The 72,089-nt window shown below is 35.6% G+C and overlaps 3 protein-coding genes, 1 long non-coding RNA gene and 3 other non-coding genes across 7 annotated transcripts; 4 read left to right on the top strand and 3 right to left on the bottom strand.

The window, feature by feature from the left end:
• The first annotated feature begins 16,314 nt into the window (after positions 1–16,314).
• Positions 16,315–18,098, top strand: LOC127101363 (uncharacterized). The gene is made up of 2 exons (XR_007794623.1): positions 16,315–16,670; positions 17,525–18,098. It is a non-coding gene; the product is annotated as an uncharacterized LOC127101363 (long non-coding RNA).
• Positions 16,625–16,703, top strand: LOC127109622 (small nucleolar RNA U31b). Its single transcript, XR_007796893.1, has one exon. It is a non-coding gene; the product is annotated as a small nucleolar RNA U31b (small nucleolar RNA).
• Positions 16,960–17,034, top strand: LOC127109537 (small nucleolar RNA Z195/SNORD33/SNORD32 family). The gene has a single exon (XR_007796813.1). It is a non-coding gene; the product is annotated as a small nucleolar RNA Z195/SNORD33/SNORD32 family (small nucleolar RNA).
• LOC127109542 (small nucleolar RNA Z196/R39/R59 family) lies at positions 17,310–17,395 on the top strand. Its single transcript, XR_007796817.1, has one exon. It is a non-coding gene; the product is annotated as a small nucleolar RNA Z196/R39/R59 family (small nucleolar RNA).
• Positions 18,099–30,449: 12,351 nt separating the features above from the next.
• Positions 30,450–30,884, bottom strand: LOC127102391 (uncharacterized). The gene has a single exon (XM_051039762.1). It carries the CDS (start codon positions 30,882–30,884, stop codon positions 30,450–30,452), a length of 435 nt encoding a protein of 144 aa, XP_050895719.1.
• Positions 30,885–42,533: 11,649 nt separating this feature from the next.
• On the bottom strand, positions 42,534–44,725 carry LOC127100650 (uncharacterized). Its single transcript, XM_051037895.1, has one exon. The coding sequence runs from the start codon at positions 44,588–44,590 to the stop codon at positions 42,752–42,754; it is 1,839 nt and encodes a 612-aa protein (XP_050893852.1). The 5' UTR covers positions 44,591–44,725; the 3' UTR covers positions 42,534–42,751.
• Positions 44,726–52,038: 7,313 nt separating this feature from the next.
• LOC127101137 (protochlorophyllide-dependent translocon component 52, chloroplastic) lies at positions 52,039–54,655 on the bottom strand. The gene is made up of 6 exons (XM_051038474.1): positions 53,959–54,655; positions 53,606–53,793; positions 53,424–53,509; positions 53,171–53,337; positions 52,899–53,087; positions 52,039–52,790 (listed from the first exon to the last, which is right to left on the bottom strand). The coding sequence occupies exons 1-6, from the start codon at positions 54,487–54,489 to the stop codon at positions 52,347–52,349; spliced, it is 1,605 nt and encodes a 534-aa protein (XP_050894431.1). The 5' UTR covers positions 54,490–54,655; the 3' UTR covers positions 52,039–52,346.
• Between the last annotated feature and the right edge of the window lie 17,434 nt (positions 54,656–72,089).

Here is a 72,089-nt window from a genome sequence, read left to right as displayed (position 1 = left end):
CAAAAAGTGTTCCCCTCGCCGTCCTCTACACAGTGACGGTTGCAGTTTTCACTAACCTTTTCGTTGGATTTTGAGAAATTTTTGTCAGGTACATTATGCCTCCAAAGCGTGCAAGCAAGGAGAAGGAGGTAGCCACGTCTTCTCGACCAAAGCAACGGGTTAGACGCTCTACAAACAATCATGGCATTTTGTTTGACCAACCGGAGCATCAAGAGAGGTATGTCATTCTAGCCAAACGTAAGCTTATTCCGACCAGATATATGTGTGATGCCACCCTGGATGAGTTAGGTTTGAAAGAAGAGGTGCACCGCATGTTCCACAACATTGGTATGTTGGAATACATGCAATTTGAGGCACCGACCTTCGCTCGGATAACCCTTGAATTTTTTAGTACTGTTGAGTTCAAGATGCGGAGAAGGTGGACAGGATCGGAGTTGGAGTTTTATGGGCAAATTACTTTCCGCTTGTTTGATGAAGATCATGAGTTATCGGTTGCGGAACTGGGGAGTATTCTGAAACTCCCGGTATCTGGACCCAGATCCCCTCCGGACACTTTTTCTGCTGTTGATTTCTGGCAAGCTATTACAGGTAAAACTGGGTATAACCCCATCTCGGGAAAGGCTTCTGGAATTCACAACCCGTGCTTTAGGTATGCACAAAAAGGGTTAGCATACACCCTGTTCGGACGAGGTGATAGCACTGGGGTTGCGGCAAAGAGGGAATTATATTTTCTGTATTGCATGGCTCACAATGAGCGAATCAATGCAGCGGCTTTCACCGCCAATCATCTGAAACAGGTTGGCCATGCAACTACTGGGGATATTTCTGTAGGTGGTATGATCACGCAGGTTGCGGGCCACTTCGGGTATGATCAACTGCTGATGGAAGAGACTGCAGTAATGGGCAAGAATAGGATTGACATGCACACGCTAGTCAATCAACAAATGATTGCCATCAGGCCGACTCATTACGCGCTGATGATTCACAATGTGGAAGTGCTCGCACTTCCGGCACCTGGGTCCATTTGCATTGCCAATGCTGCTAATTGGTTGTACACAGGTTCAGCCCAAGCGGTAGGGGAAGATACACAGTTTGACCATGACCTTTCAGGTGAGGACATGGAAGAAGACGAGAGGCAAGCTACTCATGGTATGCCACCCCCACATGATTCGAGCCTACCGGGTGAAGGCTCCTCTTTTATGTCTCAGGATCATTGGGGTTGGATCCAGACGGAGATGGGAACTCTCCGCACCGAGTAGACCAGGCAAGGTGCGGAACTTGATAGACAGAGTGTGGAACTGTTCCGGCAAGGGACATTCATGGATGATATGCAGGCCATGATGCAACATCTGATGTTGCATTTCCCGCACGATCCTCCGCCTCCTCCTCAACAATGAGCACTGTAAGTCCCCTTCGTGTTTGAATTTAAACATTGAGGTCAATGTTTAGTTCAAGTGTGGGGGGGTTTTTCTCCTGTCATGTTTTATTTTCTTTCAATTTGTTTTGTTTTTGTTATGTTATCATTATATTAGTATGTTTGTTTGTTTTGTTTGTTTTCTGTTCTTTTGGACCTAATGTGTGTACAGGGTGATGAGAAACGGTTTGACGAGCCCAGAATCAATGGTAGTGGATGAATGACACTCCTCAAACTTAGGCTGATAAGGCACCCCGGAAGTTGATGCAACCTTGAGAAAAGAAGTCGGACACATTTTGGGGACACCGGACCAAGAAAGCGGTATGGAAAGACCAAGTCAGGAAAGAACCACATAACACGAAGAGATTTCAGAGCTTGCAAGCTAACCAACATGGTGAGATCACAAAAAGCCAAACACGAAATATCAACATGAGAGTTCAGCCAGGTATGACTTTATCACTCTGATTTTGCGTATGTCCTGTCGACACGTCACAACATGACAACACACGCTGAGGCAAGTTGTTTGTTTAGCCAGAGCCTTTCTAGCCATCCCTATATGTATGTTTCCCTTCGTAAACCCCGTTGAGCCTTAGCCATTTTATTCATTGTAAACCCCATGTTAACGTTTAAGCATTATTCATCATGAACCCCCTGTTAACTTTTAATCATCCATTTCCTTTTGTGTCATAACTCGGTATGATTGTGTGAATTGCAAGATGTGCAATAAAACTAAGTTTAGGGTGGAAATCTTGAAAGAGAAGGCAAGTGCATAAGATGAGAATACAAAAAGAAAAATAGTATTTTCTTTAAAAGAAAAAGAAAAAAAAGAAAAAAAGAAAAGAAAAACAAAAGAGAAAAATGCACTTGCCGAGACCTTAGATTCTAACAGATATAAAATGCTCGGAAAATTTGAGTAGAAAAAGAGTCAAAAGAGTCAAAAGAGTGAAATTAACCCCCAGAGTATATGTGATGCACAGAAAAAAGAAAGAAAAATCACACAACATGACTACCGAGTTCAAAACCCTTTGTTATCCAATTTTTTTTGTTTATCCCACCGTACCTAAGCCCCGTTACAACCTAAAAAGACCTCAAAAAGTGTGTGGAATCTGTTGTGGTAGTGACATTAGAATGTATTCAAAGTTAAGAGTTTGGTATTGCATACTGTGCTGTGAGTGTACACACCTAACCCTGAGAGAAATTGTGAGTGTGTGAAAAGCTTGCAGGTGAAGAGGTTTCGGATGTGGAAATATGGTAAACTGCCTGAATCGAAGAGACCTGAAACTCGATTGGAAAGGAAGAACACAAATGGTGAAAGACTAGGTTGCATTGTGAAAAACGAATTCGGGGATGACCTTTGTTTGTACTCAATACATCACTTGAGGACAAGCAATGAGACAAGTTTGGGGTTGTGATCGGTCACCATTTCCATTGAATTCCCGCCGCTAATCCGACATATTTTCATCACCTTGGTAAGATTTATGTTTGTTTTTAGTTGCATTTGAGTCAATTAGCATGTTTAGTTGGTATGGTATTGCATTGCATTCAATTATGAGTTTATGTCAAAAAGATCTCGTTTATGCTTCGTTTGGTAGTGTCATTGTTATAGGTTTAAAAGCAAGAATGGTGAAGTTCTGGACACTCTAAAGGACGAAAATATGAGAAAACAGCAGGTCAACACGGGCACCCGTGTGCCACAACACTGCCCGTGTTGTTGATCAAGCAGAGCAAAGAGGGAGCAGAAAACAGAGATCAACACGGCCACCCGTGTGCCACCACACGGCCGTGTTGATTAAAACAATGCATTAACACGGGCACCCGTGTGTAGGGACACGGCCCGTGTTGTTGCCACTGTAACTGATGCTGAAAACAATTAATGCTGAAGAACAACACGGCCACCCGTGTGCCACCACATGGCCGTGTTGATTGAACGCAGGTTGGAAAACCTAATTTTTGCTGTGTGAACCAATTCTGATCATTAAGGGTAGTTTGGACCTTTAGCTTGGAGGAGAGTCATCTGAAGCTATAAGAAGGCTTGGAAGAGAAAGAAGAAGGGACCTTTTCAGAGAGGAACGAAAGCATTGCATTGGAGAAGATAGCGAATACGACGGATTTGAAGACGGCGAGATTCAAGGGTATCAACCATTGAAGATCAAGCTCTCCTAATTCTTTGTAATGTCTAATCTTTACTTTATGAGTTCTTTAAGTACTATGAGAGGCTAAACCCCCTGATCCTAGGGGGATGGTCCTGATGTTATCGTATGCTATGAATTTGTACCAATGATTTCTTGATTACTCTGTTACGTATTTCAATTCAATTGTGTGATGTTATTATGCTTTTGTATCGGACAAATACAAATTAATCTATGACTTCCAATAATAGGATTGTAATTGGTAGGGTTTTCACACAATTGGGTTTATGAATGCATCATCTAGGACTAGTAACTTTCATAAGTCACCGTAAACCTTGATATTTTGTATGATTAAAACCAATGATTAATTGAATGGACATTTGAGTAAGAATTGGTAGTTTAATAGTTTCTTCCTTAAGGATTTAAGTAAGAACATCCTGAGGTTAGGTGATTGAATGTATCATATGTATTAAGGAAATCGGGACTGAATTCATAACCGGTTAACTCAACCACTCACCCTAGCATCTTTTATCTTAATCAATTATTTTTACTATTTTTGTGTCTACTATTATAAATTCCAAAACAACCAAACCATTATCTTTTTGTTCTGATAGAATCAAATTAAAATCAGTAATTCCTACGCAATCCTTGAGATCGATACTTGGAAATAAAACTCCTTATTACTACATCGGTAAAAATAGTACACTTGCTATTTTTCTGATCAAATCATACCGACAGACGCCAGTTCGAAAAGCTTATTGTTCCCTGTCATTGCACCCTTACAATGGTTTTCGGTGGGACAAAGAAGTAGTAGGCGAGGATGACTTTGAATGCTTAGAAGCATTTGGAATTGAACCCACAGGTTGAGGAAGTGAATTCGGTGCTGATAACTGAGTTCGCAGCACTAAAAGGATTTCGTCTTACATAATTGAAAACAAGTAACAGTTGGCCCTAGAGGCCGAAGTAGAAAACATGGCTGTCGAAGCCAGTGAAGTTTCTCATCCAGTAATTCCTGGGAAGGACTTTGACCCAATGCCACATGACATGGGTCAGAATGAAGAGCAAGGCCAGAGGCTCGATGCTATCTACGACGATGAGCCTTTGGGTTTCGAGAAGGATCCCCTAGCTACAAACATTAAAATGTTGGCTCAGGATCCACTCGAGAAAGTAGACTTGGGAGAAGGATTAATAAAAATACCAACTTACATTAGCGCCAATATCCATCCTCAACTGAAGGTCGAAGTAGTCCAACTGTTGAGAGAGTTCAAAGACTGTTTTGCATGGGACTATGATGAAATTCCTGGCTTGAGCAGAGTGATGGTCGAATTGAAGTTGCCAATCAAGCCTAGAAAGAAGTCTGTTAAGCAGAACCCAAGTTGATTTGCACCAACAATACTTTCGAAGATCAAAGAAGAAGTCGGAAGGCTCCTTCACTGCAATTTCATTCGCACAACCAGGTATGTCAAATGGTTAGATAATATTGTGCATGTTGTATAAAGAATGGTACTTTGAAGGTGTGCATAGATTTTAGAGACCTAAATACTGTAACCCCAAAGGACGAGTATTTGATGCCAGTGGCAGAAATGCTAATCGATTTCGCTGCAGGCTATGAATATTTAAGCATGCTCAATGGATATTCTGGGTATAATCAAATATTTATTGCAGAAGAGGATGTCCCAAAAACAACATTTCGATGCCCTGGAGCCTTAGGCACCTACGAATGGGTGGTGATGCCTTTTGGTTTAAAAAATGCTGGGGCAACTTACCAAAGAGCGATGAATTCGATCCTCCATGATTTTATAGAGACTTTTATGCAAATCTATATAGATGATATTGCTATTAAGTCTGTTTCATGGAAGAGTCACATAGACCATCTTCGAATATCTTTTGAAAGGATGAGAAAGCATGATATTCTATCCAATGATTGATAGATGTAATTCCTGCTTTTCCCTGGCAGTCTATCCTTGATATGTTTATCTTAACTGATGACGGGTATTCTTCCTTTTGAGTCTATCCTTGATATGTTCACTTTAACCAGTGACGAATATTCTCTTTCTTTGGTCTTCTGCCCAGTAACCGGTAGTTGTAAACCCTATTTTGGCTTTTCCCAATTGTTTATTCTGACCCAGTAACTGGTAATGAATACACCTCCTGTTGCCCTTAGTGATTCATCCTTGATATGTTTGCCCTAACCGGTAATGGATGTCCTCTCTCTCAAAACTTGTTATCCCCATACCCAGTAACCGGTAGTGGATAATACATTTCTGTTACTCCTGTGTTGAAGATTATCTCTTCCCCAGATGAGTTTGAGTGTGTATTTCCTCAGTGAAATCACCTTTTCCTGCTTGGTTCGAGTATTTCAGCTTTGTTCTGATCTACCCGTTTCCCCTGCAGATGTTCCTTTTATTCCCCGACCGAGTCATTCTACTGATTTATTTTCGTGGAATCCCTTATGTCCCCCTACAGTTTTAAGCCGTAGCCTGGCCTACGCGTATCTTCTATCCCCCAAAGTCTCTGTGTCCCTAGTGAGTTTTCCTTATGGAACGCATTATGCTTTCGCGGATTTTCAGTCTCTCCAGATTCTTTTCCTTTGTGGCAACCTTTTCCCCACAGAGATTACTTTTAACATTTCAGATCATATGCATCATGAGGTATCTTAGGGACCAAAATTCGTTTCTATTGTTGTTATTTAAGCCCATTCTATTGATTCGATGCTAAGATTTTAACCTTCATCTCCTCAGCTAGAACGTCCTTAAATAGGGGCAGCTGTAAGACCCCACTTTTGACCCTAAGATCCCTCATGCTATTCTCATCACATGCATTAGCATTGGGATCACACCTTGGCATTCTCCTTACCCCTCATTCATTGGGTTTGCAGTGGGAGAGATCACGAAGCAAATTTGATTGTATCATACTTCATTTTTCTTTACTTACTAACCAAAATACCAAAAATATGTCAATGTATAGTTTGTTGCTTTTGTAGGTAGTGTGTATGCTCACCTATGCTCTAGCAAGCTCATATCCAGGGTTTAAGACTCTCATTGCAAGGAGCTCAATCAAGAATTGGTTTAAATTGGCTCTAAGTATCATATATGGATCCCCATGATCTTCACATGTTATTTTGATCAAGGAATCATCAAAAGTTTGGAGTTGGTTTGCCTGGGAAACCCTAATTCATCTGGGTATCTTGTGTGACTTCTTCAACCAGTTTCTTCAACAATGGATCAAATATTTCAAGGGATAATTCACCTTACATCATATTATGCATATGTGATCCTCCATGAGTCCAAAAGTCAATAGAATGTTAAGCTAGCAAGTTGGTTCATGGTGGTTGACCAGAGAGAGTCAACAAGTCAAAACTGGGGTTCCCTAGACCCTATCTCTTACACTTTTTGTCATATGAAAATGATTCCAAGAGAAACGTTACTCTAAATGACATTAAAAACAACTTTCAAGTTGAGGTAAAGAGATGATTTTGCTTGGAAAGTCATTTTCTTTGTGGTAAAAGATTATAGGTCATTTTGTCTAAACCCTAGTTTGAAGGTCAACTTCCCAAGACCATAACTTGCTCAATGTTTATGAGATGAAAGCCATTCAAATTGCATGATCAAATTCAAGATGTCTAATTCAACTTTTATGTTTGGAGGAAGTGCAAATTCAACTTTAAAATGCATATGCTAAGAGGAAACATTATAGGTCATTTTGGACCAATACCATTGAACAAGTGATTTTCCTCAACTTCTAAAATGCATAACTCCTTCATGACAAATCAAAATGAGGTCACATTGCTGACCAAATTGAATAAGTTTGAAAGAGATACAACTTTGATGAAGGAACTTTTCTCATTTGAAGTCCATAGAAAAATTTATTCAAGGTGGAAGAAGTGAACATTTGACTTGGGACTTAGAAAATTTTCAAATATGTTTGATTTCCCAAAGTTCCACCTCAAAATTCATCATGATCCAAGCTTCAAATGAAAGAGTGTTCAACATGAAAGTTATTCCCCTTGGTCTCACCTTTCCAAAACATCCAAGATCATCTCATTTGGACTAAAATTGAAGGACTTGCGTATGACTTCATTATGGGAAATGTTTTGGAAAGATTGAAATTCACATGATCATTTCCATTTGCATGCTTGCACATGATGGTTTCAGCAGACTTTATACACGATTTGGAATTGGATTGCATCACTCTTGGGCCCAAATGATTGCCCATGCACCCATTCAAGGAAGTTGCTAATTTTGTCCAATTTTCAAGTGGTGCAAATATCAAACACATTGCCTATTTAAACAAGCTTAAGGCTTCAGATTCATCATCAACACCCTGCCCAAGCTTTGGTAGACCATTACAAACCCTCACTGCCATAGAATTTTTTGAGATTTCTCTTGAAATCGAGCTTGAACTTCACCATCTATTTGGAAGTTCAAACTCCAGAAATTCACTTCCATTTTCATTCCATTTGGTTTCTGCAAGCAAGAGGAGGAGAAAGCAATCAAATCCAGATCAAGCGAAATTGGATCAACTCGAAGGTGATTTTTCAGAAACTTTTCCTCTTCGATTCTCTCTCAATTATCCACTATTCTTGTCGATTTTTGGTTGTCTGAAGTCCTACCAATGTAGGCAACAAGATTGAGTTGCTTTGAGGTCAAATTCAAGAAACTCAATTCATGATCCTCAAAATTCAACACCCTGTATCTTCTCATATACTTGGAGTTAGACAAAATTGATGCCAGATTCGAGCTCCTGAGCATTTTTTCTTTAAATCCATGTCCTGCTTTTTCATTTTGGTGATGGTTGAAGGTGGACCAGTTCGGTGAGATCCACTGGAGAAGAAGACCGGAGCTCTGGCTTCGGCGATGTGTTGGAAGCATCTCAACCATATGATCCATTTAAATTGTTTTAATCCTATGCATTAGGTCTGATTACCACGCGTGATTTCTCAGTTGACTTAGGTGCATGTGGAATGCGCGCGCTGATCCATCTGATCTGCCACCTCAATTAATGAGGGAGATCAGATGGTCCACATTTTTTTTGAATTTTTGTTAATTTCTTTTATTTGCGTTATTTTCATTAATTCATATTAATTTCATTATTTGATCCAAAAAATATGGGCCTTTCACCAAAAAAATTCAAATATTTTTCTCTTTCATTTTCTGAATTAAAATTATTTTTTGGATCAATATTGATATTTTTCATGATTTAATTGTTTTTGTGTATATTTTTAATTGTTTAAAAATATTTTTGACTTTTCAAAAATAGTGAAAAAATTCCTCCAAGGTCCTTTGACCTAGTTTGACCTATGATAAATCTCTTGGCCATTTTTTTGATGTTTTGAAGAGGTTTTAGGTTTTTGATAAAACATAATTTAATTTAATGCATTTTTAATTTGTTTAATTGAAAATAAATTGTGTTGAACCATTTTTATTGACTTGTGAAGTTTGACTATGTGTTTGGGTCTTGGTCAAAGTTGATTTGACTTTTGTTGGATTAAAATCATTGGATTTAAGGGATTGATGAAATGTACATTTCATCTCCCAAAATGAATGAATGATTTTAATTTGATAAAACTCCTCCCATGAACAATTTGTGTTTGTCTCATCTCCCTTCCGTCTTCATCTTCAATCCCTTTCTATCCCATTCCTCTCATTGGCCAATGACATCTCAATATCCTAAGGCTAATTGGTTCATGAACCAATACAAGTATGGATGAGATTAGGTCCACCCTTTATTCATCTTCTTTTTGTGTGTGGTATGTTTTAGGAGTATGGTTCATTATACTATATCTCTAACATGCATTAACACCAAAATTCTATTGCCTAGGCTTAGATAGTTGTGACTTCTACATAAGTCCAATTACGATTGCTTAACATAGCATTAAATTTTAACACAAAAGGCATAGCATTCTAGTAAGTGAGATTGTAAGTCTCTCCCCTTTCATGGTATTATGTGGAAACTTGACCTTTTTTCCTTCCTTTGGAAGATGTCTTGGTTCAAGGATCCATGCTTGTGAATAGAGGGTTGAGTGTTCTCCAAAGAATGACTTAAACAATGGAAAATCAAAACTCCACTAACTTCTAATCAACTAACATTTGACTAACTTTTTAATTTCAAGTCATTTACTTTATGCACTTTAAATTCAAGCCATTTATCATTTGTCATTAGACATATCATTTAACTTGTTTATGTTCATGTCATTTTCACTTTGCTCATTTGAACCATATATTGTGATTGTGTATATTTGTTTGTGTATCTTGTTTGTGTTTGTGGTCTTAGGACCTTAAAATACTTAATAAACAACAAAAACCCCTAAAAAATGTTTGTGCGGACTGTTGGATTTGATTTGAGCTTTGGACTTAGAATTAGGCAACATTCCCTATGCAAAAGGACTTGGCCAATGCCAACATTTCTGAAACCAAATCATTGTGATGTGAGATTTCATCTGATGCAAGTATTGGGATCCACTTGAGTTCATCTGCAACATGGTCTTGATGCAAATGTTACTTTGAACCTGCGACTAATGCCTTATTCTGAGCCATTCAAGGAGTATGTCATCTGATACATGAGGAAGATTATGAAGAAGACTATGAAGTTGCTAGCTTGGATGTGGCTATCTTTATTTGATGCCTTTCTCTTCATCTTGCTTGCTTATTGATATTGCTTGATTTTAAAGTCCAAAGGAAAAGTGGGTTTCTATATGACATTTTTGTCTATTGGATTGCATCCCAGGGCTGGAGTTGTCACTCTCACTTTGGGCCGCTGCTATCTTTGCCATTTCTTCAGGAGTAGACTCTTGGATCGTAAGTGCAGAAGGCCTTTTCTTCAGGAGTTTTGCTGGAGCCTGGCTCAAAGTGTCGGTGACCTTCGGTTGCGGCTTCCTCTTCCTGGAAGTTAGGTCGAGAACCGACGACACATCCTCTTCGTTAGATTCTATTATGACGGGGATTTCTGCAGGTTTTTGGATTTTGATGGGACTTAGAGGAGGTTTTCGAGCAACCCGAGTTAAGAATTGGAATGTCAGCATCATTAAACATAACAAAAGAAAAAAGAAATGAGAAAGCAAAAGCATACCTTTGTAGGCTTGCTACCTCCCTCAGTCTTCTATTTGACTGGTCTCCTGATGGTCGGTTTCTTAGGTGGAACCCTGATGGCTAAATAAAAATAACATAAAGAAGTTAGTGTTAGCTAAGAGTAAATAGCCTAAAAAAGGGATGTGCTTCGAGGAAAACCTCCTATGTCACACCTTCATATATGTCCGATTCGATTCGGACATCTTCGATCCCTATATGAAGATGCCCTTTGAAACTGTCTAGAGTATGCTTAGTCGCAACCACCCGCTGAGCTTTTTTCTCGGGCTGTTGTCAAAGTATTTTAATGGAGTCTCCACAAATAAACCAATTTGGAAATGGAGGGGAAAAAGCCACTCCAAAGTCAACATTAGGCAGTGGAGGAAATTTTGGGGGAAACAGTTCAAGAGTCGTTTTATAACGTTTCTCATGAGGAACGTATAAAGGAATCTTTAGACTTTCTATTTTCTTTGAAAAAAATTATTTGAACGTGACAGCTGCTTCGCGGATGGTTGAACTAAGATCATCAGGCCTATAGGCAGTTTCAAAGTAGTTTTGAAAAGCTTGGATTTCTTTTATAAGCGTGTAAGTACCTTTTATGGTCTTTTCCTACACAAGAAGAAAAACTTTGTCAAAGAGTTGGATAAAGGAAAAGACATCACAAAAATCTTCAATGTAGTATATAACCCACCATCTCCCAAACTCTCGAGTGCAGAGGAAGTTAGGCTCAAAGTTAAAAGGAGTAAGTTGGGTTCTGCCAGTGTATCTGGCTATCTGCTTAAGGGCAGTAACTTCATTATGGACTGCATTGTAGAGAAGGAGGCTACCATTCTTGTCATATAGGCACTTTGGAAGAACCTGAATTAACCCAAATTATCGATCGACAAGGTTGGGTTGATAGGTGATCAAAGTAACCTGAACCTTTGAAGGATTAAGTCGAAGGGTTAGGATCCTAGGGGGTCAAGAAGGCTTCCTAAATCAGTAAAGATTATGTCTCTTAATTCTTGGATTGAGATGGGAAAGTCTTGGTAAACCATTTTGGACCGTGCTTTCTGAAGGAAAATGGGGCCATGCTCGAAGTGAAAACATGGCGTTTGGCGAACATCATTATGTAGCTTATGAAAGTCGGTTGCAGGGCTTGTCCTTCGTCACTAGGAGTCAACTGAGCCAGTCTAGTGCCTTCAACCCTTATATTTTTAATCTCCTCAACTTCTTCGTCAATGAGGCCTTTGTTCGGTAGACTAGCCTCGAAGGTGGCATTGAGCATGAGTTGCAATAGCCAAAAAGGGCCAGAAAGGAGAAGATTCCCTTTGTCGCCCAAATTCTTCAATTGAACGACTCCATCGCTCAATGACTCATAGAGACTTGCGAAGACTATCTCTCTTAGAGAAATACCATGCCCAACATGTAGTTGATTCGCCAAGGTGAGGTATTTCTTGGCAACTTGCAAGGACTTCGAGAAGAAGACAAAGTGAGACAACTACAAGGTCAAGAAAGCTATGTGCTCCACGTAGAAGACGATGTTAGTATCTTTATCATGATAATGGGAGATGTGAGTCGAATATACTGCTCGAGTGGTCGAAAAAGCTATGGTGTCCGCAACATCGATTTCAGGATCGTAGGTATGTCCAGTAGGTTTTAGCCCTGTGATAACGGCCAAGTCGAAGAGGGTTGGTATGGTCATACCACAAGGAAGGTGAAAAGTATAATGTGTACTATCCAAAAAGTACAATGAAGAAATTAACATAGAGGTGTTATACTCCAACTCTATCTTCGACAACATGATTAGGTCATAAATGTATGTGTCTTTCCAGTTCTGAGATTTAGATTTCTCTACTTTCTTTAACCAGTCTATAATCAGTGAGGTCTTTGAATGTGGGGGTGGCGTGGAAAACTCTGAATCCATTGTTCATAAACCTTAAATCTATGGTATCACTAGCCTTAGGGTTTTCAGTGGTGGTTATTCCAGTCCTAGGGTTTTTTGATTGCCCTATAGGCTTGCATTTGTGATAAGAAGGAAAAAACTCTCTAAGATTACTAGAATCAATATCTAAATCAGTTAGAGGTCTAGATAATGCATGATTCTTTCCAGAAACAGAAATGGGAATGAGTACCCGAGAAGCATAGATTCTACGTTGTTCTTCCGTTTTTGGCTCTGGGATGTACTGCTGGTTACCTACCGTTAGTGGAGCAGACAATGTAGTGAAAGGAGGAAGCTCTGAGATCTTATTGGGAGCTTTTGTCTTGGTAGATATGGTCTTGATGGTTACGCATACTTCTTTAGGAGCTTTTCTTGAAGTTGCCATTTTTGTTGGAGATTGAAAGAAAAAGTCCGGATTTCTGGATGAAGATTGTTTGAAGAGAAAAGGCTAGAGAGTTTGGGAATTCATAAAGCATAAAGTGTGAAATGGGTAAGTTTGTGGGTTTTATAGGCGTGCTTGGAAGCAAAAACGCTTCAAATCAGCATTAATGGTTGGCAAGTTAGTGGGACACGTGTCTTCCTTGGGCAGTGTGATGGAGATGTTAATTAATGTTTGAACCCATGATTTCCTAGAGTCTAAGAAACGTGATGAGTGAAAAGATTCGGTTGTAGGCTGAAAAGACGTGGTTAGGAAAAAGGTAATGATGACCCTGACGTCACCAGACAATTCGAGAAACTGAAAAGTTTTCCAACATTGGAACACTTGGCACAATGTCAGAGTTGTTAAGGCGTGGAAACAAGGTCTCAAAAAATTTATTTTTCTCTCGTATGTCGAAAATAACATTTTTTGGGGGAAATTTGTCAGCTCATAATTTCGATGCCCACTAAAGAATTACCAAAAAGGAAATCCTATGTAGAGATGTTTCAACCAGGAGGAGATGTTCGACTAGGTAGAGGTGTTTTGACTGGATAAGGGTAATAAGAGTCAGCATGCAGTTGAGACTTCAGAAATATTTCTTAAAATGGTTGAAGACGGTTTTCGATTGGGGATTCAAAAATCAAATAAAGTAGGGAACTTTGCTCTTATTTGAAACTGTTAAAGGTACATGTGGAGCATAATGGATAGTTACATCCATGCAAGGTGCCATGTGTCTCGACGTGATTGAAGGGCCGTCAGAAACGGTTATTTTGATTCAGTATAAATAAAGGGTCTTAGTGTTAAGATCAAGTGTGTATCAAAGTGTGTACAAATTTTGTAAATTTACCAAATACTTGTGTGAAGAGGAACCGTAAGTCAAAGAATGTACGTTTGTGTACACCATTGTTAGTTATTTTAAAGCAATACAAATTCATCTTTATTTTTCTTCCAAAAATACATTTCTTTACTTCTTCCAAACAGTCTCTTTTTACTTCGTTATTTTGCAGTCTTAATATTTCTTTGCTTTAAACACTTACTGTTTCCACTTGGTTATCATCATAGTCTCTTACAATTTCTCTCCTTCATTCATATTAGCCTTTTACAGTAAAGTTTTAATCACTAGTCCCATGAATACTGTCGAAGTGTTCATGATTGCTAAAATTCATTTTTAAAAACAGTTAGCACATGTCCTAGGATCAATCTGATCGATCCTGTGAGTAACCAAATTTAGAAATTTGAAAGATCAGTGGTTGTTTACTAATTTTCAAGGTAAATTACTAATTTTCAAGGTAAACAAGAGTACAACCACATATTTTCCTGTTAGTTCCAACATAATCAACTCTCAATAACTCTTCAGCAATACGTCTCAAAGCAGCCCGAGACACTGAGCCACTCAAATTACCATAAGATGGACTTATGTGTGCGTGCTCGACTTTGTAAAAACTTTTTTGAAAAGAAGCTCTAATGTTGCCCAGTTGTAACCTCAAGTTGTTATTCATAGCTTCCCAACATTTGACCACGTCACCTATACTGTTCCCCAACACCCGCTTTAACTTCCAATGAGTAGATTCAACCCTAAAAATACATATTAAAAATATCACATATAAAAAAATACATAGTATAAAATATAACACATACCGATTAGTCGTCGGGTTACCCAAATGTAGCACTCGATTAATCCATGCTCCAACAAATCTCTGTTTATGTGGAGTCAACAATGTGTCTTTCACATAATTAATAAATCCATTATAATCAACACACGCCTGTTTAAGTTGATGCAACCGTTGATCATACTCAACCTCATCACTAGCCCAAACAACTTCCATCTATACTATATCTATCGTCTTTTGCATATCATTCACCACATATTGCTTGCATTTTGCACCAATGTTTTTGTCAATGTGAAATCTACATAGCAAATTAATCGACCTGAGAAACAAAATTTTAATTGCTTTAATCAAAACAAGATCTCTATCTGTCGAAATCACTTGCGGACACAAATCTTTCTTCACAAACCATTCTTTAAGTTTCTCCAATATCCAACAAAAATTCTATGTCTGCTCAGACTCAATATATGCAAATGCGATAGCAAAAGTCAATTCGGTTGATGTCATGCCAATAATTTCAAACAAAGGTTGTCTATATTTGTTTGTCTTGTAGGTGCTATCCATAACTAATACAATAGGAAAAATATTCAACAAATTAAGTGAATCGGGATGAACCCAAAATATATTTCTCACAACTTCCGAGTCATCCTTTTTTTCTACTCCAATACACATAGCATGCATCCTCGATAAGCTTAAATAAATTTTGTATCTCACTTCTAGGACCTCTTATCTCTTTTTCTATCATACCCTTATGCTTGTATATTTGCGTAATCCGAGTGACATTCTCTGAATCTCGATCTTGCAAGGAAAACAATATGTGTCTAGGTGGTACATGTCTCTTTGTCAAATCAGCGACATGTTACTTCTCATCTGTGGTCAACCTACCAATAAAGGAATGATCTTCTAATCTATCAGGTAAACCATGCTTATGGACCCCCACATTTTACATCAGTCTTCCAACCAGACCCATCTTTCGCCGAAGTCGACCTGATTTTAAATGGGCATCCACATTTTTTGGACGCACTCTGGGTTCCACTATCAGTACCCTTGTATTTACCACTTTTATCACAACAAAATATTAATTTATTACTTCTCCCTTTCTTGCCTATTTCAGTATCTGAACGAGTGCTGATAAAGATTATTTTATTATGGATTCCAACCTCTTTAATCCATCTAATCATCTCTTCTCGTGTACCAAATATTTGAGTAGTTAAAAAAGTATAAGAAGTATCTACACATATTTGGGAAAGAATTTCATTACCTGCACAATAAAAAAAATATCAAAATTAAAAATTAAAAAAAGAATTTTAAAAAAAATCTGGAAGACTGCAAAGAAGAGTTTCAGATCATACCAATAACACACCGGAAGTCTTTGGGAAAGTCTTTTGATATATGTTACTCTGTTAACCGGAACACATATGAAAAGTGTTTCGGAACGTTCTTTTTTCAAAACTGAACCGGAACTCTTCAAGTAACTCTTATGGAATATATTATGTAGTGAATCAGATGTCTTTCACGAAGTCTTCCGGTTTGAAAAAAAACATACCGGAAGTATTTTCAAATGAGTTCTAGTACGAGGGTGAATAGTGCAATTTTCGAAAATCTCAATTGAATTATTAAAAGTGAAATGATAAATTAATTAAAATTAAACAATAATAAAATTGATATTTTAAAAAAAAAATATAGGAGGTATTGATAGAATTGCAGGTTATGAAGTAATTTTTTTTATTATTGATGTGTGATAACATAACATACCGGTTCTTTATACCATTTGGCCCTACCCGAGTACACTGCTCTCCAAAAAAAACCCTAGAATAAGTGCATTGCGTAATTCGCGTTCTTTCCATTATTACTACCCCTAGACACAATGTTTATATATACTCTCATACTTCCCTCAGTTCTCATCAGCCAGCAGTCTACCTCGGCAGCAGTGGCCGAGCTGCTCCTCTCCAAGAAGATCGTGAAACAGAGATCAAGAAATTCTAGTCACCATTCAATGATCAACAGATTATTGTAATTGTATGATTTTTCTTCAATGTTTTGCTTATGATTATCGAATTTGCTTTTACAAGGATGTGATGATAGTATTGTCGCCCCAGTCTTACTTTGCACCAAAGGTGTAACATGGTGACTGACTTCTAATCTGATCTTGCTCGTCAATTTTATTTTTCTTATCATAAAATTATTTATTTGTTACTTCTTTTATATTATTATTCAATTTTCACTATGCAACTTTGATTCATTGGTCTATGGGATATGAGGATACAATCTTTTAATGTGACATCCAGTCTTACTATGAATTTCGTACATGGTGATAGATCGACTATCTGATCCCAAAATCCAAATCTGAATCATTTGTATTTGTAACAAATTTTTTTTTTTTTAAAATTTTGTTTTTGAAATTCAAAGAGAAATGACGATATTTATCCAACGGTTCTGTTATAGATGATGAAACAAACATGCACTACCATCTGATCTCTTGCAGTTTAATTTTATATTTTTAATTTAATTATTAATGTATTTTGTGTTAATTGCCTATGGTATCTGATGTCCAGAATATAGACTTTTGTCTTGTATCTTGACATTTCGTTTTTACGGGCATATACTAAACTCTTACAGGACTTGCGACACAGGGGTTTTCGGGTTTTCTGAAATTCAAGCCTACTGTTACTAATTTCCTGTTTACATTTCCTCTATTCATCTGGATCTTATTTATATCAAGTTAGTTCAAATAGTTAATATGTCATTTGTAGTTGTGCAATCCATGATGCAAAAATTTCCAAATTATTATGATTTCTGTGATTAATTAAAGAAAAATCACCATCTTTCAGCTGAGATCGCAGTTCAAATTATTTATATTCTATCGTTTATATGTTATGTGTTTACCCAAACTGTCATTTATAATCACATATTGCTCCAAATTATGATGCTAGACTGAAACGAAGTTTGTATGTGTTTGTGTTTCTGACAGTCATGTATAATCACATATTGCTCCAAGTTATGATGCAGCTGTCCACTTATTCTTTACACCAAAATTGCTTTTTTTTCTTTTAACAAGTAGTAAATGATACCAAGGAGTGTATCATTTGTTAGTTACTCACTTTGACTCTTTCTAGATGATATTATAATGGTAATGAGAATATTATTGAGAGAAGTTAATCACTCGTATTAAAACAAGATTTCATCCTTGGATCGGACTTACCCACAACCTCATACGTTGGATGTTTGGGATGATCTAATCCTTGATAATTTCAATCCACTTCAGTTGGCTACCTTCAGTGGTCAGAGTGATCCTGAAGAGCATTTCATAATGGTTAACATGGAGGTGATTGTCTAAGAAAATGGTACATCATTCTTTCAACAACCACAGAAAAATGTTCCCACAAGTATTTTCAATGTTTGATAGGGACAGTCAAAAGCTTATTATTGTAGAAGCATTAGATTTTTTGTTTATTTTCAATGATACTGTCAAATAGAGTTACAAGTATTCTTCATTGACTGTCAGTTTCTTATTAATTTTTCAGAGTTACTCTCTTCTCTTTTAATGTTCTTGCATTGGTGATGTAAGCATTTAAGCCCACTCGAAAACACGATAAATGGAAACAAGCTGATAACACAATAAGGGTAAATTACAATTATCAAATTCTTAGCAGGTCAATGGAAACAAGCTGATAACACAATAAAGGTAAATTACAATTATCAAACTATAAGTGGTGTTGAAATTTGGCATGCTTGATATATTATGATTTAAAACACTACAAACCATGAATAACTGATAGGAAAAATATATGACGTACGTATACAAATTCATATTCCATTTGTTGGTAAATATCATGTCTACTTTAAGCATTTAGATAAGAACTTAACTATACAGTCTTGCTTTGTATGCAAATATTATAATGATACATATAAGCATAGCAGGGGAATATCTTATGTTCATCACATTTCTTTGTTCCACATTTAAATATGTTTGGTATTGTTTGATATTTATACAACTGTCACATCAAAGAAGAATAAATGCATGGTGCCTAATTTTTAACTTTATTCTTAAATTCCCTAAGAAACCAATATACCTATATTATGTTATAGAATTTATTGTTGACTTACTGTTCATTTTCTTAATAACACATTTAACATGTTAACTTTTAAAGTTATAGAATTGCTGAGATATGTAAAAATGAAATGAGTTGGCTATATAAAACTAATGCTACTTAAATCCAATTATTCTCTTTGGTATGAGAAAATATGCGGTGTACATATCTATGAAAATAAATATAGAGGCATTTTAATTATAATATTTTAACAAAATGTCAATATTATTTAAAAAGATGCTTGAAACATTTACTAATCGCTTATATATGGGCACCGGAACCAATAATTCTCTATTAGTATCTAATCTGATGTGAATTACAGACATTAAGATTTTGACATCTTAAATTACGGATCTTGTAGCTTAAATTACGGATCTTGTAGCAAGTCTCTGTAGTGTGGGTAATAGTCTCACATTAGTTGGAAATGTGGAGACTAAGTATTTATAAATGAGAGAGTCCATCCATTTATCACCTTAAGATTTTGGGTGAATATGTGGTGTATCTCTTACAAAGATGTTGCTTAAAATGAAATCCCACAATGTTCAATGCTCTATAGTAAAAAACTCCCCCAACACATGGTATCAGAGCTCCATCACAAAATATGATATAGTGAGTAAACAAGAGTGTTTGAGAGGAAAAACACTGGAGTGACTAGAAGAGGTGAAATGGCTGAATAAAGCAATTTTACTACACCAATTGTGCCTAACTTTGATGGAGACTATGATCATTGGAGTTTGATCATGGAGAATCTACTTCGATCAAAGGAGTACTAGAGTGTTATTAAATCTGGAATTAAGGAACCAAAGGAGAATGAACAGATAACTGCATAACAAAAGGCATTGGATGAAGAAAAACTCAAAGATCTGAAAGCAAAGAACTATCTAATTCAGGTCATTGACAAATCCATCTTAAAAACTATTACCCAGAAAGAAACAACAAAACAATTGTGGGAATCCATGAAAGCTAGGGACACGGGAAACACTAAGGTAGGGCGCAACTGCAAAGGCTTCGACGTACATTCAAAATCTTAGAGATGAAGACAAGTGAATCAGTGAATGATTATTTTGGAAGAGTTATGGAAACAACAAATGACATGAGTAATTACGGAGAGAATATGAACGATGTGAAAATAGTTGAGAAGATACTTAGATCTCTGATAGAAAACTTCAACTTTATTGTATGCTCAATTGAAGAGTCTAAGGACATTGATCTCATAATTGTGGATGAGCTGCAAAGTTCACTACTTGTTCATGAGCAAAAGTTAAGAGAGAAGTAGAGTGAAGAACAAGTTCTGCAAGTTGAGCATGGAACACGTTATGGACGTGGGAGAGGAAAAATCAAATTTCAAAGAGGAAGTAACAACTATGTTAGGGGATAGGGAATGTCAAAACCATTTGTAAATATGAATGCTATTATATGTTATCGGTGTGAAAAACAAGGTCATTACCAATTTGAATGTCCAAGTCTAGAAAAAGAAGCAAACTATGTCGAGTTTGACGAGGAAAATGAGTTACTCCTAATGGCTCATGCCAAAGTTCAAGATATTAAAGACAAATGGAAAAGGTGATTTTTAAATTTGAAAAATCATGTATTTATATGTGCATAACACCTATAATGAATCATGGTAAAGGTCTGAAAAATATCATGAACAACTCTCAAGTTGAAATGAAATGATTCCATGAAGTGGTGCATGAAGAGGTGTTAGTAAAGCTACTGATTTTTCAAAAACGTATAGAGGTAAATCGATTTCCTTGTGGCAACGTTTAAAAATATTTCAAAAACTTACAGTAGGAAATCGATTTCCATAAGAGGTAAATCGATTTACCCAGTTGAAAAATTTATTCTTTGCATTTGGAAATGTATAGGCTTCAGTGATAAATCGATTTCACCAAAGGTACATCGATTTACTTAGTTAAAAACATGAAAAATATAAGCTCGAGACATTTGCCATGCATAAGGAAAGGTTATGCAATGATTGTTTGAATACTTGAGCATCTAAGACTTTAGTGAAGGTAAATATTCTCATTATACCTTCTTGAAATGCAATAGCTTAAATTCTTGAATCATGATGCTTTATCTTTGAGTAACATCTTATCCTTCTTCTCACTTGGAGCTTTGTCTTCATCAAAATACATTCATCATAGAGAAGCTTGACTTCACATTCTCTCCCTTTTTTATGATGACAAACAATCCTCTTTGATGCGTTGCAATTTTCGGAAAAAAAATTCTCCCCCTAAGGTATATAACTCCCTCTTAACTTGTAAATCTCATAATCATGTTGACTTGATCATCTTGAAGGAGTATTTGTATCATTTGTATCTTAGGAAATTCACAAGCATAGAAGCATAATTCATAACACCTTTCTCCTCATTTGACATTATCAAAAAGAAGGGAAAGATGGGTGAAAGATACTATAATGACAAGAATAAAAGTGAACATGCATCATAACTTGTAACAAGAAAAAATGGTCCCATATTCATTCATAAAGTGAAAGCATAAGTAATGCAAACAAAGTTATGATACCAAGTATCTTACATCAAACATGAAATTTAAAGAGTTCAGCATGAAATTTAATTAAACATAATTAAAACAACATGCTACAAGCAACATAAAACATGATAAACACACACAAAAGGACACACTAAGGTTGGTCCATATCATTGTTGTTGTTGTTGTTGTTTTTGTAGAAGTTGTTGCCTTGGTACGAAAAATGGTGTTGAATGAGTGTATTGGAGAAGATGAATTTTTGGGTTTTAGAGCACACAAGCTGTAGATTTTCGGCTGCTAGGGTAAGGTAAGGGTTTGGAAAAAAATGCCTTTTAAATGGGAGAGAAAAGAGATGTGATTGGACCAACCACCATTAAAAAACTATGGAATAATCAATACAGAATCAAATGATTCTGTTTGTACAGCTCATTTAGGATTAGGATTAATGTAATTAATTAGCTATTATTTCCTGTTCTTTTCTTTTCTGTAATTAGAATTAGCATTCATGGGAAATTAATTCCCCTGATTCTTAGGTCAGATTTTTCTTTCAAATTCTGCCTTATGCAGTCTATAAATACAGCATATGTAATTCTCATAAAATATAAGGAAATATACAAGATATTTCTACATGGTATCAGAGCACGATCTGAACCATCCCTAACCTAGTGCCGCCAAACTATGGAGGATCCCAAATCTGATGAATCGCTCAAAGTGGAGACTGGATCATTTCCGACCAGTTCACACGAAAGGCTCACTCACCTCATCACAGGCCATAAATTAAATGGTCAAAACTATACCCAATGGGTAAGGTCAGTCAAGATCTTCCTCGAAGGAAAAGGAAGGGAAGGCTACACAACGGGGGATTCTAAATGTCCGGAAAAAGGAGACAAAAACTTTCAGAAATGGAAACTTGAGAACAACCAAGTAATGTCATGGCTGCTCAATACCATGACAAACGAAATTGGTGAAAATTTCATGTTCTATGACACTGCAAAAGAGATATGGGATGCAGTGAAGGAAACATACTCAAATGTTGACAATACATCTGTCATATTTGAGATTAAAAGCATTCTTCATGACCTTCGACAGGGAGAATCTTCTGTTACTGAGTATTTTAATATACTTAACAAACATTGGCAGCAACTCGACATATATGAAGAGGTTACATGGTGTTGTACAGAAGATCAAAAGAAATATAAGGAGCTGGTGGAAAGAGATAGGATTTACAAGTTCCTATTGGGGCTAAACAAGGACCTAGATGAAGTTCGTGGAAGGATCCTTGGAACCAAACCACTTCTCAAAATTCGAGAAGCCTTTTCAGAAGTGAGAAGGGAAGAAAGCAGGAAGAAAATCATGTTGGGAACACCTAGTTCAGTTCTGTACAGCGAGAGCTCTGCAATGGAAGCAAGAGGGAATCAGCCTCGGCCACCACAAAAGAAAACCCGCCCCTAGTGTGAACACTGCAAGAGACCAGGCCACACAAAGGAAACATGTTGGATCATACATGGAAAACCTTCCGAGACCAAATTTTTCAAAGGCAAGGAGGGAAGAGGTAACACGGCATTTAACAATCAAGAAGCTGAGGTATACTCTAACTCATCTCTTTTTAGCAAAGAACAAATGGAGGCTCTTCAAAAACTCCTTCACCAAACCATGTTAACTGCAGAAAAAGGTGGTACTGCTGTAGTGGCTCAAAGAGGTAATTACTTACATGCTCTAAACATTAGTAAGGAAAAAATAAAATCATGGATTGTTGACTCAGGGGCTTCAGATCACATGACTGGAGATTTTACTTTGTTTAGTAGTTATTCTCCATGTCCCTATAACTATAATGTTCAAATAGCTGATGGTACACATTCTAAGGTCATGGGTAAAGGATCAATTATCATTTCACCAAATATTACACTTGACTCTGTTTTGTATGTGCCTAAACTGGATTGTAACTTGCTGTCTATTAGCAAGATTACAAGAGATTTGAAATGTGTTACTAAATTCTTCTCTAACTTGTGTGAATTTCAGACTTTGGAGTCGGGGAAGACGATTGGCAATGCTGAAGAGTGTGTTGGACTCTACCTCCTTCAAGTGGAAAAACCAGAAGAAAAACTCAAGAATAATTGTCATGTTGCAGCTGCAGTTTCAAGTGATAATAATCCTGTAATGATGTGGCACTATAGATTAGGCCACCCAAATGTCATATACTTGGAAAAAATGTTTCCCTCTTTATTCAATAAAAACAAGGAACATTTTCAGTGTGAAATTTGCCAATTGTCTAAACATACTCGAAACCATTACTCACCCCAATCTTATAAACCCTCAAAACCTTTTTCATTAATTCATAGTGATGTATGGGGACCATCACGAGTCCACAACATTACAGGCTCGAGATGGTTTGTCACCTTTATTGATGATCACACACGTGTTACCTGGGTGTTTCTAATGAAGGAAAAATCAGAAGTAGGGAGAATATTTGAAATTTATCATAAGATGGTACAAACACAATTCCAAAGCAATATTCAGATACTTAGAATTGACAATGGCCGTGAGTATTACAATCTTGCTCTAAATTCCTATCTTCAAAAGGTTGGAATTGTTCACCAAAGCTCGTGTGTGGACACTCCCCAACAAAATGGAGTTGCGGAAAGGAAGAATAGACACCTTTTGGAAGTGACTAGATCAATCATGTTAGCCACAAATGTCCCACAACATTTTTGGGGAGAAGCTGTCCTTTCAGCAACTCACCTTATAAATCGAACACCCTCCCGTATCCTTAACTTTAAGACCCCACTCTCCACACTTCAAAACCTATTCCCAACCAGCAAAATCTTTTCCTCTATTCCATTAAAAATATTTGGATGCTCAACTTTTGTCCATAACCTCAACCCTCATCGAAGCAAATTAGACCCAAAATCCATCAAATGCATTTTTCTTGGCTACTCTCCTCACCAAAAGGGATATAGGTGTTACTCTCCCCATACCAAATTTTTTTACCACACTATGGATGTAACCTTCTTTGAAAATCAACCCTATTACACCAAAATTGGTATTCAGGGGGAGCATATAGAAAATTCAGAATACCAACTTTTGCCTCTTGAACTAACCGAACATGACAAAATCTTACCAAACCAAACCGGCAACACTCAATCAGCCGAACCTATGCCTAAACCAGCTGGAAAATTACCAGACCAGACCTCAAACATTCAGCCGAGTGAAAGGACAACAAAAGTTGTGACGGAAACAGAACCAATTATAGTTTCAACCACATCTCAACAGGATTATGATCCAAAAACAGGCAAGTGGAAGGGTTTTTGTTATAAAAGGAAGGAGGTAGAGTCAAGCAAATCTCCAATGCAAGGCCATGAGTCAAACCAGACTCTAGAAAATGAAGTTCCCACAGGTAATATTCTTCCTAACTCTGAACATGTTGATACAATAGATATTGATATTCCTATTGCTATGAGAAAAGGGGTTAGAACTTGCACTAAACACCCTATTGAAAAATATATCTCATATGGAAAACTATCACAAAGTTACAGGTCCTTTGTAGCGGCTGTTGACAACATAGAAATTCCAAATAATATTCAAGAAGCATTGCAGAAACCTGAATGGGCAGCAGCTGTAACAGAAGAAGTTCAAGCACTTGTAAGAAATGGCACATGGGAGATCACTGCTATACCAGAAGGGAAGAAAGCAGTAGGATGCAAGTGGATATTTTCAATTAAACACAATGCTGATGGGAGTATAAACAGGTACAAAGCTCGGTTGGTTGCAAAGGGGTTCACACAATCATATGGGGTGGATTATGAGGAGACTTTTGCACCTGTTGCGAAGCTCAATTCTGTCCGGGTTCTACTATCTTTGGAAGCAAATCTAGATTGGCCCCTACACCAACTAGACATAAAGAATGCATTTCTAAATGGAGAGTTAGAAGAAGAGGTATATATGCAAATTCCTCTGGGACTTGAATCACCTGGAACCGCCAACATGGTGTGTCGACTTCGCAAATCTCTATATGGCCTCAAACAATCACCAAGGGCATGGTTTGATAGACTAACAAAAGTTGTCAAGCAAGATGGTTTTGTTCAATGTCAAACAGACCATACCATGTTTGTCAAGCACTCTTTGGATGGGAAGATAACTTTGTTTATTGTCTATGTTGATGATATCGTAATCACGGGAGACGATGATGAACAAGTCAACCAGTTAAAGAAACTTCTAGAAAAAGAATTTGAAGTCAAAGACTTGGGACAACTCAAGTATTTTCTAGGGATGGAAATTGCACGAACAAAGAATGGTATTTCAGTTTCTCAAAGGAAGTACACTCTGGATCTACTTCAAGAAACATGTATGCTTGGATGCAAAGCTGCCAATACTCCCATAGAACAAGTACCAGCTAATAAAGATATATATCAAAGTCTAGTCGGAAAACTAATCTATCTAACTCACACCAGACCAGACATTGGTTTTGCTGTAAGCATGGCTAGTCGTTATATGTCAAATCCAACTGAAACTGACATGAGAAATGTGAACAGAATTCTCCAGTACCTGAAAGGTACGCCAGGCCGAGGACTTTATTTTCAAAAGAACTCAAACAGAGGCATTGAAGTCTACACCGATTCTGATTGGGCAGGATGTTTATCTGACAGGAAATCAACTACAGGCTACTGCACATTTGTATGGGGTAATATGGTAACTTGGAGAAGCAAGAAACAATCTGTTGTGGCTAGGAGTAGCGCAGAAGCAAAATTCAGAGCTATGTCACAAGGTATTTGTGAAGGAATTTGGCTTAAGCGAATGCTAGATGAGATCAAAATTCCTACCAATCACCCCATGAAGATATTATGTGATAACAAGGCTGCTATTAGCATTGCTAAGAACCCGGTACAGCATGATAAAACAAAGCATGTGGAGATAGACCAACACTTCATCAAGGAGAAAATTGATCATGAAATTATAAGTGTTAATCATATTCCATCATGCCAGCAAACTGCATACATTCTAACAAAAGCCCTTCCAAGGAACATATACGAGAATATCAGATCCAATCTGGGTATGATAGACATCTACCACCCAGATTGAGGGGGAGTATGGAATAATCAATACAGAATCAAATGATTCTGTTTGTACAACTCATTTAGGATTAGGATTAATGTAATTAATTAGCTATTATTTCCTGTTCTTTTCTTTTCTGTAATTAGAATTAGCATTCATGGGAAATTAATTCCCCTGATTCTTAGGTCAGATTTTTCTTTCAAATTCTGCCTTATGCAGTCTATAAATACAACATATGTAATTCTCATAAAATATAAGGAAATATACAAGATATTTCTACAAAAACATTAAAAAAAATTGTGATCGTCGCAGGGGTAAATCGATTTACTCCTTAGGTAAATCGATTACCGTAAGGCAAACACACAAAAATAACAGAAAAGTTACAGGGGAGATCAATTTACATAATGGGTAAATCAATTTACCCAGTTCAAAATAGGCCAAAACGAAAATCAGTGCCACTGTTTCAGAATGCAATCAATTTACATCATGGGGAAATCGATTTGCCCAGAGGAAAAAGTAGAAAAAAAACACATTCTATACATATTTTCATGCATATTACACACAATAAACACATATAAGAATAGAATAGAAGTAGAGAGCTATAAAATAAATTTCAAAAATAAATAGTTGAGTTAAAAATGCATGCGCACCTTTGATTATTGATGTAACATAACATGAGGTGAATAATCTATGTGTCTTTTTCATCCAAAATTCCAAGTTCTCTCCGAATTTTGTAGAAAGGTTCTCGTGCCAAAGGTTTTGTGAATATGTCAGCAAGTTGATTATGAGTATCCATGAATGTAACTTCGACATCTCCTTGAAGCACGTGATCACAAAGAAAATGATGTTGCAAGCCCAAGATACTAATGCATTTCCAAGAATGTGACATGTACCACTAGTGCTTTTTCTATCAGTTTTACTTCATGCATAATCCGTGTCAGAATAACCAATTAAATTGAAAATACTACCTTTAGGATACCATAGACCAACATTTGTTGTCCCTTTGAGATACTTCATGATCCTTTTAACGACGGTGAGATGTGATTCCTTCGGATTTGCTTGAAATCGAGCACATAGACAAACACTAAACATTATGTCAGGATAACTTGCCTTCAAATATAAAAAAGAACCAATCATACCTCGATATTTAGTGATATCAAATGGAATACCGGACTCGTCAATGTCAACATAAGATCCTGAACCCATGGGAGTAGTCATTTCCTTGTAATTGTCCATATCAAATCTTTTCAACAATTCTTTGTAATACTTGGATTGGTTGATGAAGATGCCATCCTTTAATTTCTTAATTTGGATTCCAAGAAATTAGTTCATCTTACCCATCATAGACATCTTGAATTCTCCTTGCATCATCAATGAAAATTATTCACAAAGGTCTTTGTTTGTTGAACCGAATATGATGTCGTCAATGTAGACTTGAACCAATAAAGTATTACCTTTGATCTTATTAATGAATAAAGTTTTATTAACTTTACCCTTTTCAAATCCTCTTTCGCATAGAAAGTTGCTAAGTCTATCATACCATGCTCTCGGTGTTTGCTTCAAGCCATAAAGAGCTTTCTTCAACTTGAAGACATGTGAATGATTCTTGAAATGTTCAAAACCAGGAGGTTGTTTGACATACACTTCCTCATTGATGTAACATACAAGAAAGCACTCTTGACGTCCATTTGGAAAAGCTAAAAATTTAGTGAACACGCATAAGCAAGTAATAAACAGATATCTTCTAACCTTGCAACCAGAGCGGATGTTTCTTCGAAGTCGATTCCTTCTTCTTGATTATAACCTTGAGCCACCAATCTTGCTTTATTTCTAACAATTATACCATTCTCATCAAGTTTGTTTTTAAACACCCATTTGGTACCTATGATGTGCTTATCACTTAGCCTAGGAACAAGTTCCCGAACTTGATTTCTCTCGAACTGATCTAATTCTTCTTGCATAGTAATCATCCATTGATTATCTCCTAAGGCTTCATCAATCTTGGAGGGTTATACTTAAGAGACAAATGACATGTTCAAGCAAGCATCCTTGAGATTTAGTCTTGTTGAAACTCCTTTGCTTATGTCACCAATTACTTTGTCTATTGGATGATCACGATGTGTTCTCCATTCTTGAGGAAGATCACTATGTTTAGAATCTTGTTGTGAAACTTCTTGTTGTTTTTTTGATTGAGTCACACTTTGATCATTAGAAACTTCTTATGAGGGTAGTTCTATAATATCATCATCATCATCACAAACAACTATGTCCTCCTTAGAGGTGTTAGTTTCATCAAAGGAGACATGCATAAATTCTTCAATAGTTAAAGTTATTTTATTATAAATTCTATAAGCTTTACTAGAGAGGGAATAATCAAGAAATATACCTTCGTCGGATTTCTCATCAAACTTACCGAGACTGTCTTTGTCATTGTTGAGGACAAAACACTTGCATCCAAAAATGTGAAAGTGAGCAATGTTTGGATTTCTTCCTTTGAAGAGTTTATATGGAGTATTTTTCAAGATAGGTCTAATGATGACTCGATTTCCAAAATAACATGCCGTACTAACCACATCCACCCCAAAGTACTTTGGTAGATTTGTGTCACTGAGCATTATTCTTGCAAGTTCTAAAAGAAATCAATTCTTCCTTTCTACTACTCCATTTTGTTGTGGAGTCCTTGGTGCTGAAAAATTATGAGAGATACCATGTTCTTCACAAAATTCTTCAAAAGATGCATTTTGGAATTCTCCACCATGATCACTTCTTATAAATAGAGTCTTTTCATTTTGAACTTGCTTCGCATACTTTCTAAATGCTTTAAAGGCATCACTTTTCTGCACAAGAAACAAAGTCCAGGAATATCTAGAAAAATCATCAACAATAACTAAGGCATATACATTACCTCTGAAGCTTCTTGTTCTTGATGGACCAAATAAGTCCATATGCAACAATTGAAGTGGTCTTGTTGTTGACACCATATTTTTTGACTTGAAAGTTGATTTGGTTTATTTTCCCTTTTGACAAGCATCACACAATTTATCTTTGACAAAATTTATTTTTGTTAAACCAATGACAGGATCACGTTTGACTAGTTTATTTAAATGTTCCATATGAATATGGGCTGCCCTTTTATGCCAAAGTCATGAGTCATTGTTGTTTACCATGAGACATTTTACTTTCAAAGACAAATCATCTAAAGCTATCATAGAAATATTATTGATTCTTTTACCTTTGAGTTTTACCTCATTGGTGACTTCATCTTCAATCAAGAATTCATCTTTGGTGAACTTGATCTTGAAGCCTTTGTCACAAAATTGACTTATACTTAGAAGATTATGATTTAATCCTCCAACATAAAGTACATCTTCAATGGTTGTGAAAGGTGGTGCTCCAACTTTGCCTTTTCCAAAAATCTTTCCTTTATTGTTGTCTCAATAGGTGACATATCCCTTGGCTTTAAGCACTAGATTTGAAAATTTGTTTATATCTCCCGTCATATGCTTTGAACAACCACTATCGAGATACCATATATTTGAAGTGGTCTTCAAGCATACCTACAAATAAATTAGGTTTTGTTAGGTAACCAATGTGCCTTGAGTCTTTCATAATTAGTACCTTTCTTAACCCACACATAATTCCCACTTGTCACACTAAAGTTTCTAGAAAGCAAGCATTAGGTGTATGGCCACTTATACCACAATAAAAGCATGTAGGCACAAAATTACTTCTATACCTAGGAACATATGATTTATTTTTAGTAAATATCTTCTTAGGATGTTGATGAACTTTTTGTGCTTTATTCACTTTTTCCTTGTTGGATTGGTCACTTGCCTTAGCAAAGATGGTTTCATTAGTATTTGGTTTGTTGAACTTAGAATAACCAATACCACTTTTATCATTTGAATACCTTTATTGGCTAAGAACATTTTCCAATCCAACTTGTCCTTTCTCATATCTTTCAAGAACTCTTTTTAATTGAACAATTTGAAAATTAAGTGAATCACAATTTTTGCATGTAAGATTTTCTTTTTATTTTTCAAGAAAGTTTTGTTTTTCAACTTCAAAATTCTTTTTCATGGTGTCAATCTTTTCTTCAAGAGACAAGATTTGTTTCTTTTGCGTTGACACCGTTTTATACAAAATCTTACATTCATTAAGAAGTTCATCAATAACACCTTGAGTATCATTATAAGAAGATGTTTCATTACTAACCTTTTCTTCTTCATCATTGGAATGGTGTGAAGCCATCAATGCAAGATTAACACATTATTCGCTTTCGGAATCGGAAGATGAACTCACTTCATTATCTTCCCATGCAATATAAGCTCTTTTAGATTTTGAGTCCTTTCTTTTGTTGAAACTACTTTTCTTTGAGAGTTTTGGACAATCTGTCTTTATATGTCCTTGCTTTCCACATTCATAGCAAGTAATATTTTGAGTAGACGTAGATGATTCCTTCTTGTTAAAATATTTCTTCTTTCTTGCAAAGCTAGAATTTTTGTTACTACCAAAATATTTACCTAACCTTTTTACGAGAAGCATGGAGTTCTCGTCTTCCTTCGGATTGTCTTCTTTTTCTTCTTTGGAATCAACTTTTAAGGCAATGCTTTTGGATTTCTTGTCTAGATTCTCATGCTTTTCAAGTCTACCAAGTTCCATATCATAGTCTTGGAGTTTCCCAAACAATGTTGTGGACATCATCGTTGATAGATTTTTCTTTTTAGGATATCGCCATCACTTTCGGTTGCCATTCCCTAGTTAAAGATCTGAGTACTTTAAGATTAAGTTCATCATTAGTTAAAATCTTACTGAGCATTTTAAAGTGATTCGTCAAATGCACAAATCTTTTCTGGAAGTTAAGAATTGATTCTACGGGATGCATTCAGAATAACTTGTATTCTTGAATTAAAGTATTCAATCTTGATCTTTTAACTTTTGCGGTTCCTTCATGTGTTTTGACCAAAGTATCCCATATTTCTTTTGTCGTTGTACATGTTGAAATGAGAAAGAACTCATCCATGCCAAGAGCACATTGAAGAAGATTTATTGCTTTCTTGTCATAAAGAACCTTTTTCTCATCATCTTTATTCCATGATGCTTCGGGCTTAGGAGTGCCAACGCCATTAACAACCGTAGTAGGAATGAAAGGACCTTCAAGGACATCTTTCCAAACATATTTTCCGTGAGACTCTAGATGCGCCTTCATACATATTTTCCAAAAATCGAAATATTCTCCAGAAGACAGTGAGGGCTTGTTATCGCTGCCACCGTCTCTAAAAATAGGATTTGAGTTTGCAGAAGCCAATTGGATCTTTTAGAAGTAGGTTACCTGTAATCTGCTCTGATACCAATTGTAAGTTCGGAGTGCGCCCAAGACGGGGGTGAGTTAGAACCAATTAAAAAATATGGTATTAGAGATAAGTTTGTTCTTATTTTTCTGGTTTGGTGATGAGTTTAGAAAGCGATAAAATGCAGAAAAATAAAGAACACAAGGATGTATCCTAGTTCCCTTCACAGTCTGAAGGTACGTCTAGTCCTCTTTCAACACGAAAGAGATTTTACTATATGTTAGGACTTGTACAAGACCGACACAATCACCAAGAACAATCCTCTTGTGATTCACCAAGTTGATATGAGAATAATCCTCTTAAACTCATCTCTCTTGCTTCCAACAATCCTGGACAACAAGGTGTTTACAACCAATTCTGAAAAAAACAAGCAATACAAAACGAACAATCTTATTTTCAACAATTCTAAAAAATAAGATATGGATTACAACAATAGTTTTTTAGTGTAAAGTTTGTAGTATAATTATCACGCTAAGTGATATATCAATGTACTTGATCTTCTCTTCCAATGACAATAATTCATAAACACAAAGATGTTAGATTTCTCAAGTATTTTCTGGTTTGAATGATGTGAAAATATGCAGAAAATATCTTGAATAAAAGTTGAAAACAAGAAATGTGAATTCTGAAAATTCTAAGAGTTTTGATTGGAAGAGATGATTTCTGAATTTGAAAAATTATGTATTTATATGTGCATAACACCTCTAATGAATCATGGTAAAGGTCTAAAATATATCATGAACAATTGTCAAGTTGAAATGAAATGATTCCATGGAGTGATGCATGAAGAGGTGTTAGTAAAGCTATTGATTTTTCAAAAACGCACAGAGGTAAATCGATTTACATAATGGGTAAATTGATTTCCCTATGGAAATGTTTAAAAATATTTCAAAAACTTATAGTAGAAAATCGATTTCCATAAGAGGTAAATCGATTTACCTAGTTGAAAAATTAATTATTTGCGTTTGGAAATGTATAGGCTTCAGTGGTAAATCAATTTCACTCAAGGTAAATCGATTTACTTAGTTAAAAACACGAAAAATATAAGCCTAAGACATTTGCCATGCACAAGGAAAGGTTATGCAATGATTGTTTGAATACTTGAGCATCTAAGACTTTAGTGAAGGTTATGCAATAGCTTAAATTCTTGAATAATAATGCTTTATCTTTGAGTAACATCTTTGCCTTCTTGTAACTTGGAGCTTTGTCTTCATCAAAATGCATTCATCATAGAGTAACTTGACTTAACAGAAGGTACGAGCATATAAATCATAAGTTCATTGTTGCTATGCAGAAGAAACAAGTGGTGAAGGCCCCACCAAAGTTCAAGGAAACAACGAGGGATTGTGAAGTGTGTAATATTGACAAGTAACACTGAGACAAAATGCCAAAGAAAAGTAATTGGAAAGTAGAAGAAAAACTTGAATTGATGCATGGAGATCTATGTGGTCCAATCACTCAAATCTCTCATAGTGGTAAAAGAATTCTCTAGTGTTTGTAGATGACTACTCTCACAAAGCTTGGATTTATTTTCTTGTATAAAAAGGTGAAACATTTGAGATATTCAAATGCTTCAAGAATCTGGTTGAGAAAGAAGCTCATAAACATATATGTTGTTTACGAACAGACATGGGATGGGAATTTACCTCAAACAAGTTCAATCAATTTTTGCATAGAGAATGGAATTAAACGGAAATTAACAGTTGCTTTCACACCATAACAAAATGGGGTAGCCAAACGAAGAAATCTAGCAATTATGAATATGGTGCGCTCCTTACTTACTGAGAAAGAGATGCCAATGACCTTATGGGCAGAAGTTGCGAAATGGACAAATCATGTGATTAACAAAAGCCTTACCAAAATAGTAAAGGAAATGATACCAGAAGAAAGATGGAGTGAACTGAAACCTATAGCTAACTATTTTATGGTGTTTGGATCCATTGCACACATACATATACCTGAGCAGAAAATAACTAAACTTGATAATAGAAGTCGTAAATGTATCTTAGTTGGAGTGAGTGATGAATCAAAAGGCTTACCGGTTGTATGATCCAATATTAAAGAAAATCACAGTAAGCAGGGATGTCACATTTGAAGAAGGAGAAAAATGGAATTGGAACATAAATTCAGAAGAAGCAAGAGAAATTACTCTTGATCGGGGTCACAATGGTAGTGACATAGAGGACTATGATGAAGAATCATATACAAAAACAGAGGTGAGTAATGAAGGAAACCATGAGCATACATTACAAAATGAGGAAGGACAACATGAAGAGCGATAACATAAGGATTGACCAATAAGAGAGAGAAGAGCACCTAGTAGGCTGCAAGATTATGAAAGTGGTGAGGGCCTCTCTAAAGAAGAACAAGAGGTCAAAATGGTTTTATTCATGTCAAATGATGATCCCAAAGATTATAAGGAAGTTGTGAATGATGTAAAATGGATAGAAGCCATGAAACATGAAATAAATGCCATCGAGAAGAATAAAACATGGGAGTTAGTGAATCTACCAACACAAGCTAAGAAAATTGGAGCGAAATAGATTTACAAAACTAAACTGAACGAAGAAGGCAAGGTTGATAAGTACAAAGCCTGACTTATTGCAAAAGGGTATACATAGACAAAATGGGTAGACTATAATTAAGTATATACTCTTGTTGCCCGATGTGACACAATTCGAATTTTATTGGTTGTGGCAGCACAAAAAAGATGGAATGTATACTAGTTGGATGTGAAAAGTGCCTTCTTATATGGAGAATTGAGGGAAGAGGTATATGTGGATCAACCTGAGGGCTTCATTAAACACATAGAGGAAGAAACGGTATATAGGTTGAACAAAGTCGTACATGGCCTAAAGAAGGCGCGAAGAACATGGTTTAGCAGAATCGGTAGTTACTTCCAACGAGAGGGATTTACAAAAAGTAAACATGACCATACTTTATTCATTAAGAGAAGAGAAGAAAAAATAATCATGGTAAGTATTTATGTTGATGACTTAATATATATTGGGAATAATGAAGAACTGTGTGCAATATTTAAGCAATCCATGATGAAACAATTTAAGATTACGGACCTTGGTAAAATGAGGTTCTTCCTTATAGTTGGAGTAAGTCAAAATGCAAATGGAATTCACTTATGCCAAAAGAAATATACAAGAGAAGTTTTGGAAAGATTCAATATGTGGCATTGTAACTCTGTCAAAAATCTAATAGTTCCTGGAACTGTAATGTCAAGAGAAGGTGGGGAATATGTTAATTTAACTTTGTATAAGCAATTGGTAGGTAGTATAATGTATGTTATAGCTACACGCCTAGATATGATGTACGTAGTGTGTTTGATTTCGCATTACATGGCTAATCCAAGGGAGGAACATATGCAAATTGCTATAAGAGCATTGAGGTACTTAAGAGGTACTTTGGATTTTGGATTGTTTTATAGAAGAAGGACTACCTCGAAAAATTTGGCATATATTGATATTGATTATGCAAGAGATGTAGACGATATAAATAGTACTTTAGGGTATGTGTTTCTACTAAGCGAGGCATCGGTTTGTTGGAGTTCAAAAAAGCAAGTCATCATTACCTTATCCTCTACTGAAGCTGAATATGTGGTGACAACCTCATGTGCTTGTCATTGTGTTTGGATGAAGGGTGTTCTTGAACAAATTGGAGATGAAAACATTGTAAATGTATTGCTATTCTTTGTGACAATAATTCATCAATCAAGCTCTCTAAAAATACTATGATGCATCATAGAACTAAACACATTGATGTCAGATATCATTATTTACATGATCTTTCAAATGAGGGAGTGGTAAAGTTGGTTTTTTATGGAACATAAGAATAAATTACAGATATTATGACAAATCCATTAAAATTGGATAAGTTTGTGAAACTTAAGAAGCTACTGGAAATACAACCACTTGAAAGTTAAATTGTATGCTCAATGAGAATTTCAGTTTAAGGGGAGGAATTTATTGGTATTATTTACTAAGACTTAATATTTATTATAAATAGAAATGTTAATTTTGATAAGTTTAATAATAGGAAAGTTGAATAAGTATCATGAGTTATAAGTTATTATAGTTTCTTATTCCTTATTATTCTCTGAGGTTTCTATTCAAACTGTTAGGCTTATATAACACCATTATATTTTCATTTTATAAAGACAAGAAGTGATCCCACTTGATTAATACTTACATCCAACTGATGTATCTTCCATCCATTGTAAGCTATTATTGACATAACAATTATGATTGTCTCCAACCTTGGAACAGGTGCATACGCTTCGTCGAAATCAATACCAGGTTTTTGCAAAAAAACTCTCGCCACTAGTCTTGCCTTATGCTTGGAAACTTCACTGTTTGGCCTTCGTTTTAGCTTGTCAACCCACTTCACATCAATTGGCTTCTTGATTGACTCTTCGACAATCTCCCAAGTATTATTCTTCTCGATTTCCTTGAGTTCTTCTTTCACGTATGCTAACCAATTCAAATCATTCATGGCTTGATACATATTGATTGGTTATGCTTCAAACATCATAATTGCTTCTTCTATTAAGTCACCATCTGCATCGACTACTTGATATGAAAATATCTCATATTCATCTAGCATTGTCGACTCAGTTCTTGCTCTAATCGATCTCCTAACATTCTACTCAGGTGGTTCTTCATTTTGATTGGTTGGGACTTTGATTTGTTGGTCTTCTTCACATAGTTGCAACTGTATCTAAGTCTTGTCGAACTGACCCTTTGCTCTAATCCCACCCTTTGCTTTGATCCAATAGAACATCTTGATTGATCACAAGTTTATCATCAAATTTTTTACTCAAATACCCCAGCTTTTCAAAAAAAATCCCAAAATAACCCAGTTTTCAAAATAATTCCCAAACCATCCCAGTTTCAAAAAAAAAAGTAGGGCATAAGCACCAGACCAATTGACGCCTACCTTTAAACATTAAGTGAAGGTGCAAATTGGATTGGCTACAACACATGGTGTTGTCAATCCAATTGGCGCCCATGTGTTATTTGGAAGAGGAGGTGCCAATTGGTCTGGCGCCTCAGTGTAACGTGCATTTTTTGTTTTATAAATAGAGGTGTTGTGTGAATCATTTTTCCACATCTCATTTCATCATATTGCAAACATGTTTGGTGTTCGTCGCCGCTATGGAAAAGTGATTTATTCGAGACACAAACCTCCGATGTTGATGCTCTTCTGGAACATCTGTAGTTTAGATCAACTAAAGAGGGAGTTGGTTCGTTGGTTAGATGGAAAAATACCAGAAAGGGGAAAATTAGAAGTATTGAGAGACTCGATAATATATTTGGTTGGGTGCGAGTTAAGACTGATAAGGATGTTAGGGAAATGATGTTTGGACGAGATGACATCAGTTTGATTGTTGTAATTAAGTTTGCTTATGTTGTAGTGATGTTTGTTGTTAACCTTGTTGTAACAAAAAGATAATGACATATAAAAATCCAAGGTTACAAAAATTAAAGGACATACTATCTTATGATGTAGATGTTGCTCCTAGATTGGGACAGTTGTTCTTATTGTGTCATGGTTGACGACATATAATACATAGTCTTATCATTTTATCAGTCGTATCCATTTCTATTCTAATACGCGTGCTGTTTGACCGTCCTTTTTTCTTTCTTCGCATCTCATCGTTGTGCCAAACTATGTCACCTTCATATGGAGGCAAGTATTCCTCCATTGGTAGCACTGAGAAGCTTTTGTTATACACATTCATGACGATAATGGTCTTGTAAACATCAGATAGATGGTTGTAAGTGTCCTGGAGAGTATGTGCACATGGCGCAATGACATGGGAGAAACGAATACGAAAGGCCTGGAACTTTCCACAATCACACCAACTTTTATTTAGTTTGACAGCATAGGATAAATTTGGCCTCCCCTCATTGTGGTCCATTTTTCCTGTACACTAAAATTTTTCCTATGACGGTCAAAGACTGTAACTGCGTGTGTGCTAGCTTTGATACTTTCCTCTTTCATCACTTTCATACAACATTCATTGAATATTTGATCTGACATCAACACTGCACTCCATCTTTCACCTCTGGTTGCGAAGGTAGAAGCCAACCTATAATAGGTTGTTTTGACCAAAGCGGTTATTGGTAGATTTCTAATGCCTTTGAATACGCCATTCATGCATTCCACAATGTTTGTTGTCATGTGGCCCCATTTACAGCCTCCGTCAAATGCCCTTGTCCACTACTCTACTGGTATGCTATCCACCCATCTTCCTGCATCTGCATTAGACAATCTAATTTCATCAAGGTAATATTGAAATGACGGCTGAGTTAGAGCATACCCAGCATTCACCACTTTTTTGTGAAGGTTCTTATCTTTGATTGCACGCATGAAGTTTTGTGTGATATGTCTAATGCAATAGACATGGGTAGAAGGAGGATCATGTCATCGTTATCATGGTTATTGTAAGCACTCTCAATGGCAGTATGTCTATCTGAAATCAAACAGAGATTGGCTTGTGGAGCGACATGTGTTATAAGATGTTAAAGAAAGAAATCCCAACCACCAGCGGTTTCACCTTCAACCAGAGCAAAGGCAATGGGAAAGACATTGTTGTTGCCGTCTTGTGCAACAACCATAAGCAAAGTACCCTTGTATTTGTCGTATAACCATGTTCCATCAATTTGAATAATAGGTTTGCAGAATGCAAAACCTTTGATGCACGGTTCAAATGCCCAAAAGAGGCGGTGAAAGATTCTATTTCCAGTAACATAGATTACGTCTGGCGTAAATGCTAGCAATGTCTCCATAATTGCAACAGTTCCTGGTACGTATGTTTTTAGGGCCCATGAAAACCATGACAATTCTTTGTATGAATCCTCCCAGTTTCCGAATACATGTTCAACAACCTTTGTCCTCGCAATCCACGCTTTCTTGTAAGATGGAGTATAATTATATCTTGTGACGATATGATATATTATTATACTCACCTTCACTGATGGGTCTTTCTTAACAAGCGGCAAAATGTCTTAACATATCAATGCAGCGCTTAATTTACGGTGATCTTGTTCAACATTAGTTGCAATGCAATTGTGAGGTGGGTCTATAAAAGCTATCTCCAAGAGTCGCTTCTCTTTTTGTGAGACGCAGCCAACCGAAACTTGCAAAGGATGTTACGATATTCGATGACATACTTTCTCGAATCAGTGCGTTTCATAATGAAATCAGCAGAGTTATTCGTGTGAAATTTTTTGATAGCTCGCGCACATTCTTCTTTAGTGCGGAACATGTCTCCCACTTTTAACTCACCCTCTGATCGTGGATACGGGTTATAAAAAACACTGTTAGATGTTTCATCGTCATGCAGATCCATGTTTCTCATATGTTGAGGCGGATTATATACATGACTTGGAGGTAATGGCGATGGTTGATCATCATCTTCAATGTTGTTGTTCAACATATGATCGACCTGTGTCTCGGTCTCTTCTTTTTCTTCATCAACGACATTCAATTCTGCTTCTGCTTCTGGGTCGGCGTCATCTGAGTTTTCTGAATCAAATTCATCAGATTCAACTTGATTAGTTATCTGAGATTGCTGAGATGGTATACTTGGTTGAAGAGTAATATACAACTCAATAGTGTTGCAACCAGAATCCCACAGAGGCACAATTGCAAACATAGCAACTTATGTAAGCGTTTAATTCTTCTATTATTTGTCTAGAATAATTTTTAATAACGATACTTAATTTGTTGTTTATCTTTTATAGGATGTTTCTAGGTTTCGAACTCGGGTCCACGAATTTGTACACATGGACCCGATGATTCAACCGTATGTCGAACTCGCCGGTTTTGGACATATAAGCAAAATAATATTTTGGTCGGTGGATGATAAATTTATTCTTACGTTATGTGAAAGATGGCGTCTCGAGACACACACATTCTGGTTTCCAACCGGTGAATGTATTGTGACGTTAGAAGACGTCTACATGTTATTGGGACTGCCTGTCGAAGGTAAGGCGGTAAATGGTAAAACCAACTATAGGAATTCAATTTGCATAGACCTCTTGGATGTTGATTTGTTAGATGATAACTCGAGAGGTCAAGGTATACTCCTTTCACGCCTTAAGGCATATTATAACAGCTTACAGTTAGATGAGAATTCTACCGAAGAGGCTCGAATAATAAAAACTAGGTGTTACATTATGCTTTTAATTGGTTCATTTTTATTTCCCGAAGGTAGTGGTTCTAGTATGCATGTTATGTATTTACCTTTACTAAGACATGTAGATAGAATAGGAAGTTACAATTGGGGGTTCGCTTGTTTGACTTATCTTTATAGCTCTTTGTGTAAAAATGCACACAAAGACACATTTACATTTTCTGGATGTGCTATTTTGCTCCAAGCATGGGGTTGGTCCAAACTACCGTCCCTAGCGCCCGTCAACAACAACCCATTCACATTCCCTTATGCACAAAAGTAAGTTCTTAAAAATGGACTATATTTACTTACTTTACCAATTATTATCTCTAAATAATATTTTTACTTTTATGGTGCAGATGGTCGGCACATGGTATGAGTTATAACAGATGTCCTAGACACTGTATTACCCAGTATAGCAATCTCTTGGATCACCTTCGACCGACAAATGTATGACCATTAACCTAATTATTTCGTAATAATTTGTTAATTTCTTCTACCAAATTTATAATGTAATATATGTTCACATTTCAGTTTATTTGGCGTCTATATCTAAATTTGGATCATGACCATGACATCAATGAACAAGACGCAGCCGTTTGGACTGCATGCACACCGATCATAAGATTCACCACTGTGGAGATGCACAATAGTGATCGTGTTAAATTGCAGTTCGGTATGCTTCAACACATCCCAGATCCCCCGGCAAACCTATGAGAATGACATCTACACAAAGTTAACGACCAATGGAACTTTAACCCATGGCAAAACTTCGCTAGATCTGAGTGTCGCAAATGGAAGCACCGCCAAGACCATGTCTTAACAGACGTTGTGATGCCAACTGAAGAAAAACTAAGTCGTAATTATATGACTTGGTACAAATCAGTTGGATTTGAGTTCATCGTCGAGGATATGTACCTATCCGACCCACGCCAGGCAACTTACACACCAGAAGGCTCAACATCTAGCCCCCAACAACATTGTCAGACCGACTACTCATAACCCATTATCCATCAAACTTTCCGATCCACAAACACACAAACATACAACTCTAACATGACGTACACCCAACCACAATACCAAGAGCATACCCCGTACCACCACCAACAACTAGATCATCATCAAGAGATCCAACATCGCTATGCACCCAACACATCACCCTACCATAGCCGCCTTAGCCAAAACACTTAACGATCATTTAACATCAACCGTCCCTCCTCTTACCATAGCCAAGAAGCTCAAACATCTCAAAACCAAAATCTTCAACAACCATATGTCTACCAAACACCACAACAATCATTTCAACCTTTCATCGACGCAACATTTACACCAATGTCTCCCTTCAATCGTCTTGGTCGCCCTCCAACAACCCAAACACAACCCAACTACTCTGGCATGGATCATGAACTCAACTATGGCGGTACCCCTTCGATGCACACACAAGACTACGTTGATTTGTCTAACTATCTGAGGTAATCTCCTGCAGTTGGTGGTGATGTTCCTGGGTTCTCAGATACTCAAACACCTGGGGTGAATCATCAACGTGGGTTAGGGCCACGAGTTCGGGTAGATAGGGGATGTGGGACCGGAGGTCAGTTAGGTGATCTCGGTCATCGACATTAGTCTTTTTTGTGTAAACGGATATTAATATTAATATTAATATGAATTGGTCCGATTTCAACTTTATTTATCATGTACAGTGTTTTTCAAAAAAAATTACAAAACACACACATGTGCCAGACCAATTGGCGCCTCCTTTAAAGCTTAACACGTAGGCACCAATTGGATTGGCAACACAAGGAGCACTAGTCAATCCAATTGGTGTCTCCTCTCTAAGTTTAAGAGCAGACGCCAATTCATCAGACGACTCCTCTTCAAAGTGGGGTAGATTGGGAAATTTTTTGAAAACAGAATTATTGAGATTTTTTTTTAAAAAATAGGGGTATTTAGATTAAAAAAATCATAAGTCTCACTTAGAATATGTTTTAATGTAAAAAATATGCTTTCGAAAATACATTGAAAATTCTGAAGGATATTTTCAAAATTCTTTAGGTATTTTTTTCCACCTCTTATGGTGAAATAAGCAATTCCCTAAAATTATGTATTAGAGTGGGGTCCGCAATTCCTTAAAATTAATTATGTATTGAGCACCCAAACAACTTATTAGAAGGTATCATGAGCCATTTTATTTTCTAGTAAGACACAGCAGTGCCTCTAACATAAATTTTACGTAGTTAAATGCTTAGAAGAATTTCTTTTCTGCTTGAATACAAACTGATGAGCACCAAATTAGGTATGCCTTGTAATTTGTATTATCGATTAAACATTAAATAGGGATGTGAAGATCTTGACAAGCCGTGCAAGCAGTGCAAGAAAATGACAGAAATGATGTAAATTAATTACAGATATACCCTGTTAGATACTTCCTCCAGGCATACAAATTAGTTCAAAGTAGCATCATAAATCAGTTATTCAGAAATACAGAAATGATGCAAACTAAATTCATATATAGCTTGTGTTAGATTTGTTTCAGGGAGAGAGGGACTAGGGAGGATTGCTCCTATGTAGAGCTCTTAGGATTGAGATAAATAATTTGGTCCTAAGATTAATCAGGGTGCCAAGTTGTGTTTAAAGATGTCATAATGTAGTATCCATTTCTGTTTAGTTATTGTTTTCATTATTAGAGGGCAGCAGCAAAAGCCCTTGTGATTTTCAATTTGGTTTGGTCATTCTGGGAACAAGGTATTTTAATGAGAAAAGTAATGAAGATAATGGGAAATGGGAAAAGCAGTTTATGAGGAAGAACATAACTTCAGAGAAAGAGAGAAAGAGATTCTATGATATATGCTGTGTACAAAATCATGATAATCAACACAAGTAATAATAAATCATCAATCAATACAATAAAAGAACAAGCAAGCACAACAGTGAGCTTAAATATAACCTCATGGTGTGAATCTGAAACTGAATCCAGAACAAACATCTGATTGTACAGTGAATACGTATCAAAATAAGCAGTTCCAACCTGATCAGCATGTATTAACTCCATCTTTGCAATCATTAGTTAAATTATAGAATGTTTCGACACGAGTCTTTCCCCGGTAAAAGACTTCCGTATCCACCGCAACTCTCATGTACCCATCAAACTCAACAGGCTTTCCATTGTTGAGAAGACTGGTTTCATTGTACCATTCACTTGAATTTCCCCACAGTTCCTTATAATCATCAAGCAAATGGACTTTGAAACTCGATCTCAACTTATCAAAGTAATTATAATACGGCTCATTCGTGGCAACATACAAATTCCTCCAAGGTTGTACCATCCCTTTGAGCTTGTCAAGAAGAACATCCGGCGAAGTATCGGAATCCAAATGAGGCCATAGCTCCTTATTTTGAGCTTTCTCCCCACGCACCACATGAACTGCGTCGAAATCCCAGTCCATTCTTCCACTAATCTCAGTAACAATGTTCATCAACCTCTTAGATTTCCACAAAGCATGCCAAGGTCTCTGAATATGCTTAGCAGCTTGACCTTCACAAACCCTATACCAATAATTCTCAGGCTCAGGGGAATCAAATTGCCTCCAAATGACAGTGCTCTTATCTTTCTGAAGCTGCATAGGAGTAACCTTGTGAGTGACAACTTTCCTAACAGGAACCTTCCTTTTCTTAAGATGAGTCTTATCCCATCTCTTCCAATCTCTCAAAAACTCACCTTCTTCCACAATAGAAGCCACCTCCTTCAAATGCTCAAAATCAAAGTAATACCTAAAATCCTTCCCTTCCTCATCTTTATTACTAGGGTTATACATTGAACCTAAACAAACACTCAAATCCATAACAAAAGTTCTATTCAAAAACATAGCTTCCCCCAAACCACACAAGAAACTCCACATATAATGATTCATACCCTTGCAATAATCACCACCTCGTGAGTAATACAAATACTTACCACTCCTGAAATTACTCTCCGAACCCAACGTCGGAATCGTGTCATTGATTTCATCATCCCGCGTCGAAATTAGCGGCACAGTTTTCCCCTTACTCCCTCCTGTTCTCGACCGGAGCACCGGGTTTCGACGCGCATTAGTGCCAGAATGAAATCCCCCGGCGTGAATAACCTTATAGCGACAGTCATCTGTTACAGTAATCTTGAAACGACGAAAATCGCGGTACTTCCGCCATGATTTCTCTCTCTTGTTACGGAAGCGCCAGGATACGTCGCACTCGCCGGGAACGGTTCCGTTCACGGGAGTTCGATACTCGAAGAACGAAATTGACTTGAAAGCGCGGAGGTTGAATCTCTGGATAGTGATAAGGACTCGAGGATCGGAGCAGTTTAGGGTTTCAGGGAGGTCTTCACAGGTAGTTGAGGAGTTCGCGATTTTCTCCTCGGATTTTTCAATTAGAGCTTCGGTGACGGCGGGGGTTGCATTAGCGGCGACGGCGGAGGAAGGAAGAGGGAGAGGGGAGTCCTGTGGGGAAAGGGGGATATCTTCGCCGGTTTTGATGACGGAGGTGTCGATGTGGAAGGTGGAGTTTTCAGTTTGGGTGAAGAGGTTGGTGAGAGCTGGGGAAGACTGAAGCCATGGATCGGGTGGTTGGTATGTGATTGCAATGACGGTGAAGATGAGAACCGAGAAGACGAAGATTGAGAAACAGAGGTTGCTTATGAGTTTGATTATGTTTTGGGCTATGGGTTCGGTTCGAATGGTGTTTGTGCTTGAATTTGAGTTTGAATCCTTCATTTTTTTGGGTTTGGTTTTGAGATCTGAAATTGGTAATGTAATTGTTGTGAGTGGAGAAAGAGTGTTGTTAGTGATGATGGTGAGGGTGGATCTGATTGTGAATCTGGTGGGGAGGTGCATTCACCGACTGAGTCATTTGGTTTACTGTCGCGATTCGCGACTTCCCAGTTGTAAGAAAAGCAGAGGAAGCCTTCACATTTACTCTATCGTCAACATCAGTTCACCATCTTCTTTCTTTTTTTGAAAATAAAAAATCATGCTGATAATTTTTCAATTTAAAAACGACTGTAATTTTTTACTATTATTCTTATATTATGGATTTATGACTGAAATGGTTAATTCTTTCTATGTAAGTTGGTAGGGTTTTATTTTTCGATCATGTACTTTTTTTTTTTTGGAAAAGTTTTAAATATTGAATTTTATTTGATTTTTATTTTTTATTTTTGTTACAAAAAATGTAATATGGCTAACGATGTTAACGAGACTTTTTTTTTTTAAGTTTTTTTTTGATGAAAAATTATTTTTTTCAGTTCTAATTATTGATGTGGTTTTGCATTATTGTTCCTTAAAAAATTCTTTAAAAATCTTAAATAGATTTTTATATTGTCTATATAATTAGGGTTGAAAAAATCTGAAACTTCAAGGGAGGTGTATGTGGTAGACGAATGAAGTTTGTAACTGAGGTAGAAGAAGACAGCATTCAACTGAGGTAGACGATTAAGGTAGACGATTGAGGATAACAAAAGCAACGCACACTTCATCCATTATTTATGTCTGGTCTTTCTTCGACAATGGGAGATAAATGTAGCTTGTGACTAAGATAAAGTCGGTTCCTTTCATCCTTTTTTTGGTGTTTTTTCTTGAAAATCATAAGTGAAATTTCTAGTGATGAGTTTTTGTTTGAATTTTTATTATGAGGGTAGATTTGTTATGGACTGTGTATTCTATTACAAAGGGGGAAACGAACATACATTAGATGACATCGATCCTGACAAGTGGAGCTTCTTTGACACTACTAGAATATTGAAAGAGATTAGTGATCTTGATAATTCAAAATATATATTATGGTGGTATAACAATGAAGAGGACAAATACAAGATAATGATCAATGATAAAGATGCGGGTGATGTAACACCGTAAATCCCAGAATTTATATAAAAAGTATTACACGACAATTCAAGGTGTTACCAACGATAATATTTTGAAAACATATCAAAGCATTTGAAACTATGCATCAGAAAAACATTTTATAACAACTTCATAAATAAGTATTAAACTCCAAAACAACAAAATCAACATCAACATAAAGCATAACAACTCTCGTCCCCGGTGTTATGAAATCAGAGCACCAAATAAACCACTAATGTATGATAAAGCAATAAATAAAATCGAAGAGTGGCTCCAATAAGCCACCTTTCACACACATCATTGATGATCACTCCTGAGTATGTCCAAGATGTCCATGGTGGACAACATGAAGCAAAGGGGGTGAGAAACAACATTCATTATAAATAGTGTAAAGAATACTAAGGTAGAAAACATACAACAAGGTACACATTCATCACACAAATCATCATCACTAATATCTCACACCCAATCATACACAAGTGGCACTTATGCATGTGATACCATTATGGACAACACAAGTCCATCTCGTTTCTGAATCTCCATCATAGGATCAGAGCACACCAAATCGTTACTATCACCATAAGTAACGATTCACCGATTCTCATATGGAACCAGCTAATCACTCCTGAATCCCTAAAATAGGACCAGAGCACACCAAAACTGGACAGAAGCCTGTATACCTTGATGCATAACTCTCAACAACATGCATTATCACCACAAAAATCACAAAAATCATCACAATGCATATTACACCATTACGCACAACATCATTCACCATACCCAATAATTAATCAATGTTACGACAATTAACAAACAACCCCAAACAACAGTAACTCATCAAATGCATATTCACAAGCATTCAATCATGTTAATACATTATAATATCAATACATCATTAAACAACCACAACGATTTGCTAATTATTCATACATGTCATCACATACATTTCTATAGTGGGAACACGACTACAACTCAATTATTTCACCAAGCACTACCATGAGGTAGCTATGTGTGTTAGTTTTCCAACGCTTCGAACATCGTCTCATTTGGACCTACAAAACAAAAGTTACTATAAAAATCGTTGGACAATTTAACAAAAGCTAAAACATAATTTTTCACAATTTAGCCTAGGACAATCGATTGTCATAGGGTGATAATCGATTGTCATCAAAGATGATTCGTTACTGACTTAAAAAAAATCACGCTTCTAGGCAATTAATCGATTAACTCCCCCTGCAATCGATTGTCATCAACATTTTTTTCAAATTTTACATTAGTGCAATCGATTGTCATTGGGAGGCAATTGATTGTCAGTGTGTTGTTTTCCAAAAAAAAACAATTTTCACATACTTCTTCATCTTTTTCATCCCTAAACCTCCATTCATGACTCCATCCAATTTTTCCAAAATCAAATAAACCATAATACAAATTTAACAATAGAAACATGTTATCACAATCACCAACACACTATAACGCTCATATTCATCATGATTCATAACAATTCATCAACAATCATGTACACAATTCAAGAACTCAAACATTCATCAACGGAAGAATTTTATACATGCATAACCATGATACTACGAATATAATTTCAGTCACATAATCACATGTATAAACACGATCAATCATCAAATTTCAGCTTCCTAACACAACAATAATTCATCAAGACAAAACCATGGAACCCTAATAAGAGCAATGACCTCTCTTCTCTACCCCGTCATGCAACACACCCATGTGAAAGCTCTTTCTTCCCCTTTCATTATCATCGGTTCACCGTCTTCTTTTCTTAAAAATAAAAAATCACATGCTGATAATTTTTTTCAATATAATTGTATTATTCTTATTTTGGTACAAGGGTTAAATTAGGGCTTATAAAAAAAGTGTTAAATTATGAACAATAGTTTTCCGTGTTAAATTATTAGCATTAGCATCCATTTTAAGAAAATATCTTGCGAGCAAATATTACACATTAATTATGGGAGAAGTTCTAGAAATAGAGAACAATGTTAAGTTTCATCTCTTACTTTCATATGCAATTAAGCTAAAATTTCTATAACTATTTGTAATGAGTTATAAAATAAATCCAATGATAATTTATGTAGGAAAACACAAGACCCACACGTTGAGAGGTTTATTGTATGTCTAAAGACTTTGCTGACTAACCTTATTTTCAAGTGCTTATTAATAAGTTTGACATGAATAAGTTTGACATGAATCAAGTGCTCATTAATAAGTTTGACATAAAACAAACTTAGTTACTAAATAATGTTTTTCTACTTAAAATTCTTAAGAACTTATTGACTAACCCTAAAGATATATGGTGTCAAGTGCTCATTAATAAGTTTGACATGAATCAAAATCTAGTGAAAAATAAGTCAAATAATTCTCTATTATGAAAATTGTTAGCAAAATAGTGTGATAAATTCGAGAAAAATATTAAGTGGAAGCTCATGGACGACACGAGGGTCAACTTTTGGCTAGACCACTAGACTTCAATAAAGCAATTACTTTTCATAAATTTTCCCTAAGCATATATGATTGTAAATTCCACCTTACTAGTTAAAGGCATCGTCAATAAAAAAGGGAATTGAAATCTTGAGTTACTTTAGAGTTGGTTTACTGATGAGCAGATTAATCACATTATGGTTGTCCCCCCCTTCTGATGATGGTGTGTACAAGTTAGGGTGAGGTGATAATAGAGATTATGATTTTTCTTGTGAGCAATGCTTATAAATATTTATCTTCATATTTAGCTGTTATTGATCTCGATATTGACTGGAAAATCATTTAGAAATGGAAAGAACCTCGTCAAATTAAAACGTTCACTTGACTTGTTGTACACAAGAGACTTTTGATAAATTGTAGACGACACAACCGAAACCTAATAATCACTGTTGATTGCAAATGGTGTAGAGATACTAAAGATACTTTGATTCATATGCTTCGGGTCGACCCTTATGCAACACATGTATGAATTAGACTTGTTCTTTCTAACAATGTCTCATTTTTACTCTTTTTCTTGCAGGGAGTGGATCACGTACAATCTGATAGAAAATATGGAAATATTTTACAAAGTACACTCGAAGTCAACTTTTATGATATCATGTTGGTACTTGTGGAAATGGAATAACAAATTAATGTTTGAAGAGGGTTTTCCAGCGACTGGACAACCCAACAAATACACTTATGCATCTGGTGAAGGATATTGAGAATGACAATCGGGTGTAGAACAATGTTAGGTTCTTGAACCCAAAGATCAAACATGTTTGTTGGTATGATCCGAATAACAATTGGATTAAGCTCAATTGTGATACAACTTACAAAAAGTATATGTCCACAACCAAATGTGGAGGCCTATTAAGAGATTTCTCTGAAAATTAGGTGGGGGCTATGCACGGAAAATTGGATTGTGTGATCCTCTCATCGCGAAAATATGGGCGATGCTAGGGGTGTTCAAAACTAAACCAACCCAATAGAAAACCGTAAACCAAACCAAACCAACCCAAAACCGCAAAAAACCGCATTTGGTTCGGATGCGTTTGGGTCATTTTTTAACAAAACCGCACAGTTTGGTTTGGTTTGCGGTTTGTATTTTGCAAACCGAACTAAACCAAACCAAACCGCATTATGTTACCATCTAAACTTCACTTATCCCACATCCAATCCAAAACTCAAACCTAGTATGTCTTAACCTTACAATTACAAACGATTTTCTCTTACTCACACTTAGGGTTTCAATTTTAACCTTCTTAAATCTCTCCTAGTAGTACCGCACATTCTTTTCGTCTTCTTTGCCATGTACATTTCACCTTTTCTACTCAAATATGTCCTCTCTTATGTTCTTTCTTTTTCATATTTTATATTATTGTTTTATCTTCTAATTACATTTTTATCGCACATTTCTTCTCAATGTCGCATCTCTTATGTTTTTTTTTCATCTTCTCTAATCTCTCTTCTCATATGTTTTTGATATTATTTTATGCTATTATTTTATATATATTTTTTATTCCATTTTTTTCTAATCTAATTTTTTGTATATTGAATGAGAAGTTTTTCTCTAAATATGATGAGTTTTGATGTTATTTACTAATGTATGAATGACTAAACACAAAGTTACATTGTTCTCTATAGGTGTATGTATGGTTAAATAAAAATATTGTAAAAAACCGAACCAACCGAACTAATCCAAACCGCATTGATTTGGTTTGGTTTGGTTTGGTTTTATTTCTAAAAGTCAACCAAACCAAACCGAACCGCATGCTTTTTTCTCTTGCGTTCGGATGATTTTTATCGTCAAAACCGCCCAAACCGCACCGCGAACACCCCTAGACGATGTTGCATGTGAAGAAGCTAGCTTGATAAAAGAGAATTAATAATTTGATGGTTGAGAACGACTCGTAGAATAAAAAAGATGACGCAAAAGGAATGGCAGATCTAATTCATCCATTTTTTGCACGAAGAAGATCAATGTGCATATTGACTCGCTAATTATAGTCATTCTTTAAACAACTTTGAACAATAATAAACTTTTTATTCTTTAAATCTCTTAGACAAGTGAATTGAACTTTATGTTAGTTGATGATATTTATGAAGCCTCATTTCTTTAATTTGTAAGAGTTTTTTTTTTCTTTTTGGACCGTAAGATCTTCTTTTGAAGAAAAAAATTCGAGCAATATTAAGATACATCTTAATCATAGTTGAAGAGTAATGATATTCATACACTCAAATTCTTACACCGATACTTTCACCAAACACTGATCACCATATTTATATGGTGAACAATGTTTTTTAATAAAATAATATTAAAATTTTATTTTAAATAAAAAAAAATATTTTAAAAAATATTTTTTTTAAAAATAATTTCGTAAAATAAAAATATAAAATTTGTCATTAATCAATTTTATTATTATATTAACCACAAAAGTATAAGGTATTAACCACATATTTTCCTGATATCTTATTAACCAACTTTCCTACTTTATTAACCAATAAAATACATAATATTAACCGAGTTTTGATATTAATTTATAATTTGATTTATAGATTAATGTCAGAATTTGGTTAATATTATGTCTTTTTATTGGTTAATAAAATAGTGAAGTCGGTTAATAAGCTATTGGGAGAAAAATATGTGGTTAATAATATATATTTTTGTGATTAATGCAATAATAAAATTGATTAATGACAAATATTATATTTTTATTATTAAATTATTTTTATAAATACTTTTTTATTTAAAATAAATATTTAATATTGTTTTATTAAAAAGACATTATTCACCGTATAAATACGATGAACAGTATTTGATATAAGTATTTGGTGTAAATATTGGTATAAGAATTTGGGTGTAGAAATCGCATTCCTCATTCTTGAAATAACTAAAGGAACTTTTTACACTCAGGTATCATATTCAAAATAATTTGTGGATAAAAAAAATATTTTATTCTTTTCATTAAATACAATTCTTTTTAATAAACTAGCTAAACATTCTTGCTATTGTTGTCGCACATGTTTGTAGATATTATTATTATTATATTGTAATTATATAATTTAAAATATTGTAATTATAATTTTGTCATTCTATTTTACTCAATTCACATAATTAACCTCTCATTTCGGCCAAAATAAATAGGCTTAAATAACAAAATAATGCCAACTAATATAAGCAAAGTCACATTAAATAGGAGGAAAATAAAAGACAAGAACATTTAAAATTTATTTATTTAATTCCATCAAATCGATCTATTTTTAAAAAAAAAAAGAGTGTCATTCTAATTTATTATAACTTTAAGATTTGTTACGAGATTAAAAAAGAATAATAAAAAAATTATCACCCAAATTCTTAATAACATTATTTTTTAGCAAGATGTTTTTCAATATCTTCTACTCTATTTAGAAATCACACAACTTCAAAGTGTTTTTCAATCACTTTAAATACTTTAAAAAAAAATTCAAATTCCAAAAATACAACCATATGAATTTATACTTTCGTTTGTCTAAATTTTTTCTAGGATTTCCACTTCTTTAAGCTGTTTTTCGGACTAAATTCACAAGATTGTTTTAGAAATAATGATATAGGCACATATTTATAATGGTTGAAATCCAACAAATGGTATAATAAACTCAAAACACGACCCATCAACAAAATCTGCCAATAAAAATGACTAATCATAATACCGTGAACCTCCTAAACCAGACCCGACCCCAAAGACCGTCCGCCACTTCCCCAGACCCGATTCACCTTTTTGAAATTTTAGTTTCTAAGTTTCAAAATACAATTTCCTTCATTTTATCACTTAAAGATTTTAACACTAAGATATTTTAAGGCATACTTCTCCACCATCCAGTACAAATAAAATTCCAATAAAATACTGAGTCTATCTAACAAAATATTCTTGTAGAATGAGAAATCCCCATACTATGAGAAAAACCAAGACTTAAAAGGAGAGAACTCAATATCTATGTAATTATAATTTTAAATATCAATAACAATGTTCTTTGGAGTGTTCAATTTTTGAAGTGTACATATATCATTTCTCTTCACAGTATTACCACACACAAGAGTGGAATCAAACATGTATGCATCTTCAATCGATGTGCCTGTTATGAACTTAATATGTATCACATACATATACAGATGCTCCAAACTCCTCTTAGGTACTAACAGTTACTGGCTTTGTTTTTGTAGAACTTCACTCTATATATATATAACCAAGATGCACACCAATAGCTAAGGAAACACATTTCAGCGAAAGGCGTGGTTGTAGTCATGATAACGGAAGTTTTTGTATATGAAGTGAGCTAACAACCGCGACAGCGCGAATGAAAGTACTGCCAGCACAACCATTGAATTTCTTGTTGCAGCCGAAACCATACCCTGCTTCATTATGGCAACAATCCCAATTGAAGCAACAGATATGATCTGCATCATCACTTCCACCACATTGAGGCTCTTATACGCCAAATTGCAACTCTTGCAATTCACCACATGGCTCCAGTACCTGTCCATAAGCTGTTCTTTAGGAGGCGTAGGTGGAAGAGCACCGCTATATTTTCCTCTCCAATCAACTTCACCGCCTGCGTATTTCTTTAACCACTTTCTAAAACCAATCACAAGAGCATCTGCTTTTGTTGGCACAAAACAGGCCTTATGCCAATTTGCTTGACCAACATCCATTATTTTCTTTTCCTGTCAAAATAATTGAGTAACATTATTTGAAGAATCAAACTACTAAATTGTTTTCTAGGGGTATATTAATGTTACTTTTGCTTAGCTGAATCTTACAAAAGGAATTACCTCAAGATGCAGAAGATATAAATCTGAATCTAGAATCAAGTTTTGTCCAACATGAAACATCCATCGCGGTACAATTTTGTCAATCCACAGTCCAAAGTTTCTTGGGAAGCACCAAATCAGTCTGCTATTACCGGGACTAACAGGAACACAAATAAAGATCAAAGAAAATTTCCTCTGAACCGATGATTTCTGCATAGAAATATATTATGTAACACCTATATAAAACCGAAAAATCGTGATATAAGGATCGTAATAGCTACTCAGTTTGTTACCTTAGATTCATCAGAAGATGCGGGTTTATTTGGATCACTATATGCATAAAAGATGCTTGGTGGCATAAATTTACTTTTGCTCCAACCCTGATTTGCAGTGAAACCATTGATATCTAACTTTTCAATTGACAATTCAAGTGGTCTTCCTCCTTCTCTATCAGCTTTCACTGTTAAGTTAATCAAGGCCTAAGTATATGATTGTCGTATATAAAACAAATAGAAACTCGCTGAAGTTAAAAGATTTATCATATACCTTTTGGTTGTGGAGTTTTCATTAATCCATAATGTGCATATGGAACATGCGAAGGGTCCATGAGGTTTTCAATCAAAACTTCATACCTGAAGTCACGTATTCAATTAATTAGAAAAATATACTAAGCCGATAAAATGTACTACAAAAGAAATATCATACTTTTATTAGTCTTCAAATCTTACCCGTAAGCAATCTCTCGGTTTCCCATTAAGCTAGTAAAGGACGGATCATCGATTTCTGGTATGAATGGTGGCTTTTTTCTTGTAATAATATCTTTGTATTGAGGATCAGTATTTGGCCAAAACCACAAGATATCATTCTGCACAATGCTTGGGTAAGCAGCTACACATGCTTTCTTGGATGTATGAATCTGCAATTTTGTTTACGGAAAAGTAAATGAGTTTAACTAAAATCAATTTCACAAAATTAATTCATTCAAAATCAATATTTGTCGCTCAAAATCAAGCACAGTCATGGAAGTAAAATTGATCATAGAGGTTTGAAATTAAAGTGGTGAAGATAGAGTAATAGTTACCGGAGGTCCATCAGAAGGTGCCTGAGGAATGAACTTGCAATCACCGGATCCATTAAAACACCAACCATGATACACACACTGCAACCTACCCCATTGATCAATCCTTCCTTCAGACAAAGGTGCCAATCTATGAGGACACGCATCATCAAACACTTGCCATGCACCTTCATTCCTATCCCACCACACAACCACATCAATCCCCATAACCTTCTTCCCATGAGGTGCCCTTTTGTCAAGATCACAGATTGGCATCAAAGGGTACCACTGTGAGTACCAATCAAATTTCTCCGAACCTGTTTCACCTTCTACCTCATCATCATCATCATCCACTTGAAGGTTAGTACTAGAATCGGTTAATGGAGAAGGTGATAAGGCAGTGAGAAGCTTGAATTTTGAAGTGTTTCTAGTAAACAATGGAAGGGTTGAATGCAATTGTGAGTTGAGGAAGATGGATCTTTTGAATGGGGTTGGGGTTTCTAGAGGTGTTGGGATATGAAGTGAAGTAACAGAGAAAGATAACATAGCTTCCATTGTTGTGTTGTGCAAAGATTAAGGAAGAAAGTGGTAACACATTGTTCAATGATTTGGTTTAAGAGATGATGAAACTAGAGGCTTACGTTTAATGTGTTCGTTTTTACTATGAAATGAAATATGAGGCTCAGTTTTATCAAACAAGAATGTGAGGGAAAAGTCCACGTTTTGATAATTTAACATATTCATTATTAATTATGCATTTTGTATATTGGATCATTTATTAATTAATTTTACTAAATTATATATTTTTTCTGTGTATGTAAATTTAGTATTTTTTATACGAAAATTATTTTTAAATAAAGGTGAATTATATCGGAAAAAATTATGTTTAAATTTAAAAATTATAAATCTTAACTTTAAATATAATTAACTTTCCGGCTTAATTTGGAATCAAATATATCAAAATTTATACGTTTTTATAATTATTCTAATATTTTTTAAAATAGAAATCAAATAAAGGGTGTCTACGGTGTGATTTTTACGTTAAAAGTCATTCGAAGTGCAAGAAAAAAAATATGTGGTTCAGTTCGGCTTGATTGACTTTTAGAAACAAAATCGAAACAAACTAAATGAAACCAAAACAATGCAATTTGAACTGATTTAGTTGGTTCATTTTTTACAAGATTTTTATTGAATCAAACATACACATATACAATACAACATAATTTTTTGTTTAGTCATTCATACATTATTAAATAACAACAAAAATCATCATATATGGACAAAATTTTCCAATTTAATGAGCAAAACTTATATTTGACAAAAGTAATATAAAAAACATAAAACAATATCAAAAACATTATAATGAAACAAAAAAATAGTGGATATAAGATATTAGAGAATGTGAGAAAATGAACATAAGAGGAGAGAGATTAGAGAATACTAGATGTGATAAAAATAAAATTGAAAAAGAGAAAAGTAACATAAAAATGAGAAGATGTAAAAGAAAATACACAAGACAAGAGATATTAGAGAAGAAAATGAAAGTGAGAAAAATACACAGTAAGGGGAGTTTAATTGTGTATGTTAATTCTTTTTCACTTCTGATAAATCAGTCTTCAGAATCTGAACAAGTTCAGAGTCTGATGTCAGAGTGATAATAGCAGCGGAAGAATAATATTCAAAAGCAAGTAGTAAATCAACACACAGAGTTTATTCTGGTTCATCTCCTAAACTGAGAGTAATCCAGTCCCCATTTCCAACAAGAGATTTTTACTATAATCAAACTGACTACACTTTACTCAAGCAAACAAGAGACTTCAACTGCTCAATCACACTAGAAAGAGACTTTCGCTCAAGTTATCCAGCAGGAGACTTATGCTTAAACACAAACACAAGAGGCTTCCACTACTCAAGCAAACTAGCAAGAGACTTTCTGTAACACCCTTCTACCCAAACGACATATTTAAATGAATTATCAGAGTACAACATGTAGAAGAGTTTACATTTCTTACAACATAACACTTATCGCATCACAACATAAAACATATTATTTACTTTATGAAAACTTCGCAGCGGACAACAACCAAATATTAACGTCGTCATATAACAATTCATAATAATATTTCAACATTTTCTCAACAAAGTATCTCAACATTTTAGTCATCATAAACAACTTAAATAATAAATAAATTATCTAACGAATCCCACAACCCCGGTGTCACATGACCAGAGCATCTGACTCGACTCTGTAGAATAACTCTACACTTATTCTTCAAACCTCAACCATAGCTACTCCGCTTTATCTGCACATTGCTCATCATAGATGAACATAAACACATGCAGAAGGGGTGAGAATTACATTATTAAATAATAATATAACGACAGAAATATAAACATAATTATTAATTCACATATGCCACCACAGCTCATCATCATCATCATAATCAACAAACTCATGAATATCAACAAGGCAACACATCAATTTCAATGCACACACCCATGCATGACTCAACACGACTCGATATACCCATTTGGTGACCAACTACAGGATCACCACTCCCAGATTCATCACCATAGAATCCGAGTTCCCCGCAAGGAACCAAGCCTCTCAACAAGCCCGGAGTCAACAACATCATTGGAACTCATGTCCGTTCATCACTAGGCATCGGCCTTTCATAAATGCATGCACACCAAACATGCATCATAATCAACATAGCAACAACAACATCATATGATCATGTTATCTTCATCATTAATAGCATGACATACAACTCAACAAAACAACAACAACATTGCATCTTAACACATGGATTCATCACAATCAACCACAATAGGCCCAATCACAATTTCAACATAAAATTTAATCATTTTTCAATACTGGAACAGTGTTAACCGGTTAACGCCACAGGTTAACCGGTTAACGCAGGAAAAATACACATACAGGCAAAACGCAACAGTGTTAACCGGTTAACGCTATAGGTTAACCGGTTAACGCAGGCAAAACTCAACATATTCACAAATTATAACAGTGTTAACCGGTTAACACCCTGGGTTAACCGGTTAACGCAGACAAAACAGCAGTTCCTGCGCTAACTCAAGGCAGAATGCAGAATTCTCCGCATTTCCGCCGTCGGAGGACTTCCGGACCTCCGATTCTAAATCCGTAAAAAGCTATACGCTCAGAATTTCACAATACACTCAACTACGGATTCAGTTTCAGCTTATTTCAACTTATTCATCATAACCTTAAACGGCGATAAACCCCAATCCTCCCAATATCCCTAAAATCCCCAAATTCAACCAACAATCTAACATACATCACGAAAATGCTCGCATATTATCATTTAATAAGGTTCAGACCCCTTACCTGATATAATTCGACAATCTCCGACCTTCAGCTTTTCCGTTCTTCAACCGTGCTCTACAGCTTCTCCCTTCTCTGCAGCTTCTCAACTTCCACGTAAAATTCTTCTGTTCCAAAAATGAGAAACTTTTTCTCTTATCCCAACTTATATATTTTCCAATAATTATTATTCCAAATAATAATAATAATAATAAAATCCAATAATCCAATAATTTGATTAATTTAATTAAATTAATAAAATAATATTATCAACTTAATTAAATAATTCTTTTGCTTTATTTGGGGTGTTACAACTCTCCCCCACTTTAGAAGTTTTCGTCCTCGAAAACATACCTCAAGCAAATAGAGTCGGATACGACTCCTTCATCTGATCTTCACGCTCCCAAGTCAAGCTCTCACCAGCTGGACCTCCCCAAACAACTTTCACTAGAGCAATCCTCTTACCTCTCAGGGTCTTCTCTTCTCGGTCATCTATCCGAATTGGCAACACCTCAACGGTCAAATTATCCCTCACCTGGATATCATCCAACTGAACAACATGCGAAGGATCCGCAATATATTTTCTCAGCTGAGATACATGAAACACATCATGCAGATTAGAAAGCGACGGCGGTAAAGCTATCCGATACGCCACTTCCCCAACTCTCTTCAAAATCTGATACGGACCCACAAACCTCGGAGTAAGCTTTTTAGACTTTAAAGCTCTACCCACACCTGTCGTCGGAGTAACTCTCAAGAACACATGATCTCCCTCTTGGAACTCAAGTGCCTTTCTCCTCTTATCATGATAACTCTTCTGACGACTCTGAGAAATCTTCATTTTCTCTCGAATCATCTTAATCTTTTCAGTCGTCTGCTGCACAATCTCAGGTCCGAGTACAACACTCTCACCTGATTCATACCAACACAATGGAGTTCTACACCTCCTACCATACAATGCTTCATATGGAGCCATACCGATACTAGCATGAAAACTATTATTATAAGTAAACTCCACTAACGGCAAATAACTATCCCAAGAACCACTCTGCTCCAACACACAAGCTCTCAACAAATCCTCCAAGGATTGGATAGTTCTTTCAATCTGACCATCAGTCTGAGGATGATAAGCTGAACTCAACCTCAACTTGGTCCCCAACGCTTTCTGCAAACTTTCCCAAAATCTAGAAGTAAATCTGGGATCTCTATCAGACACAATACTGGATGGAATACCATGCAGCCTCACTATCTCCTCAATATACAACTCTGCCAACTTCTCTAAAGAGTGATTAATCTTCATCGGCAAGAAATGCGCCGACTTAGTCAATCGATCCACAATCACCCAAATAGAATCATTACCTTTCACCGTCCTCGGCAATCCCGTCACAAAATCCATGGAAATGCTATCCCACTTCCATTCAGGAATCTTCAAAGGTTGCATCATACCTGCCGGTTTCTGATGTTCAATCTTTGACTTCTGACAAGTCAAACAGGCATACACAAACTTAGCAACATCTCTTTTCATACCAGCCCACCAAAACAACTTCTTCAAATCTTGATACATTTTAGTTGCACCTGGATGGATACTCAATCCACTCCTATGGCCCTCTTCAAGAATACTCTTTTTCAATTCAGACACCTCAGGAACACAAACTCTACCTTTAAATCGCAGGATGCCATTCTCATCAATCTCAAAATTACCACCATTACCCTGGTTAACCGTAGTAATATGATCAACTAGAGCGACATCAACTTGCTGACCATTCCGAATATCTTCCAGAATTCCACTAGTCAACTTCAGCATACCCAACTTTACACTATCAGCGGAAACTTCACAACCCAAACTCATATCACGGAACTGTTCAATTAACTCAAGCTCCCGAACCATCATCATAGACATATGTAGAGACTTTCTACTCAGCGCATCTGCAACTACATTAGCCTTACCGGGATGATAACTCAATTCAAAGTCAAAATCCTTCAGTAATTCTAACCACCTTCTCTGCCTCATATTTAACTCTTTCTGATCAAACAGATACTTCAGACTCTTGTGATCACTGAACACTTCGAATCTGGAACCAAATAGATAATGCCTCCACATTTTCAACACAAATACAACAACTGCAAGTTCTAGATCATGCGTAGGATAATTTCTCTCATGAACTCTCAACTGTCTAGAAGCATAAGCTACAACTTTACCATTCTGCATCAAAACACCACCAAGACCCATCAAAGAAGCATCACAATAAACAACGAAGGACTCACCAGGATTAGGCAAGATCAACACTGGAGCACTGGTCAACCGCCTCTTCAACTCAACAAAACTGGCTTCACAAGCTGCATCCCACACATACACTTGACCCTTCTTAGTCAACTGCGTCAACGACAATGCCAACTTAGAGAAGCCTTCAATAAATCTGCGATAATAACCAGCTAACCCCAGAAAACTGCGTATCTCAGTAGCAGACTTCGGAGTCTCCCACTGTAATACAGCATCCACTTTAGCAGGATCAACAGAAATCCCACCACTCGAAATCACATGGCCAAGGAAACTCACTTCCTTCAACCAGAACTCACATTTAGATAACTTTGCATATAATTTCTTTTCCCTTAACACCTGCAAAACAATTCTCAGATGTCCTGCATGCTCTTCTCCCGTCTTAGAATATATCAATATGTCATCTATGAACACCACAACAAAATTATCAAGGTACGGATGAAATATACGATTCATATATTCCATAAACACACCTGGAGCATTAGACACACCGAACGGCATCACAGTGTATTCATAATGACCATACCTCGTACGGAAAGCAGTCTTCGCAATATCATCTGACTTCACTCGGATCTGATGATAACCCGACCGCAAATCAATCTTACTGAAAACATGAGCTCCAACCAACTGGTCCATCAAATCATCAATCCTCGGCAATGGATACCGATTCTTGATAGTCACCTTATTCAACTGCCGATAATCGACACACAACCTCATCGTACCTTCTTTCTTCTTCACTAACAATACTGGTGCACCCCAAGGAGAAACACTTGGACGCACAAACTTCTTCTCAAGCAATTCTTCAAGTTGCTTCTTCAATTCAACTAATTCAGTTGCCGACATTCTATAAGGAGACATCGACACTGGACTCGTACCTGGTACTAAGTCAATGGCAAATTCGACTTCACGTTCCGGAGGTAAATCACTTACATCCTCCGGAAACACATCCTGAAATTCACAGACAACAGGCAAATCTACACTCACCACTTTCTTATCCGCTTGCAGAGACGCAAATAAAGCGAATATTTGAGCTTCCTCTTTCACAAAATCCCCCACCTGCCTAGCAGATAGAAATCTTGCCTCATCGTTCTCACCAACTTCAGAAAACCGCACCGTCTTCCTATAGCAGTTGATAAACACGCCATAGAATTCTAGCCAATTCATTCCCAGAATAATATCAATTTGGTGCAAGGGTAAGCACACCAAATCAACCACGAACTCTCTCTCAAAGATCGTCAAATGACAACCTCGACAGACAACCGAAGTCTTCACAGAACCATTAGCAGGAGTATCTATCACCATACTTCCGCCTAGGGACGACATAATCACACCAATCCTAGTTGCACACTCATATGAAATAAACGAATGAGTAGCACCAGTGTCAACAATAGCAAGCAATTCAACATTATTAATCAAGCAAGTACCTTTAATCAGATTATCTTCTTTAGGAGCTTCAACCCCACTCAGAGCAAACACCCTACCAGTAGTATGAGCTGCAGTAGCCGCCTTCTTCGGTTTCGAGCACTGCGAACTGATATGGCCTTTCTCGCCACAATTAAAACATGTCGGACCAGCATCCTTACATTCAGTAACTCTATGACCAGCCTGACCGCATCGGAAACATCTCAGCACTTTCTTGGTACAGCTATCAGCACGGTGGCCTGGCTCGCCACACTTGAAACATTTACCAGCTATGGAAGATCCTCCCCCACTTGGCTTCTTCTCATCTACCATTTTCTGCTTACCTTTACCATTTGGAGATACATAAGGACTACCACGATCCTTATTCTTCTTCTCACTAAGACTCTTGTAATGAGCAGTCCTAGCCTTGCTATCTTCATCAAATATCCTGCACTTGTTAACCAATGTAGGAAACCTACGAATCTCCTGGTAACCAATGCCTTGTTTGATCTCGGGACGCAACCCGTTCTCAAACTTGACACACTTGGATCCCTCAGCATCAGCATTATTATAGTGAGGACAATACTGCACCAGCTCTTCAAACTTCGAAGCGTAGTCAGCAACAGACAGGTTACCCTGTTTCAGTTCTAGAAATTCCATCTCCTTCTTACATCGCACATCAGCAGGAAAATATTTCTCCAGAAAGACCGTCTTGAACCTTTCCCAAGTCATCTCAGTACCTGGTATTTCAATTCTCTGTCGAGTATTATCCCACCAGTTTTCAGCCTCTTCAGATAACATATGCGTACCAAACTGCACCTTCTGTGCTTCGGTACACGTCATCACACGGAAAATCTTCTCAATCTCCTTCAGCCAAATCTGAGCACCATCTGGATCATAGCGCCCTTTGAATGTAGGAGGGTTATTCTTCAGGAACCTTCCCAAATTCTTAAACTCGTCGACCGGCGGGTTCTGCTGCGCCTGCATAGCCTGCGCCATAGCAGCCAAAGCCTCAGCAATCGCACGGTCATTTTCTCCAGCCATACTCTGCACAACACAACTACAACCGTTAAATATCGACAGTGTCATTTACACTAATCGACCAACAGGGAAAACCTCACATTATGACTCGACTGGACTGACCATGCTCTGATACCACTAATGTAACACCCTTCTACCCAAACGACATATTTAAATGAATTATCAGAGTACAACATGTAGAAGAGTTTACATTTCTTACAACATAACACTTATCGCATCACAACATAAAACATATTATTTACTTTATGAAAACTTCGCAGCGGACAACAACCAAATATTAACGTCGTCATATAACAATTCATAATAATATTTCAACATTTTCTCAACAAAGTATCTCAACATTTTAGTCATCATAAACAACTTAAATAATAAATAAATTATCTAACGAATCCCACAACCCCGGTGTCACATGACCAGAGCATCTGACTCGACTCTGTAGAATAACTCTACACTTATTCTTCAAACCTCAACCATAGCTACTCCGCTTTATCTGCACATTGCTCATCATAGATGAACATAAACACATGCAGAAGGGGTGAGAATTACATTATTAAATAATAATATAACGACAGAAATATAAACATAATTATTAATTCACATATGCCACCACAGCTCATCATCATCATCATAATCAACAAACTCATGAATATCAACAAGGCAACACATCAATTTCAATGCACACACCCATGCATGACTCAACACGACTCGGTATACCCATTTGGTGACCAACTACAGGATCACCACTCCCAGATTCATCACCATAGAATCCGAGTTCCCCGCAAGGAACCAAGCCTCTCAACAAGCCCGGAGTCAACAACATCATTGGAACTCATGTCCGTTCATCACTAGGCATCGGCCTTTCATAAATGCATGCACACCAAACATGCATCATAATCAACATAGCAACAACAACATCATATGATCATGTTATCTTCATCATTAATAGCATGACATACAACTCAACAAAACAACAACAACATTGCATCTTAACACATGGATTCATCACAATCAACCACAATAGGCCCAATCACAATTTCAACATAAATTTAATCATTTTTCAATACTGGAACAGTGTTAACCGGTTAACGCCACAGGTTAACCGGTTAACGCAGGAAAAATACACATACAGGCAAAACGCAACAGTGTTAACCGGTTAACGCTATAGGTTAACCGGTTAACGCAGGCAAAACTCAACATATTCACAAATTATAACAGTGTTAACCGGTTAACACCCTGGGTTAACCGGTTAACGCAGACAAAACAGCAGTTCCTGCGCTAACTCAAGGCAGAATGCAGAATTCTCCGCATTTCCGCCGTCGGAGGACTTCCGGACCTCCGATTCTAAATCCGTAAAAAGCTATACGCTCAGAATTTCACAATACACTCAACTACGGATTCAGTTTCAGCTTATTTCAACTTATTCATCATAACCTTAAACGGCGATAAACCCCAATCCTCCCAATATCCCTAAAATCCCCAAATTCAACCAACAATCTAACATACATCACGAAAATGCTCGCATATTATCATTTAATAAGGTTCAGACCCCTTACCTGATATAATTCGACAATCTCCGACCTTCAGCTTTTCCGTTCTTCAACCGTGCTCTACAGCTTCTCCCTTCTCTGCAGCTTCTCAACTTCCACGTAAAATTCTTCTGTTCCAAAAATGAGAAACTTTTTCTCTTATCCCAACTTATATATTTTCCAATAATTATTATTCCAAATAATAATAATAATAATAAAATCCAATAATCCAATAATTTGATTAATTTAATTAAATTAATAAAATAATATTATCAACTTAATTAAATAATTCTTTTGCTTTATTTGGGGTGTTACACTTTCACTGCTCAAGCAAACTAGCAAAATACTTCATCTACTTTAAACAAACAGTTTAGTAGAAAAGATTACAACTATACTTGATGTACAATCAAAGGTATACAAGTGATACAACAATCACAAGATACTTAAACACTTAAGATTTCTAAGATATATAAAGATAAGAAATCTTAAGAGCTTATGTAGTAAACAGATAAAACTTTAGCTCAGAGTTTGTGCCCAATGTGTTCTATTAGATTGTTCGAAAGTTTGGCAACCTTCCTTCAAATCCCCAGCTCCCTTTTATAGAGGCAGAAAAAAAAGTCGTTGAAAAGTAGTTTGCACAAGTGATCTTTGAAAAAACAACAATTCCAAGAGAGAGACGTTGGAAGATGAATCATGTTAAGATCTTCAACCAATATGTAATAACATAGTCCGCTACTTCTTTTTTATACTAGGTATAAACCAGACGTTAGGGAGGACTTAAGAGGTCCCATCAACTTTTCTTGAGTCTTGCACTAAGAGACTCTAGTTGGATTTTTTGATAAGTCTGTTATTGATAAGATAGGTATGTTATGAAGACAAAGTACGAATTAGAGGTTGAGCTCCTTTAGCTGAGATCTTCAGAATTTGAGTTGTCACCATAGGAAGAGACTCCATGATCATATTTTGAATCTTCAAAAGCTGAAAATAGCATGTTCAAAGTCATCATATTTTGATCTTTTAGAATCTGAGACCTTTATTATCTCTACATGTGCTCTCATTAAGGTCAATTCTTAGTTTAATTTTAAGCTTATGATCCTGCACACTTGAATATATGTTAGTATACATAATTGTTCTTTAAGTACTTTGTTATCATTAAAACCCAATGGATATGAACAATTTTGTTCCAACAATTTCCCACTTTTTTATGATGACAAAAAAATATATTTAAGAACAATGGTTGGCCAGTTTAACTAATTTGACAATATCAAAGTGTGAGGTTTTTAAGCTCCCTCTAAGTCTAATAGTTCAAAGGTTGAGTTTTGTAAGCTCATCCTAAGTCATAACCAAGTTAATTAAACTTTATCTTGATAGCATAAGGGAATAATGTTTAGATGTAAGCATAAAATGAGTTATAATAAGGGTTCGGGTATATAAAAACATTCAAAATACTTTTATCCTTTTTAAATATTTCCATGATTTTCTCCTCCTTTTGTCATCAACAAAAAGTTAATAAAAAATATCTCAGCATTGAGAGAGAAAAGATACTAAAGAAAAATAATAAGAGAAATTATGATAAACTGTTAATAGATAAGCATTGACTCCACAAATTTCAAGATGGTTAAAGCTAGTTTCTGACATTCATAGTATATGAGGTAAGACTCAAGAAACATAGACTTCAAGGCTGAACCAGCTTGACTCAGAAACACCTCTATAAAAATAGTTGTTTATATAACAACTTGATCACATTTCTCTAAAGTTTTTCTATGCAACAAAGAATGGGCAAAACAAATCCATTCAAGGATGAAAAGAGATATTTTGCAAAGGAGATATGCAATTTGATGAAGAAGCGGACATGGAAGGAAAAACAAATATTTGAGGAAATTGAAAACACTCGGAGATCTGTAGTTGTAGATGATGAAGGCTTATCTACTAGAGTCTCCGAAAAGGGCAAGACTATAAAAATAGATATGATAAATCTCAAGAAGAAGGAGTGAGATGATGACTGGAAGGATTGCTTATGTGGAAACAAGATTTGTTCATACCCTTAAAAAGGGTTTTATGATAACAAAGTATTTAAAGAACAATGGGGTTTACTAATGGTTGTTCTAGTGTGCATGATTAAAACACATTAACTTTTTTATAAATCAAGTTAATCACTTAGAAAAATCATTAAAGATAAGAAAAGTTGTTATGTATCTAAAGGATCAGAACCAAGCCTTCAGACTATGAAGAGTCAACTCAAGTCTTTCAGATGATCAACCTAAGCTTACTTGAAATTCATAGATCAACAAGGTTCTGAAGACTGGAGTGGTTTGAAGCAAGCAGGCTCTATCATAAGGAATGACTCTCCAACTTCTTGACAAACTTCATCAGCCGTTCTGAAGATTCTGATTCAAAGGAATTTTGTTTATATCAAGTCAACAATTCTGAAAGTGTTCATCCAAATTAATTCTGATCAAGTCTCTGATAAAGGCAATATTCAGAACCTGTAAACTCTAGACTTTGAGGTCTCATTTCAACTAGGTTCTGAAGATATACTCTAACTTTTGATCATACTTTAATTATTTATAAAAATCCTTTGATTCATAAAGTTAAGTATAAAGATAACAATGACTCAAATCAAGCTTCAACAAACGTCTACAGGAAGTCTTTGATCAAAAGTTATCTAAAGAAGATCACATGGCAATGGTACATTACTTTATATATAATCAAGAAAAAGTAACGTTGTCAGGGTCTTATCTCTCCAATTGTTCTGAACTTTACTATGCTCCTCTCAACGTCTTTATGCTAGCTGAGATTATAGTACACTTCACGTGCTCTAGCTAAAGACCTTCAACAGCTACTTGTACCATTGGTAGTTTCAATCTTAAACAAATCTATTCTCGGCATCTATATAAGAAGAAGATTGAATACATTCAAACTAGTGAGAATGTATGGGGTTGAAGAATACGTGATTGTGTTCACAAATTTTGTGATACCAGTTTAAAAAATGGGTTAAGAGAGACTATGTTACACATAAAAAATAGGTGAAAGAAACATATACAAAATGGAAAATATAACCAGAAGGGTTAAGTGTGTGAGAGTATAGTAAATATGATAAAAAAAATATCAACATAACATAAAGGCACAACAAAGAAGAATATATGTGCACAAAGAGAAGAAGATTGAAAAAATTCAATCTTCCACACTTAGGAGAAATCAACTTATATTCTGCTTAAAAGTGTAAAACCTTTGTGTATCTGCTTAACTAAGAAGCACACATGTAAACATAAGTTTAACACCAGAATCTTTTATTAATAGAATCTGAAGACTCTAGTCGGCGTTCTCATAGTAGGTTTATTTATGTTAGATTGAGCAAATAAGTCTCTTTCTGAGTGCTTGAGAAAAGAAGTTATAAACTGATGGTTTAAGCATTAGAGTCCCATGCTTGAGAGTAGAACAATAAGTCTCTTTCTGGATAGATTGAGTATTGAAGTCTTATGCTTAAAGGCAGAGCAATAAGTCTCTTTCAGAGTTTGATTGAGCATGAAGTCTCTTTCTGTGGGATTGAGCAGGAAGTCCTGAACGGGTTATTCAGACAATGAAGTCTCTTGCTTGAGGGCTTGAGCAAAAGTCTATTTCTAGTTTGATTAAGCAAATTGTAATTTGATTGATTATAGTGAAAATCTCTTGTGATGCAAGGGGACTCGACTAATCTCGGTTTTTTAGATGAACCAAGATATATTACATGTCTCTCTATTTACTTTTTCATTTATATTCTGTTGTGCAACAAACTCTGAAGTCATAGTCTGATCTGATTCAGACTCTTACTTGGACTAGAATCTGAGCTTGACATATCGGGTTCTGAACAAGTTTAAGAAAAAGAAGTAAATTTCCATATACACAATTCAACCTCATTCTTGTGTATATTTTTCTCACCTTCAATTGGTATCAAAGCCTGATTGTGCTTTGAAACATAAAAGATTCGGTGAGAAAAACTATTCAGTCAGTGTTTGATTATGAACATTATGCTTAAAGTCAATTAGTTGAGTTTTTGGAACAAGAACCATAATTGAGATTGATTCAAATCATGTCAAAAGTAAAATTTTAAAACATCCTTGAAAACTTAAAATTTGTGATTTTGGATGTGTGGTTTGAATCACACAATCCCTTGAACCAAATCAAACTGAACAGGGAGGAACAAAAAACTATGTAAGCCTGTGAGTTGAATCACAAATTACACATGATTCGAATCATGTAGTTTGTGAGTCGAATCATGAAGCTTCATTCAGCCTCGTCCAAATTTGAGTCAAATCATGGCTTGTTCATGACTCGAACCACAACATGTATGAGTTAAATCATTATATATGCTTGACTTGAATAACAACAAAATGAGTTTCTCTTTAAGTGTTGATCTTGTTTCACATTACTTTTTCACTTGACTCAAATCACCAAGTGTTCATGACTCGAATCAAATATGATTTTTTCACTAATTTTTGTGCTTCATCTCCAGAACCTATAAATCATTTTTGATGTCAAACCTTTCACAATGTTAGAAAACACATTCTTCCATTGAAGATTTGAAAACTTACAAACCATGTGTTCTTTCTTTTGTCAAAAGAGTTTGAATCTTTTGTGAACACTTGCAGAAAAATCCTTTCATCTTTGGTCTCATTCTTTTCATTGCTACATGGATCAGAATCTCTATATTTTTTTGTCATTAAAATGCAATAAATACATTCCACCCGAATAAATATGTGTCGTTTATGTTGGAATAAGATTAATAACGATTAATCAAAACATACATGCTCAAGAAATTATAATATATGATTTAGGCACGGAAATCAAGCATGTATAAAATTAAAGAATCGATAAATTGATTATAGAATACTTGGATCTATTGAGAAAATTCCCTTAGACGGTAATCCTAAAACCCAAAACTTGATGGGTTTTGTGATTCTTCCTCAATCAGTACTCCTTATGCCTCGAATTCTCTTCAGGTGGGGAGAAGAGATAATTTGTTTGTGTACGGTATATTGGGGACCATAACCTATATATAGTGTGATGATCAATTAGGGTTCCCATTATTCCCAAATGGGTCATCCTGACATTCACTCATATTTGAGTTCATACTAAATTATTTAATTAATTAAATAATTTCTAAATAAAATCTAATCAGTCTTTTAACTCTATTTGATCACTTAATTATTTAAGGCACTTAATTGATAATATATATATATATATATATATAATAATAATAATAATAATTGGTGTATTAAAATAATATATAGAGAAATATTCCAACAATCTCTCACTTGGGCGATATATTTTAATAATTATATCACAGTTTTTTAGGCGCGCATCCGAATGTTATTTATCCTTAGATTTCAACTTTACAATCTGGTACACCTCATACATCAATAATGAGACCATCACGGTTGTCCTCACTAATATATAACGTGACAGAACCTCGACGACCACCACATCAACGTACTTGATGACATAGATCAATATGGATGCATGACATAGGAATTTCATGCAATTTGATCTCTAAATCATGCATATTTCCAACTGGTTCTACTGTAGTCTTTAGTGAGATCAAACTGAATCAAAACATATATGCTCAAGAAATTATAGTATAATTTAGGCGCAGAAATCAAGCATGTATAAAATTAAAGGATCGATAAATTGATTATAAAATACATGGATCCATTGAGAAAATTCCCTTAGATGATAATCCTAAAACCCAGAAGTTTGTGGCTTTTGTGATTCTTCCTCAATCAGTACTCTTTATGCCTCAAATTCTCTTCAGATAGGGATAAGAGATGATTTTTTTGTGTATGGTATATTATGGACCATAACCTATATTTAGTGTGATGGTCAATTATGATTCTCATTATTCCCAAATGGGACATCCTAACATCCAATTATTTAATTAATTAAATAATTTCTAAATGAAATCTAATTAGTCTTTTAACTCTATTTAATTACTTAATTATTTAAGACACTTAATTGATAAAATATCTAATCTAATATATATATATATATATATATATATAACACAATCATTTGAAATTGCACTCTTTCTCCCTCTAGTGGATCTTCTTAATGGTGGCTCTTGAGTTTGTTAAGTTTGAACTATAGGTGGTGCTTGGGGAATCTAATATATATATATATATATATATATATATATATATATATATATATATATATATATATATTATATATATATATATATATATATATATATATATATATATATATATAATATATATATATATATATAATATATATATATATATATATATATATATATATATATATATATATATATATACATATATATATATATATATATATATATATATATATATATATATATATATATATATATATATATATATATATATATATCCACTTCTTAATGGTGGCTCTTGAGTTTTTTAAGTTTGAACTATAGGTGGTCCTTGGGGAATCTAATATATATATATATATATATAATATATATATATATATATATATATATATATATATATATATATATATATATATATATATATATATATATATATATATATATATATATATATATATATATATATATATATATATATATATATATATATATATAATTTTAATATCCCAATGAATAATATATGGCCATATATATAACGAGATTCCAAACATCATTGTCAGCCATTGACTTCATCTCATCCTTCATAGCATCAACCCACTTAAGAGAATTTGGACTCCACATAGCTTAACTAAAGTTGATATGATCTTCCTCAGTCAAACCAATGTCATCATCACGTTCCTGAAGAAATACAACATAATCATTTGAAATTGTACTCTTTCTCCCTCTAGTGGATCTTCTTAATGGTGGCTCTTGAGTTTGTTAAGTTTGAAATATAGGTGGTGCTTGGGGAAGAAACGCAGTATTGTCTTTTTCTTAAGGGATGTTAGGAATAACATCATTGTTTATTTCAGGATCTATTTCTGGAACAAAGGTAGGTACAAAGACTTGATTATTGTGAGAAATAGTCTCTTCATCAAAGACAACACTCCTTATGCTTCCTTCCCCTCCAAACTCTACATCCTCAAGGAATCTTGCATTTCTCGTTTCAAAAAGTGTTCTAGTGATGGGATTGTAAAACTTGTACCCGTAAGAGCGTTCAACATATCCAATAAAATAACAACTAATTGTTTTTGCATCCAACTTACCTTCATGAGGCCTATAAGGCCTCACTTCAGCTGGACATCCCCAAATGTGTAGGTGTCTAATACTAGGCTTTTTCCCAGTCCATAGCTCATAAGGGGTTTTAGCTACTACTTTACTAGGTACTCTATTAAGGATATAAGTTGCGGTCTTCAATGCTTCTCCCCAAAATTACTCTGGAAGTGAAGAATAACTAATCATACTCTTTATCATGTCCTTAAGAGTCTGGTTTCGTTGTTTTGTAACTCCATTCATGTTGGGTTTTCTCGGCATTGTATATTGCAGAACAATTCCAAACTCATTAAGGAAAAGCGCAAAGGGCCCTGGACGTTGATCCCCTTATCCATCATATCGACCATAGTATTCACCACCACTCTCAGATTTGACAGCTTTTATTTTCTTTCCAAGTTGAACTTCAACTTCAGATTTGAATGACTTGGACACGTCCAAAGACTGAGATTTCTCATGAATCAAATACAAGTATCCATACCTCGAGTAATCATCTATGAACATAATAAAATATTGTTGTCCATTCCAAGAACCTGTAGGGAAAGGACCACATATATCGAATTGAATTAGTTATAAGACATCCTTAGCTCTTTCAACATGGAAATTTCTCTTGTTTGTTTGCTTACCCTTGATACATTTAATGCATAATTGAAATTCTGACAAATTAAGGGATCTAAGAATATTGACCGACATAAGCCTCTGAATTCTTTGTTTAGATATATGTCCTAATCGCTTATACCATAAAGTGGCGGAATTCTCGTTTAACTTTTGTTTTGTACCATGTGACTCTATTTGCATTATTTTATTATAAGGACATTTAATATCAAGCATATAAAGATTATCATTCAAAGAACCATAACCAACAACATTTGAATCATATGAGAGGCTAAATTTATTATTTCCAAACGAACAAGTTTAACCTAATTTGTCCAAAATAGAAATAGAAATTAAATTCTGTCTAATAGACGGTGCAACAAAAGTCTCAATAAAATCCAAATAAAAAACGGTCTTTAATAATAATCTAAAAGTCCATATAGGCTCTACTGCAACTTTATTTCTATCGCCCATATAGATGAATCTTTCAGCATCATTTGGCAGACGGCTCCACAGACAACCCTGCATGGACATACTAATGTGAGTAGTAGCACCTAAATCTATCCACCAAGTTACCTTAGGCACATAATGAAGGAGAATTGCGGTCCAAAACGCAGCGGAAATTAAAATTTTCTCCTTTAGAGATCCTTACGAATGGTCATGATTAGTGATAGAATATTTACCTCTTGTGACGACTGAAACCTTTGGTGCAGATCTCTTGTGACGATCAAGACCTTTGATGCAGATCCACGGAGCGATCACGAACGT

The sequence above is a fragment of the Lathyrus oleraceus genome, chromosome 7, assembly GCF_024323335.1.
Source record: "Lathyrus oleraceus cultivar Zhongwan6 chromosome 7, CAAS_Psat_ZW6_1.0, whole genome shotgun sequence".
In the NCBI taxonomy this organism is placed as follows: domain Eukaryota; kingdom Viridiplantae; phylum Streptophyta; class Magnoliopsida; order Fabales; family Fabaceae; genus Lathyrus; species Lathyrus oleraceus.
Note: the sequence above shows the minus strand (reverse complement) of the source record. Positions and strands in the feature narration are given on the sequence as shown.

Excerpts from the sequence above, each read along its gene's own strand:
- LOC127102391 (XM_051039762.1), bottom strand. The coding sequence starts at position 30,884 with ATGATGTCCACAACATTGTTTGGGAAACTCCAAGACTATGATATGGAA.
- LOC127100650 (XM_051037895.1), bottom strand. The coding sequence starts at position 44,590 with ATGCACCTCCCCACCAGATTCACAATCAGATCCACCCTCACCATCATC.
- LOC127101137 (XM_051038474.1), bottom strand. The coding sequence starts at position 54,489 with ATGGAAGCTATGTTATCTTTCTCTGTTACTTCACTTCATATCCCAACA. Across the intron at positions 53,794-53,958 it reads CACCTTCTGATGGACCTCCG|ATTCATACATCCAAGAAAGC; the intron begins GTAACTATTACT and ends ACAAAATTGCAG. Across the intron at positions 53,338-53,423 it reads GAAAACTCCACAACCAAAAG|TGAAAGCTGATAGAGAAGGA; the intron begins GTATATGATAAA and ends TTAACTTAACAG.